This window comes from Triticum aestivum, chromosome 5D (assembly GCF_018294505.1).
Source record: "Triticum aestivum cultivar Chinese Spring chromosome 5D, IWGSC CS RefSeq v2.1, whole genome shotgun sequence".
NCBI lineage: Eukaryota > Viridiplantae > Streptophyta > Magnoliopsida > Poales > Poaceae > Triticum > Triticum aestivum.
In genome coordinates, this window is record NC_057808.1 from 394850110 (window position 1) to 394922198 (window position 72089).

The following is a 72089-nucleotide window of genomic DNA, read 5'->3' on the forward strand; positions in this document are numbered from 1 at the left end:
AACAGAACTGCCATAGAAGTTCAAGTACTTCACGGAGTGCATTTCCTTTCGCGATGAAGGCAGGAATCATGATCTCACCATTTTTTAAATTACTTGAAAATGTCTGGGAATTAGAGAAAACTTTACATACGAATATTTTTTCGCATTTTTGATAGTTATCCAACGGTATATTATTTGCCCCATTCTGACAAAGTTTGCAAAAATTACAGCAAAAAACGTTTTTAACCATTTTGAAAATTGACTGAAAACCATAAGGAATTAGGAGAAATAATATATACCAAAAAGTTTTGAATTTCCTCAAGCTTTCCAACGACATATCATTTGCTGCATTCGGACGTATGGTTAAAAAATTAGCTCAAAAATACAAACTCGATGGAACTTGTACCGTTTTCAAAATTACTTTTAAACCGTTCAAAATTAGAAAACACTTTCAAGATGAAATAGTAGCGCATTTTCATAAGCTTTCCAACTCCATATCATTTGCCTCAATTGGATAAGCCGTTTAGAAGTGGCATCGAAAATACGAACTCGGCTGTTCGGTTTGCAAAAGTTTACGATTTTCCAAATTACTCTTTAACAATAGGGAATTAGATAAAACCTTCAACATGTGGAAGGAGTGGTTTTGAAGTAGCTTTCTAACGCCATATTATTTTCCTAATTCCAATAAATGGTTTAAAAATGCGATCAAAAATACGATTCACGTTTTTCGTATGAAGAAAAAACGGTTTTCAAAACTGCTCTTAATCCGCTTAAATTTTTTCAAAAAATTAACTTGGGTCATGATACACATGTCCATAGCTTTCCAACAGTAAATCGTAAGCCCCATTTGGGCAATGTTGGTGGAAGGGTAACCTAGCACTAGGGGAAGTTCAGGTCGAACAACTCAGGCAGTAAAATTGTAACAAACGCATGTTCATCACAACCCCAGAGCAAAATCCGCCAATGAGCGAGATTCCTATTTAAAACGGGCATTTAGTTGCTAAAAACCGTTTGTAGACTACACTTGCATCAGATAGAACACGACTGACCAGAATAATTCACGCGGGGAGACACAGTTGCGAAGATAGCCCGAAGGTCGGGTTCCTACACAAGAAACTTCAGGTTGTGTAACTCAAGAAGTTCAGGTTGTGATCAGAATAATATTCTGATCCCGTGATCAGAATAGTGTTTATGTATGTGTGTGTGTGTGTGTGTTTGTGTTTGTGTGTGTGAGGAGAGGAGGGGGCAACACACACCTCGATTCCCAAGCCGTGTGCGGAGCCCCCTCTCGCTCTAGTTTGTCCTCTGTCCTAAACCGTTGAGGTCGGCGAAGCTTTGCGGAATAGTTTCACCACCACCATCACCACGTCGTCATGATGCCGTAACACATCTACTACTTCGCCTCTCTTGCTGGATCGAGAAGGCGATGACATCATCGAGCTGAACGTGTGCTGAACGCGGAGGTGCCGTACATTCGGTACTTGATCGGGACGAATCGTGAAGGTGTACGACTACATCAACTGCGTTGATAAACGCTTCCGCTTAGCGATCTACAAGGGTATGTAGATGCTCTCCCCCTCTCGTAGCTATGCTTCTCCATGGATAGATCTTGCGTGTGCATAGAATTTTTTTCTATGCAATGTTCCCCAATAACGGCGGCCGAAGCCGTTGGCCACCTCCCCGCCGCCGGGGAACCTCTCCGCCATGGGCGAGTGTGGCGACGGTGAAGCCCGGTTTTTGGGCGACAAAGGTGGTCGGCGCTGGAGTGGTGCAAGCGAGAGAGAGATGGCCTGGCGAGTGTGCGGCGAGCGGTGGCGAAGGTTGGCTTTTATAGCGACGAGAGGGCGGGAGCGGTGTGGACGCGTGGCGAGAAAGGGCAGGGACGCGCGGTGGTGGCTCGCCATCACTGCGCCGTCCTTCATCAACGGAAGGCTGACCGGTGGCAGCATTGATTCGCGCCAGAGCCGAGGCGAGGCGATGAGGACGACGAAGCCTAGACACTGACTCGGTGGGCCCACAGGGTGGAAATCTGGTGCGGGTTATTTTTGCGTCATTTTTCTTTCCCCCGACGCCCCCGATCGCCCCCAGCGCGCTGGGTTCGGCCTGGGTCCGCTGGTGCTAATTTCGGCCAAAACCGGCAAAATTTGGGCTCCTGATGGCGCGACTGGATGCTTTTTTTGCGCTGGCGATAAAAAAGGTGCCTTGGGGCCTGTTGGGGGGACGGGTGGAGATGCTATTAGATGTGAGATAAGTATTTCAAATCTAAATGTGAAATAGCAAAACTGGCGAATCAAATGTTCACTGTAGGAAAAACAAATTAAGGATCTAAATCCTGGGAAGACTTTTTGGGAGTCTAGATCTCGTTTTATCAACATTTAAGTAGTAGTAAGTAATGACTACAGACATTCCATGCATATACAGATCACTCGTGTCTCTCGATGTGACTCTAATCTTCAGATTTCTGTTGTCCACCACAAAACAACTTGATTAAAGATATTATGGGATCTTGGAGGCCTTAGATGTAGGTGAGGACGAGATGCCGGATTTGAAATTAGGGCATCTCCAAGGCGGACCCACAAGCCGTCCGCAGACCGCGAAAGCCATTCACTACTACGGAAAACCCTAGTAGTAGCGCGGGTTTTGAGGCTATCAGCAGCGTGGGCAGCCGCGCTACTACTACGGCGCTACAGCTAACTGTTAGTAGTAGCGCGGTCAGCACTCGCGCTACTACTATTGGCTATATCAGCAGCGCTTTTCGCGAACGCGCTACTATTAGTTAGCTGTAGAGCTTTCCTAGCCCCTCGCTACTGCTATATCTTTCATCATTTTCCCCCATTTCCTGCCCCGTTTCGTTTCGGTTTCAATAAAATGCAATTTCCAGATACTAGGTACTACCATATACTAGTACTCCCTCCGTTCCAAATTACTCTTTCGTGGTTTTAGTTCAAACCACGACGAGTAATTTGGAACGAAGGGAGTACTAGATAACAATTTCATGTATAGTCAACATGCATCCTCAAGCAGTACAAGGGCATATCGACGACGATCATCATATGTAGTTCTAGATGATATCGACGACGATCATCATATGTAGTTTTAGATGATATCGATGACAATCATCATATGTAGTTCTAGATGATATAGCCACACACACATATGTAGTCCTAGATGATATCGAAGACGATCATCATCCTCAAGCCTGGGCGGTTGGTGTTCCAAATAGTAATTAGGATGGCCTGTTCAACACGAAGATTCTTGCCATCGAGGAATTTCTTCCACCCAACCAAGTTTAAGTGTGTGCGACCGTCCGTGTACACGCGGTAAGTACAGGTTGTGATGGAGCCCCTTGCGGTAAGGCTTAGTCCAGCTGAGCCTTCTTCATCAGGCTCGATACCATAACTCACAGATAGGCTCTTTGCCAATTTCTGAATAAGAAAAACATATCAATTAATAAATAGCCTCGCACATACTTTTGCAAATAAGTATATATGGATTATCTACACTATTAATAGTTCCTTAGATTCTACACTAATAAGCATGTGATCAAACTCTACACTAAAGCATATCATCGACTAGATTCCACACAACATACCATATCACTGGACTCTACACTAAGCATATCATCGGATAATTTGCATTTGTAAGTATAACATACCATATCATGTCGATCGACCATGGTACTTGTCAGGCGGGTCACGAATGGCACCCCGACAAAGTCAACACGTGGCGGAATTATGTCCCATAGGTTGCACACCTCCTCCTCGCTCAGCCTCATTCTTTGAGCTACGATGGCTTCATGAAGTGGGTCCTCATCATCTTCATCGAGTGGGTCCTCATTATCTTCATCATCTTCGTCATCTTCATCATCTTCCACCAGGTTGATATAAATGACAGCCAGCTTGGGTCTTTCTGCTCTAAAGGAGAAGCTGATCAACTCACCACCAGTAAGACGCATGTGGGCGAGGAAACGGGCCCATCCATCTCCTCCAAACTGCGAAATATTTCGTCCTTTCTCGGCCTCCATAGTGTACGGCCCCCCAGGAGCCTCAAATGTCACAGTGTCTCCTGTCAGCTTGTTGAATTTCAACCTCACATTGCATGGGACGATCTGTGTAAAAAAGCAAAATGACACAATGCAGTAATGCCAACACTAAAAATAAAATAGTTGTTACATTTCATATAATTTCTTACCGCCGCATGACGAAAACTCGGCTGGAAGTAGATGCCGAACAGCTTGACAGTTGCAAGGCTGCTGGCGCACCTTGACTTGCACAATCGACATGGTGGTGGTGGTGGTGGTGGCGCCATTTTCCTAAAGCAATATGCAGAGTGCCAAATCTTCAGAGCTATCAACTAGCATACTAAATCAACTAAATCAAAATGTTTTATAAATCAACTAAATCAACTAGCCTATTAAATCAACTTGCCTACTAAATCAACTAAATCAAAATGTTCTATAAATCAACTAAATCAACTAGCCTACTAGATCAACTTGCCTACTAAATCAACAAAATCAAAATGTTCTAAATCAACTAAATCAACTAGCCTACTAAATCAACAAAATCAAAATGTTCTAAATCAACTAAATCAACTAGCCTACTAGATCAACTTGTGTACTAAATCAACAAAATCAAAATGTTCTAAATGAACTAAATCAACTAAATCATATGAACTAAATCAAAATGTTGCATATGAACTAGCCTACTAAATCAAAATGTAGTAGGGAGGAGGGGTTGTGGATGGACGGGGGAGGAGGGATAAGGAGGGGCGACTGGAGGAGGGAGGAGAGAGTAGGACGGAGGAGGAAGGGCAGAGCGAGGAGGGGCCGACCAGCACGGCGAGTCGAGGGAGGACGGAGGAGGAGGGCGGTACCGAGTCCAGCGAGGAGGAGGAGGTGACGGCGGCGCAGAGGGAGGAGTGGTAGGCGACGACGGCCGGTGGGGGAGGACCGGCACGGGGGGGTTGAGGGGGAGGTCGAGTGAGTGTGAGTGTGTGGATAGGATAGAGGAGAGCGTGGGTGGTGGGAGGTAGCTAGTTGTAGCAGTAGCGCGGTACAGGTAAATGCGCTACTGCTAAACTACCTAGTAGTAGTGTCCTTCTAATTAACGCGCTGCTGCTATAACTAGCTTCACGGCGGGGTCATGGGAATAGTAGCAGTAGCGTGGCTTATTGGAGGCGCCCTATTGCTACTTTTATTTCAGCAGCGCGTTGTGGTGGAACGCGCTACTGATAAATTGCAGCAGCGCCTTTTTTAAAAACTCGCTGCTGGTAAGATCCTGTGTATATGCTTTTCCCTAGTAGTGATTTGACACTGATGGCCGACTACTTTGCTTCGGATGCACTCTTTGCTGACCAGTTTCTTCGGCGTTTTCAAATGCGCAAGACTGTCTTCGATCGTCTGTACCATGGCGTCTAGTCTTATGATGACTACTTCGTCTTGAAGAAGGTCGTCGTGGGAACGATTGGCTTCTCTGCTTACCAGAAGTGCACGGCGGCACTATGGGTGCTTGCATAGTCGCTGATTCATGGGACAAGTACCTATGGATGTCTGAGAGCACATGCGGAAATGCCATGGTTAGCTTTGCAACTGTCATGGTCGACGTGTTCGGACCTCAGTACCTGAGAGAACCAACAGTGGTAGACATCGAGAGGCTCTTGGCAATCTCAGAAGTAAGAGGTTGGACTGGTTTGCTTGGTTCTCTTGACTGCATGCATTGGAAATGGAAGAACTACCCGAAGGCTTTACAAAGGCAATATCAGGGTCATGTTAAGAAGCCCACTATCATTGTTGAAGCAGTTGCATCACATGATCTTTGGATTTCGCACGCTTTCTTTGGCATATGCCTGGGTCTCACAACGACATCAATGTGTTGCAACGATCACCGTTGTTTGCGAGGCTGACTAAAGGAAAATCTCTTCCTTGCCACTATACTGTCAATGGACATGAGTACAACATGGGCTACTATCTAGTAACGGTATCTATCCTCCATGGGCTACCTTTGTCAGCACCATCTCTAACCCAGTTGGTCAGAAAAAGGCTCACTTTGCCCAAAGACAAGAAGCAGCTAGAAAGGATGTCGAGAGGACATTTGGAGTTCTGCGGGCCCGTTTTGCAGTTGTTCGTGGACCTGCTAAACAATACGATCCGAAGACCTTGTGGGAGGTGATGACATGTTGTGTGATCATGCACAACATGATCGTCAAGCATGAGGGTGACGATGCTGCCACAACTTTAGATGATCCTATCCAACTTTCAGACCAGAATCCGGCCAACATTTAAAGAGTTTATTCAAATGCATCAAAAAATTCAGCATCGACCAACTCACGAGCAGCCGAAGGAAGATATGATTGAGAATCAGTGGGCAGTTAAAGGGGACAACAATGTTGGGATGCAACATTTGAACTTTTTAAAATTTAAACTAGTGTTGCATGCGGCTATTTGAACATCTGCACTATGTATGCGGCTATTTGATCGACCTTAAAAAATGAGGGAGCTCGGATGTATGCGGACACGGTTGGATGGCGGCCTCCCGCATTCGAGTCCATGGACTGGTCCTACCCCACCCACCCCCCCCCCCCCCCCCCCCCCCCGGCGCCGCGGACGGATGCAGGAGGAGATTTGCTGGTCGGCGTTGGAGATGCCCTTATGAAGTATGAGACATGTCTGATTAAGAAGGCTCGGCAACAATAAGTGCTTTGTTCTTGGCACTATACAAGTGCATCTCCTCTTTTACTTGATGCACTAATTTTCTTATGAGTATGATAAATATGTGTAGTTATACGATTATAGAAGCCCACATATATTTTTATCCAAATGATAAGTGCCACATGTGGCACGAAGTAACACCGTCCTGCCGTGTTTACAACTAAATTGCCATCCGAAAACAAATGAAACCCCAAAAAAGCTGAAACTTGCCATCTAAACAGAAAGTTGTCATGCTTCATAATTAAAATTACCATCCCGAATAACTAAAGTTTCCATAAAAAACGTCAAGGCGGAATTGTTTTGTGCCACATGTGGGGCACTTATCAAGGTTCTACGCAAGAGGCTCGGATACGCAAGAGGTAGTAGCAGGCAGCTACAAGCCGGAGGCAGCAAGCCAACAACTGTCCGACGACAGCAACAAGAAGTATGCTGCCTTTTGTTCTTTTTCAGAACCTAGCAGCTCGTGTGCTTTTCCCTTTTTTTATCACCCTGAATCAAATAACAGTTTTTTTGTTATAAAAGAAGGATGATCTCCGGCCTCTGCATCTGGGAGATGCATGCGGCCACTTTATTGATTATTTTCGAGGACCTTATATAGTATTACAACAATATGTCTGAAACCGCCATCTTGGCAACATATGCCACTACTCCTATCCATATGATGAAGGGGTGCTAGCTGGGCCAAATACCCAGACCACTCACCTAAGCCTATCATCAAAAGCCGGAAGCCCCAGCCGAGCCACATACCGGGTCTGGGGCACAAACCGGTCTGAAGCACTCACATGTGTCGTCGCCGCCATCATTCCACAGGTCCGTCTTCAGAGCAGGTATTGAGACTTCTACCTTGTCAGGCCACTCTACCATCGACGCCACCATGACGCCAGACAACGTTCTCCTCCTGCGCGAGTCCATTTCCAAGCATCGGACACCAAGTCTCCACTACACCACGTTCCCAAGATCGGCCGCCATCAATGTTTAAGATGAAGCACCGCTCACCCAAGGAACCAACCACCGTTCCCTCGAGTCCGTGTACACCTCCAAAAATGACGCCCCCAAGAGGGAGACGACACAAGAGCGCCATCGTCATCTGATCTACTGATCTAGGGTTTCCCCCAGAGGTAGCAGATAGTTGTCTTGAACTTCTCCTTGGCGATGCCTTCAAGAAGGAAACACCGCAAAACAGCGCCGTCACCGCCGGCCTTGGCCAGGTTTTCACCCGGATCTGAACAGAGGACCTCCATCAAGCAACGTGTACACGAACCGCCGCCATCGCTGCCGAGGACTGGACGGAGAATCCAAGCCGCCACCGCCTAACTGGCCATGGCACCACCATGGTGCCTAGGCCGGCGTCGTCAGGCCCACCATGCCCGCCTGTAGAAGCTCACCAGATCCGCCAGCCCGCTGAAACCCATCTGGGTATAGCGAGATCCGCGATCTGGGCCGCCGCCACAGGGGCTCCTCTGCCGCGGTATCGCGCCTGCGCTGACGCCGCTGTCACACTCGCCGCCGGGAACCCGCCGCTCCACGCCGCCGGTGCCCCGCAGTTCCGTGCGCAGCCGCCGCTAGGGGAAAACACAGCCACCACGCGAGGGGGAAGCCCCGCCGCCGCCATCACTGGCCAGGCTACGGGCGTGGCCTCCGGCGGCGGCAGGGGAGAGAGGGCGAGGGAGGAGGCCTTTGGGCCGGTGGCGGCAGATCGCCCCCCGTGTCGCCTAGGTTAGGCGATGCGGGGGAAGGGGGCTGAGTCTAAATAAAATGCCAATTCTTTCTTAAGCCATTCAAATGTATGCATATTTTCTCTAATAGCTGCTTGAATATTTTGCTTTTGCAAGGAGCACGTGCATCTATGTTTTATTGTTCACATCTTAAAATAATGTTCTGCAATCAGGATGCATGATTTGCATGGAGTATGCCTCATCTTGCTATGCAGGAGGCTAAACTGAAGGGTTTGCACAAACAATTGTGTTCAGTATACGAGGAGGTAAACTTGTTCCTGCTCCGTGCTCCATCTTATTTTCTGTTACTCATCTCAAGATGCTGCTTTACAATGGTCAGGACACAAGATTGGCATGTGTAGCTAATGATCTGAACAGGAGATTTGTAAAAGGAATTCTTAATTAATTAGCAGGAGAAGCCCCTAATTTCAATGACTTAGCTGAAACGTCCAAAGTAAGATGGTTAACACGTTGAGGAATCTATCACACTGCAAAAGTTTCTTGATGGTGTTTTTCTTTACCTTCTATTTAAGCCATTTTATAACGACTCTTCCATTTCTCTTACCAACTTCTGTTGTGTTGTTTTAGGTCCGGAGATTCAAAAGAGTTAATCTTTTGGTGTTACAGTGGGAGAAATGACCAGTTATATGGATGTACTAATAACAGACAGTGAGCAGTTAGCTATTATGATTGATAGTATTCCCTCGGTTGACAACTTAGTCTTATGTAGAGTGATGCACTTGGCCATACTGTCATGGATCATTTGCAGGGACAAGTCAAAAAAACATCTTATATTAAGAGACAGAGGGAGTACGTGTTATGGTAGATCATCAAGTTCACGAATTACAAACCTCTATTACTTTCCCTATCTCAATTCACCTTGCTTTTATAATTGTGCTTCATCGGTTCCTTTACTTGCTCTGGAGTTTTAATATTGTACTCCATTTTAGCTTTTCAAAAGGTACTGGTTATCATTCTGTGTTACTCCCTCCATCCCATAATATAAGAGCGTTTTTGACACTATACTAGTATAAAAGACACTCTTATATTATGAGACGGAGGGAGTAGTTAATTGATGGTGGCCAATAATACTTTCAACATTTTTTCTTCTGTATGCGAGTAAATTGCACAAAACCACCACTTTAAAGGCTAAGTTTGCAGAAAACACTACGTTACATTTCTCTTGCAGAAAACACCACGTCTTGCGTAATCGTTTTGTAAAAACTACTGATTGGCGGATCCGGCCTTGTTAAATGAGATTATGACAGGTGGGTCCCCATTTTGCATACGTGGCGTAACGGCTCTAGTCAGACGGCGTTAGACAGGACACGGGGTCCACCTGTCAGTTGGGTCTTCTCCTCTAATTCTTCTTTCTTCCTCTCACCAAAAAGTCCTTTTAGTCAAGACAAAAATCCTCCACTTTCTCGTTCCCTTTCTCACTCCTCGGAGCGGCCGACGGGCGAGCTCTTCCTCACAGACAGCCTCCTCCGCCGCCGGTCAGATCCTTCGCCATTGAGCCCGATTGCCACGGGATCCACTGAGGTGTGGTGCTGCAACCACAGCTCCTCCTTTGACTATTGCTTTTGACCGGGTCAGTTTCACCACGGGATCCACTGAGGTGAGGTGCTGCAGCCACGAACTCCCTCCTCGGAGCCAAGATCGCCCGCCACGGTGCCTAGATGAGCAGAGGGATTTCGACGACGAGGGTGAGCCCCTGCACGTGCACGTCGTCCCGCCGCATCGTGGGATTTCGGAGACACCATGGGCTCCTTGAGCAGAGGGCGCTTCCCCGCGAGCTCCTTGACGATGCCCGCGCGACCACGGCGCCCGCCGGCCCCTGCGGCTCCTCTCCCCTCCCTCTACTCCTCCCTGTCGACCAGATTGGCCCGAGTCACAGCAGCCCGGGCCACAGCGCCACGTGCGAGCGCCATGGATGCCGCCTCCATGCCCGCACAGCAACGCCGCCTGCCGGCGACCATCTCCCTGGCCATCGCCCTAAGCATCGCCGGCTTGCTGCGCCGCAGCCACTCCTACAAGATCCTGACGGCGCGCCCCCTCTCCGGCGACGAGACACAACGTCCGACCGCTTCTCTGCTCGCGTGCTTGGGCCGGCCAGATCCATGGAGCTGATTGCTTTTTTAGTTTTGATTGAAGGGGTGTCCCTGTAAAATTACATGGACTGGTTTGTAAATTTAGACAAATCCATCATCAAACGCCGTCTGAGTGGAGCCGTTACGCCACGTATGCAAAAAGGGGACCCGCCTGTCATAATCTCACTTAACAGGGCCAAATCCGCCGATCAGTGTTTTTTGCAAAACGATTACACAAGACATGTTGTTTTTTGTAAAAAAATATGTAACGTAGTGTTTTCTGCAAATCTAGCCTTTAAAGTGGTGGTTTTGTGCAATTTACTCTCTGTACGCCGATGATAAATGTCTGTGTGTGACTTTGACATTCGAATCTATGGGGCTTGAAAGATTTGATGGTAAGTAATTAAAACTCCTTTCTTCTTATCCAACTTCACAGAGAAATTGTTTGTAGGATGGATGTTTTGATGTAGTTACGATTTTAATCTGCTGAAACAAGAGTTATCTTCTTTGTACTAAATAAAGATACGAAGGGAGTTGAAGCATCTACAGCCGCGACCTGCAAATCCGGGCACTCAAACGCACGCGGCGTGCCCGGGCGCGTCCGCGGGCACTGATCGGGCACTTAAATTCTGTCGTTCACATCCATATATCTTATATCCGGTCCCTCATATCCATACTAGCATGCAACATAGATAAAAAGAACATAGATCATCACACAAACATAGAATCAGATAGGGAAATGCACATTCCGATCACCAGAAGATCACCGACGGATGCCAAAAACTCACCAAAGTTCGCATAATTCACATAAACGACTGACAAATTTAAACTACATTACTAAAAACTATAAATTGAAGACGGAGACGGCGGAGATTCACCACTTCCTCGCCGGCCCTTTGCCCTTCCGATCGCCGGCGCAGCTGTAGGCGTCAGCGGCTGGTGGCGGATCATCCGAGTCGTTGGACGAGGAGCCGCCATCGTCGAAAAGGATGACGAGCCCTTTTAGCCGTCAGACCTCCCTGTCATGCTGCCGCTTGAGCTTCACGAGCCAAGTTGCCTCCGCTGCCTCACACTCGGACTGCTCAATGGCAATCCGGAGCGCGTTGGCGTTCTTCTGGCGGAGCCGCCGCGCGTCTGTCTCTGCGGTCGTAAGTGACTGGCGGTAGACCCATTCGAGGAGCCACGCGTCCTCATTGGCCTCCGCCTGCATCCCGCGGCAACGACGCACAGACTGCTCCACCTCCCTCCTCTCCCTTTCTCGCTGCCGCTCAAGGGGGGCGGCGCGCGCCTCTGATTCCAGCGTGCGCGTCCGGGCCGGCGTGGCGGGCACAAACACCCACCGCTGCCCACGTGGGGGAGCAGCAGCCGGCAAGGCTAGGGGACGACGTAGGGGAGGCGCGGATTGCGCAGGCCGCCTGTCGAAGCTATGCCCAGGCCGGGAGGGGCCAGCGCCGACGTCCGAGCTGCACCGACGGGGAAGCTGGGGCGTTTGAAGCCCGTTTGAGGCGTCCGTCAGGGTCAAAAAATCATGACTGCGAGTCACCGGATAGGCGGGCCGGGCATTTGAGGCCGGTTTGAAGCGCCCAACTATAGATACTCTTACTAGCTTTATTCCGAGAATGACTAATATGAGTAATACTAGTTCTACAAAGACTCGTAAGGTACTTGGTCTCCTTACCAACGAGTGAAGCAATATACCAATGTCGCAAGCTTGAATCATCTTAACTGCTACGCGTCGAGGCTAAAGAACAGCCAATTGTTTTTTTAGCATCTGTAAACTTTATTAAATTTGGATGTTCATAGGGATACAAATAATATCAGGCGTAGTTACAAGCCACACATGGCGCCCGTTAGACAAAGAAACTGCAGCTTTTGCAAGCGAATGTGCTTCCGAATTATACTTCCTACTCTCATGAACAATACGAATGTCTTGAAAATGAGTAGAGCGATAGCTAATCTCACGCAATATCGATGTGTAGTGGCAAGGAGCTTCAGTCCCGATCTTGGAGATCACTTCAGCACAGTCCGATGTCACACATACATCATTCAAGTTGAGGTCCGTAGCCAAGGCAAGTGCTTCATTGCATGCTTGCGCCTCTAGCGAGGGCGGGTCCGTAAGGCCTTCGAAAACTCTGGCTGAAGATCCCAAGAAAGCTCCTGCCTTATCTCGGCAAATGACCGCTGCAGCGCCTCTCCTACCACATGACACACCGCCATCTACATTGATTTTCACGTCGAAGTCTGTTGGGGGAATCCATACCGGTCTGGTTGCTTTGGTCGCTGCATTATCAGCTGTTACATGCAATTCCTTCGGCATCACATGCTGGACCTTGGTTGGACGAAGCTTGTTCTCAGCCATCAAGTCAAGATCTCCCAGGAACTTTGTGATAAAAACCGAGGTGCTCAGGGGGCTTTGGTACTGATCATCATGAATAGCACGTCGCCGCGCCCACCATATGGACCACATCGTAACCAAAATTTGAACCACCTCCTCCGGTAGGGTATCAAGCAGCCAAAATACCCATAATCTAGCATCCTCCGTTCGGTTTGAAATAGCAACCTCTGTCAGCTCCTCCTCGGCGAGTGCCCACCCGCATCAGGACATGTGGCAATCAAATAACGAATGCCTCCAGGTATCAATCACCGCATTGCATAAAGAACAAGCCGGCGTATCTGTCATATTTCTATGGTTCCGGACATATCCAGTTGGAATAGAAGTCTTGGCTAGACGCCAAGCAAAAACTTTGATCTTGGACGGGATGCTCAAATTCAGAGTTTACCCCATGATCTCTTGTCTGCCTCGCAATGAGAGTGCCCTGGAACATGTTCCAACCAGTCCGTTCTCTGCTGTTTTGTTGAAGCCACTAGTCGGTATGCAGACCGAACTGAAAACACGCCCCTTCTATCGTAGTGCCAGGCCCAGAAGTCAGCTTGGGTGCAGGTACTTAGCGGGATATTCAGGATCGTCTCCTTGTCCATTGCATAAAAATGCTCATCCAGCACAGCAACGCTCCAGCAAGCATTACTGTGATACTAGCTGCGGTGGGTTTGAAGTTTTGGGACAGACCGGCCTCAATTTGTGGTCTCGCGGTATCCAATTTTCATGCCAGATGTTCGTCTCACTCCCTGTCCCGATGCTCTTGATGATGCCCAGTTTGAGAGTGTCACGGCCTTCATGTATAGAGCGCCAGACTTGAGACGGATTACTCCCTAGCTCGGCTTCCAGAATATTACAATCAGGGTAGTAAACTGCCTTGAGTATACGCGCGCTTAGGGAGTCTGGTTCCCAATTGTTGTGCAGGGGATTAAATGGCAGAAAGGGTTTGAGCCCAACAGGGATTAGAGTGACAGAAGTTCCACTCAAACTACTCTGTATTGGTCACTCAAGAGATGTATTTTGAAGCCTCATCCCCACTTTACGGTAACTCATGTACTAGCAAGTCACCACGTAGACACGCAGTGTAACTCTTGCACAACTTAGCAGTCAACCTGGTGACAACGTGTAACCTGATATTGTTCAACTAACGCTCTAATGATTAAAATAAAATTATTCGCCTGATGACTTCAAGAAATATAACCATCAAGTAACACACAAATCAACCTAGTAAAACCAAGATTTATCAGTCAAACGAGATAACTACTGAACCCAAATGAGTAAAACTGAGCTGTATACCCTCATTTAGCACAACGAAGACTGATCCATAGTTTGGCTGAGATGAAACTATCCTTTTGAGATACATGTGACAAACATAGCAGGCTGCTTATGATCGGTCCACCCATGAAAGCAATGTTCAGTGAACTTGGTAAAGACTGCATCTATGCATTGTGACATTCAAAATAAAGTTGAATTCAAGCTTTGTAGGCACTGCGAGTTGGTGAAGAAGGCATGACACTTCATGTACAAAATTGCAATTAGACCATAGGAGTCGGCACCCTGAATCATAAGAATTACATGCAGAACTGTTCTCAGTGACCAAACAAGTAAGGAGAAAGATAAGAATACAGATTGAGTAGTAACCAAACCATCTACGGCATTACTAATCTTGAGTTCTTGACACTGTCAATTCTTACTGAAAATATCCAAGGTTTTGCGTCAAAAGAAAAACGGAAGGTGCGATTCTAGTAAAATTCTACTTACAATCAGCTAAACTGTTACAAGTAACTCGATAAAAATCAAATGGAGATATAGTGTGATTAGACTAGCTCAACTCGTATTTATTTTTCCTAGTGATGGAAAAATGGACATGCAGCACCATACAAACTGATTCTTTCTAGTGATAGAAATCTAGAGTTGCTGTCGTACTTATATAGGCAACCATAGCTTGTGATCTCCATGCAGGGATTAGGATTTCAGTGGATTGTGCAAACGATAGCACGCTGCACTACTTATCAATCTCATACAGTTAAATGATTAATCCAGGACCACGTGTGAAGACGAATTGTTGCATTCTAACTGTAAACATTTTATTACCAGTTCAAAGGAGTAGGGCACAATGAACGAAAGAAGCTAAGGAATCAAAGCGCAAAGTTAATGTTACATATCATATATACCAAGATTTCTCACAGAAATCACAATCACAGACACTGTGTCTGAAAAGAGCACTCTGAGTATCAAGTGCAACCAAAATTAAGTTTCTTAATTTTTGTGTTACTCCCATACAGTATAGGAACTTTCATGGAATTCAAACCAAAATGAAAAAGGCACCTGTACATTAGCCCCTTGCGCAGGTCAGGAAGGTCCGACAAATATTATAAACAAAAATACAGGTTGTAGTATGTAACAGGTGCATTTAACTGGAGTTGCACAAGAGAAGGTATGATAGCTTGTGCTCTTACACTAACACCACTTGAACAAAATCCAAACTACGGGTACAAGGTTCAATTGCAAAAAAGGCAATCGAATACACACATCCACAAAGTCAGAAATGATTGAGAAACTGAGTTGCCAAATTAACAACCTCAGTCGTTTTCAAAATTCATTTGTACTAACAATGCAACTGTTTAAAGCAGATTAATTATCAATTGAACGACGTGTTTAAACTCTAAAGCACCTACAACCAATTTGATAGAAGCTAGAATAGCAGCAGCAAAATCAGAAGTATGCAGAAAATCAAAAGTCTGACCTGCTCATGACCTATCTTCTTGCTTCTTCTAACCTCCCATCTTCTTCTTTTTTCGCTCTTTCATCAATTTCTTCTATATTGACACAAGTGTAACTAGAGTTACAGGAAACCATTTATTTTTTATGCCATTCTAAGTAAATATCAATGTACCTCTATTTTCCTCCTTGCCTTCCTGAAAAAATACCAGGCATGACGTGCATAAATCAGATCAGAATAACATTTAACTTCATCACTCCATATTCTTGGATGATTGGTGTCTACTGAACCAACAAACAGACCACTGAAGTCAAATACGGGTGCTCCCAGTAGCTCTTCAATTTCGGTTGTACAACCAAAAGTAAACCACTTCCCACTTCTCGGCACGATGCTGTCGGAATCAGCAGGATTGGCAATAGCTTCAGTTCTTGGGTTACTACAATAGGTCAGCGTACAATTAATCAACAGCACCAAATATGGTTATTAAGCTGCATGAAAAATTGTAAGAGTGGGAAACCTTACATAACAGAACTTTGGTCCGAATTCAAGCAACCCAAGTGCACATTTGATAGAATGAGGACATCGTCCCTGCCAATCCTCTTTCTACTGCGGAGCACTGGATGATAAGGGTGATCAGGCTGTTCTACTGACAATATCGTGACTGACTTTGTTTTTTTGATAAAGATTTTAGCAGCCTTCTCATTATTATCATGGAAACGAACACTGAAAGTATCAAAAGCAGCTGTGTTGATTTGCGAATGATGGACAGCTATAAAGATAACTCTTTTACTAACTCCAATGATAAAACCAGTGCAAGATTTATAATGGGTAGTTCGCATGTTTTGTTGAATATAACGATCTCGCTCTTCTCCTTCCATCGGTGGCATATCCATAAATTGATGGCAAGTCCCACGGGGTTCGAATGACAGAACAAGTACAACTGAGCGAGAGACTTTGATTGTCAGATCATCCAAGAACTCTTGGCTCCCACAAATCTAAGAAATAAAAACAAGAATTAGTACTTCAAACATGTCATGTTAGTTTCCATAGATAATGTCAAATAGGAATACCGGAGCCATTGCAGTTGCGCGTTCACGATCTGTGATCTGCACAGAGGAAGCATGTCAGAGTGTCAACTACTAGCAAATACAATGCCATAGCAGCTCATTATAAGAGATAACCAAAATGATGAACAAACGACTGGCACCAACTCACAACATATATGGGTAAGCATAAAGCAATAACGAGAGTGCACATTGGTGATGATAAAATGACCTCGGTTTGCGTCCACTCTACTTGGCATTTCCATGGCCATTAACCACACATTGCCCAGACAATCATCGCCGTGACCGAGTGCTCTGTAAGCAACGAATAGCAGATTAAAACTTGGCCTCTGCCTGCCTCTGAACCAAACTCCGAACTTCATCTACTGCAAATTCTCTGCAATCAGCAGGAGATGGAAGATGGGCCAAGTTTTCAACCAGAACATTTTACACTACGTACATGCTCTGTTGTAAACAACAGAGAAGTTCATTTTGCAGCACCAGATGAATCCAATTTTTTGCATGGCAAACAACTACCTCTCAGTGATGTTGTGCTGAAACAAGGGTGCTCACAGTGAATAATTTGTCTCTAACGTACTTGGGGTTGGATCATAAATCCACAGTTGCATTGACGGAGAAAGAGATGTGTTCTCAACAGTGAAACATTGAGACGCGCAACTCTCGGCCGAACATGAAAAGAAGTGCACGTCGAAAGACGGATTTCTTTCAAACAAACAAAAAAAGACTGATCGCATTATATTAAGCTCTTCTAGCGACGACAGTACGATCTACGAAAAGGAGGCAGTTGATTACTAGTTCTATATTACCCCGCAAAAGAAAAATAGCCCAAGATTTATCGGGTTCCAGAGACGCTAGATGAAGAGAGGAGAGGAGAAACTCACCACCGCTGCTCTTCCCGACCAGCCGCTGCTGCTGTTTCCTGCCTGCCCCCACGTCCCCGATCGCCTCCTTCCGCCACCGCTGTGGTTCGCCGCCTCCCCGCTCGCCGCCTTCCGCCCCCGCGCCCGCTGAGGTGCTCCTGGTTCCCCTAGCCCCCGTCCAACCCGCCGCCTTTGGCCGGTCCTTCCACCAGCGCCTGCGGTGCGGCGCCGCCAGAGATTCGGGAGGGAGAGACGAGAGGGCAGCGGAGCAAGCGGCCGACGGTTAGGTCCACGTGGGTTACTTGCCCGATCTATGTAGAACTGAATCTCAGGAGGGGAGAGGAGTAGGTAAGGATGAACACCACAGAGGACAGCGGTCTCTCTCTCTCGAGTTTTTCTTTTTCCCTCAACAACAGGAGGCGCTCGGAGCGCCAAACTTTTCATTCAGCTCAGTAACAAAAAGCCCTGAAACTGAAAAATCAGATACAAGAGAATCTACAAGGCAAGTCAATTTTTTTAAGAGTACATTAAATATGTACCATTGATTTATAGAAGGCAAAGATTAGTTACAAGAATTACAATTGATGGCCAAACCACAATTGGTTGGCACATCGAACTCACCGTTCCAACTCAGGCACTCTACTACTCAAATAAATGTTGGACTCCTCTTCCTCCTGCCAACACTCATCTCAAAAGTTTCCGATGTATCAATTCAACATTGCCCCATTCATCTGTGATAGCATTTGTAGCAAATACCCTGCCATTTCTCTGCTTCCACAAGTTCCAGCAAACTAGGACACAGAAAGCATTTGCAGTAGGTCTTGGTAATACACTTCCTCGACTTTGCCCACCAATCCTCCAGATTGTGCGGAAGTATCTATGCCAAGTCTCCTAAAGCTTAGGAACCAGACCTGTCGAGCAAAAACGCACTGAAGTAGAATATGGTCCATAGTGTCCTCCTGATCACACAGGTAGCAAACTGAAGTCTGATCTTGCAGCCCATGCCTGAATCTAAGGTCCGACGTCCAAAGACGATAGTGCAAGGCCAGCCATATGAAGATCTTGCAAGTGAGCGGTGCCCAGCACCGCCAAACTGCAGATGCACATTGGAATCCCATGCCCCCTTCGCAAAGCATCTTGTAAGCAGAGCTAGCCGTATACATGCCTGAGGCATCCCATTGCCAGACCGTCTTGTCCTCCACAGCTGGAGTGATTTCCGCATCGATCAGTCTATCCCAGAGATGGATGGACTGAATCAGACCCTCAGTCGACATCTCTACTACAATGTCGGATGTCCATGCGTGTAGATGAATCACATCCTTTATAGTCCTTTTGTTCACGACTTGTGTCTTGACCTTTTCCACAATCAAGGGGGCGATTTCAGCAATACAAGCTCCATTTATTCCTGTGTGTAGGAGAATAGATTTGGCTATGCAGCTCACAATGTATTGATCGGATGTATAAACACGTATATATGATGTACAAGGGTAGCCATATCCTCAACTATACATGGAATATGAGGTGGGCTTGACATACAAGTGATACATGCAATCACATATTCAACACCCCCCTCTTCCCGGCAGTTAATACGTCACTTGTGATGCATAGACTGGACCTAAACTCCTCAAAAGTAGTGGCCAGTAACCCCTTGGTCATCACGACGGTGAATTGCTGAGCGGTGGGAACATGCAAGATGCGGACATGTCCGATAGCCACCTACTCGCGCCGAAGTGAATGTCAAGTTCAATGTGATTTGTGCGACGATGATGAATGGGGTTGGCAGAGAGGTAGACGGCGGAGGCATTGTCGCAGTAGACGATGGTGGCCTTGGGAACGTTAAGATGTAACTTCTGAAGAAGTGGTCGAAGCCATGAACACTCAGCGATGGCGTTAGTCGCCCAGTACTCCACCTCGGCACTAGGACGTGACACCATGGGTTGTCGTTTAGACGACCACGATATGAGTGAGGGCCTGAGGTAAAACAATAGCCAAAGGTGGATCGATGAGTGTTGGGATAACCAGCCCAGTCGGTGTCGAAGTAGGCAACCAGGTCGGTGGATGATGAGGCCGACAATGTGAGACCAAGAGCCATAGTGCCGCAGATGTACCGAAGGATCCGCTTCACCAGGTTGCAATGAGAATCACGGGGAGAATGCATGTGAAGACACACCTGATGTACAACATACTGCAAGCCCGGTCGAGTGAGCATCAAGTACTGGAGAGCACCGACAATGGAGCGTTAGAAGACAGCGTCCAGTGCGGGCGAACCGTCAAGTGCAAAAATCTTGGCCTTCGTGTCGATAAGTGTTGGTACATGCTTGCAATTAAGCATGCCGGCACGCTCGAGCAACTCATGGGCATACTTCCGCTGATGAAGAAAGAACCCATCGATACGCCGCACCACCTCAATCCCGAGGTAGTAGTGCAAAGGACCTATGATGAGGACATCAATACCATTGTTACACCCACAACCCCTGCTGCTATACCTACTGGACAAATTACTAGAGCTCGTGCACGCCAGTTATATTATCAGGTACTTTCGTTTCTTGGTAATGATTCTAATGTTCATGACAATATGATGCTGCCTAAATTGGATACATTTGTCTTGCTTACAAATGAAGGGCCTAACTTGGACAAGAAGGATGAACATTGGAGCAAGATCAAGCATGGAGATGATGGCATGCGCAAGGGGAACAAGAACGGAGTTACACGTGATGATTTCGAGACTTTGAAGCCACCATAATGAGTGCATGAAGCCTTGGACGAAATATACAAGCTGCAACTTCATAAATTTCGTCCAGACGCTATTATAGGTGCTGCATCACCTTATTTTTGGGCCAGGACCATGTAATTTCGAAATACTTAAGTATAGGTTGTTTTTAGAGTCCGTATGTGTGGGGAAACAAGAGTTATGGCTGGTCTTGGACCCCCTCTCCCAAGGGTCACGAAATTCCCCCCTCTTCCTCCATATATACAGTCCTGAGGGCGTCGTTTAGACTTTGGGTTTTGTTTAGATTAAAGTTCTCCATAGCTGCAACTTCGCATACTTCATTTGTGTAGCGACCAGACCTCAAACAGTCTGATCTCTGTGCATCAGTGTCATCCCTGGATCGGTAATGCTGACACGCACAGTACTTGAGGATTTACAACAGAGTAGCAATCACACACTTATTACATTGAAATGTCTCAAAAGAGAACTTATTACAATAATATGGCTTAAGGCCATCTAAAATCGATAACAGCGGAAGGCTTGGAAGATAAAGTCAGTCCATCAACTCCAATGGCATCACTGAGTATAAGACAACGACCTATGGCACCTTACTCGTCGTCTGAAAAGTCTGCAACATGAACGTTGCAGCCCGAAACGGGTCAGCACATGGAATATGCTGGCAATGTAACACATAGAGTAATGAACAGAATAAATGCTATCACTACATGCATATATGGCTGGTGGAAAGCTCTATGGTTACAGTTTTGCATAAAGCCAATTTTTCCCTACAACAAAGGAATAAATTTTGTTTAACTATCATGGTGGTTGTTAAACATTGAGAAGGTTCCTACAACTCAATCCCAATTAAACATCATCATTAAACCCAATCAAATTATATTTAGAGTGATGAGATCAACATGATAATCCAAGAACTAGATACTCAAGATGTCCATAACCGGGGACACGGCTAACCATGATTAGTTTGTACACTCTGCAGAGGTTTGCGCACTTTTCCCCACAAGACTCGAATACATCCATGGTCGGAGATTCGGGACACAGTCTTTCTGAAGCATTAACTCTCTACTCTGGATAGACAGTACCACCTACAACCCACTACATCTGCTAGTCTACCTCTTCAAGAGCACACGCAACTTACTCAACTATGCCAGAGCCCATATTGGCTTGTGGCTGCACACGGAAGTTTCTAGCATGAAATAATCTTATGATCCCTTTGAGCCTGGGTGGCGGACCGTAGGATGATCACACGGGTACTCCAGGATATCCTAGGACAACACTGGATTCTCCAGGTGCCCTGACAACCACTGGGTACTCCAGGGTGCCTTCAAGCAATCCACCCAGATGTGTATTTAAGTAGCCACCTTAAGTTAACCATTAAGTAATAACACTCACATCTGTCATGAAATCACTCGAACCAAACCACGTCTACAAGCATAGCATAGCAATATAAGCAACGTAGAAGTAACTCCCAAGGTTTGATAATAAACAGGTAATAGGTACTACCTCATCATCTACTTCCCAAAACCACATGTTAATCAGATCCTAACCATGCAATTGTTTGAGGGTTGATGTAATGTGATAAAACTGGGTATTAAAGAGGTATGATCAAAGTGTTACTTGCCTTGCTGATGATCCGTGAAACCTAGAGACTCGTAGTAGCACGCTTCGCACTCCGGGTACTCTATCGCAAACAAACAAGCATACAATAAGCACTCAACTAGAAGCACGGGTAAAACTCAAATAAGAGATCTAACCAGAAAGTTCAACTTAAGAACTCCGGTTTGCAAAAAAAATCAAATCAAATGAAGCAACGAAACTCAAACTGCGAAAGAAACAAGATCCGTTTACTAATATGGACTTAAGTCAAATTTTACAGTAGCAAAATCTTGTTCAAGTTGGTTAAACAGAAAGAGGGCTTCGAGACGAAGATCTAGGCGCCTGAATCGCCTGATTCCGACAAACGAGCGAAAAGATAAACTAAAGAGAAATTTATTTTGAAAATGGGAGAATAACATATCTAGCATGGAAATATATCAGCCACCCCTACTGTTTCATGAGTGGTACGAGCACACAAAAGAGAAATTTATTTTGAAAATTAGAGATGGAACATACAAATTTGCTTGGAACGGCAAAAGAATACCGCATATTGGTATGTATAGTGGACTCATGTGGCAAAAAGTGGTTTAAAGGATTTTGGATGCACAAGTAGTGATCATACTTAGTGCAAATGAAGGCTAGCAAAAGATTGGGAAGCATCCAACCAAGAAACGAAACATCTCATAAGCGAGCATTAAGCATAACTAACACCGAATAATGCACCACAAGTAGGATGTAATTTCATTGCATAACTATTGAGTTTCGTGCTTGCATAGGGAATCACAAACCTTAACACCAATATTCTTACTAAAGCATAATTACTCATCAACATGACTCACATATCACTATCATCATATCTCAAAACTATTACAAAGAATCAAGTTTATTTTGTCCAATGATCTTCATGAAAGTTTTTATTACATCCCTCTTGAATATCTATCACTTTGGAACTAATTTCATATGTTGTTTTTGATAGATCAAACAAATCTAAGTGAACAACATGAGCATGAAATATTTTCTTCTCTCAAAATAATTTAAGTGAAGCAAGAGAGAATTTCTTAAAAAAATTACGAACTCTCAAATATATCTAAGTGAATCATGAGAGCATTTCTTCAAAAATAGTAAAGCACACCGTGCTCAAAAAGATATAAGTGAAGCACTAGAGCAATTCCATAGCTCATAAAGACTTAGGTGAAGCATAAAGAGCAATTCTAACAAGTCATATCATAATTTTGGCTCCCTCGACTAGGTATGTCCAGCAAGGATAGATGACTTAGAACACAAAGCAAAACAAACAAAGACTCATATCATACAAGACGCTCCAAGCAAAACTCATAATATGTGACGAATAAAAATATAGCTTCAAGTAAAATACCGATGGTTGTTAGAAGAAAGAGGGGATGCCACTCGGGGGCATCCCCAAGCTTAGTTGCGTGATACTTCTTCAATATTATCTTGGGGTGCCTTGGACATCCCCAAGCTTATCCTTTTGCTAATCCTTATTCCTTCATCCATCGCCATCTCACCCAAAACTTGAAAACTTCAATCACACAAAACTCAACAAAGCCTTCGTGAGATCCGTTAGTATATAAAAGCAAATCACTACTTTAAGTACTGTTGCAACCCATTCATATTTTGTTATTGTATTATATCTACTGTATTTTAACTTTTGCATCGCAAAAACTCTTCAAAGGAAAACCATAGAATCATCAAAACAAGCACATAACACAATGAAAAACAGAATCTGTCAAAAACAGAAGAGTCTGTAGTAATCAGGGAACTTCATATACTTATGTAACTCCAAAAATTATGAAAAATTAGGAAAACATGGGAAATTTGTATATCAATCGTGTGTAAAAAATTTAGAGCAATACCACGTTTCTGTGATTTATTAAAATTATTTTTCTGAGCGCAAAAGTTTCTGTTTTTCAACAAGATCGAATCGACTATCACCCAAATTATCCCAAAGGCTTTGGTTGGCACAAACACTAATTTAAACCACAAAAACACATCTAAATAGAGGTATAATTGGGTATTTTATTGAAAACAAAAAGAAAACCGAAAAGCAAAAAGATACAAGTTGGGTTGCCTCCCAACGAGCGCTATCGTTTTACGCTCCTAGCTAGGCATAAAATTTTATTGATGCTCACATAAAACACAAGAATTGAAGCATAAAGAGAGCATCATGAAACATCTGTCAAACACATTTAAGTCTAAAATACTTCCTATGCATAGGAATTTTATAAGAAAACAAATTATCAAGGCAAGAAACATCTAACATATGCAAAGAAGAGGAATAAAACATTGACGATCTGAACATAACGAGAGGTAATTTAGTAACATGAAAATTTCTACAACCATATTTTCCTCTCTCATAATAATTACATTAGGTTCATAATCAAATTTAACAATATAAATGTCACATAAAATATTCTCTTCATGATCCACATGCATGCAAAGTTGACATTCTTCCAAAATAGTGGGATTATCATCAAATAAAGTCATGACCTCTCCAAAGCCCACTTTCAATACTATTGCAAAAATTATTATCAATAACATATTCATCATGAGGCTCAAATAAAATTTCAAGATCATAAGAATCATTATCACCCCAATCATGATCATTGCAATAAGTAGTGGACATAACATAACAAGCACCCCCAAGCTTGGGGTTTTGCATATCACTAACACAATTGACATTAATAGAATTTATAATAACATAATTGCAATCATGATTTTCATTCAAGGAGCTATCATGAATCACTTTATAAATTCCTTCATTTAACACTTCATCACAATTTTCAAATTCATAAATCTCAAGCAAAACTTCATAAAGATAATCTAGTGCACTCGATTCACTATCAACTGGTTCATCATAATTGGATATCTTGAAAAGATTAGCAAGTGGATGAGGATCCATATAAATAGATTTTTAGCAAGCAAAGATGCAAGCAAATAGAAGACACATGACAACACAAGCAAATAAAGATCGGACAAGAAAAAGGCGAATGAAAAGGAGGGTGAATAAAATGGCAAATTTTTGTGAAGTGGGGGAGATGAAAATGAGAGGCAAATGGCAAATAATGTAAATTGCAAGGAGATTAGATTTATGATTAGGAACCTGGTAGATGTTGATGATGTCTCCCTTGCAACGGCACCAGAAATTCCTTTTCATGTTTGCTTGAACCACGTCGGTATTTCCCCAAAGAGGAAGGGATGATCCAGCACAACAACGGTAGGTATTTCCCTGAGTGATGGAACCAAGGTTACCGAACCAGTAGGTGAATCGCACAACACCACGTAAACAGCTCCTGCACACAAAGAACAAATACTTGCAACCCGACATAAGAGAGGGGTTGTCAATCCCTCATGGGTAAAAAGATAAGTAAAATTGTAGTAGATTGGATAAATAGATCTCGCGGGAACACGAGATAAAAATAAATAAATAAAAATTGCAGCAAGGTATTTTTGGATTAATAGATTTGAAAATAAAAGCAAATAAAAATAGATCTCGAATGCAAATATGATTAAGAAGAGACCTGGGGGCCGTAGATTTCACTAGTGGCTTCTCTCGAGAAAATAACATACGGTGGGTAAACAAATTACTATTGGGCAATTGATAGAACTTCAAATAATCATGATGATATCCATGCAATGATCATTATATAGGCATCACATCCAAGATTAGTAGACCGACTCCTACCTGCATCTACTATTATTACTCCACACATCGACCGCTATCCAGCATGCATCTAGTGTATTAATTTCATGGAGAAACAGAGTAATTCAATAAGAACGATGGCATGATGTAGACAAGATCAATTTATGTAGAAATAGACCCCATCTTGTTATCCTTAATGGCAACGATACAAGCAGAGCAGATGGAGTTATAGCAGAGCAGATGCAGATGTTGGTGATCTTGTTCTATATGTAACAAACAAGCAGAACAATTAGAAAATTTGGCGCCGGTGCATTTTTAGGGTGGGAGGACGGGAGCACGCATCACAGACAAACACATCAGCACACACACATGTTGGGGAATGTAGCATGCAATTTCAAAAAATTTCCTACGCTCACGCAAGATCTATCTAGGAGATGCATAGCAACGAGAGGGGGAGAGTGTGTCCATGTACCCTCGTAGACCGAAAGCGGAAGCATTTGCTTAACGCGGTTGATGTAGTCGAACGTCTTCTCGTTCCGACCGATCAAGTACCGAACGTATGGCACCTCCGAGTTCTGCACACGTTCAGAGCGATGACGTCCCTCGAGCTCTTGATCCAGCAGAGTGTCGAGGAAGTAGACGAGTTTCGTCAGCACGACGGCATGGTGACGTGATACGCGCAGGGCTTCGCCTAAGCACCGCGAGAATATGACCGGAGGCATAAACTGTGGAGGGGGGCGCCGCACACGGCTTGGAACAATTAGTGTGTGTTGTAGGCCCCCCCGTATATAAAGGATGGAGTGGGAGAGGGCCAGCCCTAGGTGAGGGAGTCCTGGATTAAGGGGTCCTCGGACAGCCGGACTATATGCGTATGCCGAACTGTTGGGCTATGAAGATACAAGATAGAAGACTTCGTCCCGTGTCCGGATGGGACTCTCCTTTGCATGGAAGGCAAGCTTGGCGATTCGGATGTGAAGATTCCTTTCTCTGTAACCGACTCTGTGTAACCCTAGCCCCCTCCGGTGTCTATATAAACCGGAGGGTTTAGTCCGTAGGACAAAAACAATCATAACCATAGGCTAGCTTCTAGGGTTTAGCCTCTACGATCTCGTGGTAGATCAACTCTTGTAATACTCATATCATCAAGATCAATCAAGCAGGAAGTAGGGTATTACCTCCATCGAGAGGGCCCGAACCTGGGTAAACATTGTGTCCCCCGCCTCTTGTTACCATTAGCCTTAGACGCACAGTTCGGGACCCCCTACCCGAGATCTGCCGGTTTTGACACCGACATTGGTGCTTTCATTGAGAGTTCCACTGTGTCGCCACCATAAGGCTTGATGGCTCCTTCAATCATCTACAACAACGCCGTCCAGGGTGAAGTTTTTCTCCCCGGACAGATCTTCATATTCGGCGGCTTCGCACTGCGGGCCAACTCGCTTGGCCATCTGGAGCAGATCGACAGCTACGCCCCTGGCCATCAGGTCAGGTTTGGAAGCTTGAACTACACCGCCGACATCCGCAGAGACTTGATCTTCGACGGATTCGAGCCTATGACAGCCGCGCCCCACCGCCATGATGAACATGACCTAAATCTGTCATCAAACTATGTGCGGGAGATTGCGCCTGTAACCGCACTGGCCCTAGATCCAGAGCAGAGCGCGCCATCCAAGGACGGGAGGTTCAACCTTGCCACGGAAGCCGCGGACTCAACGGCGCTAGAGCCAAACACAGATCTGACCTCCAACAAGGCCTGTGTCATCGGAACCTGAGACTCATCTCCGGCCATGCTCCGAACCGCGTGTATCCGCACCCATCGAATCTGACCGGGCGCCGATCTTAGATCTCAGCTCTGCGGACATCTTCCAACACTCACCCTTAGGCGATGTGTTAAACTCATTAAAGTCTCTCTCCTTGTCAGGAGATCCTTGGCCGAACTATGTCCGGCTCGAGTGGGAAGTGGACGATGAAGAACTTCGTTTCCCACCCACCACCCACTTGATAGCCACTGTCGACGACTTGACCGACATGCTTGATTTTGACTCCGAAGACATCGACGGTATGGACGACGATGCCGGAGAAGAACAGGAACCACCGCCCGCAGGGCGCTGGACAGCCACCTTCTCATACGATATATACATGGTGGATACACCCAAAGAAGACTATGGCGATGACATAAAAGATCCAGTTGAGGATAAACTTCCTGAGAAGCAGTCTAAGCGCCGATGTCAGCGGCACCGCTCTAAATCACGCCATGGTAAAAATAGCGATACCGGCACAAGAGAGAATAGCACTCCGGACGATGCCAAAGACAACGAAGACCCCGCCAAGCCAAGTATCGAACAGGCTGGACGGGAAGATGGGCGAGCCAGCCCCGATGAACAGGCCGTGAATGACGACTCAGAGGACAGCAACTACATGCCTCCCTTCGAGGATGAGGTGAGCCTCGGCGACGAAGAATTTATCGTGCCAGAGGATCCCGTCGAGCAGGAGCATTTTAAGCGCCGGCTTATAGCCACTGCCAAAAGCCTGAAGAAGAAGCAGCAGCAGCTTCGAGCTGATCAAGATCTGCTCACTGACAGATGGACTGAGGTCTTGGCAGCCGAGGAATACGGACTCGAACGCCCAACAAAAAGTTACCCGAAGCGCAAATTGCTACCTCAATTCGATGATGAGGCGCCGGAGCTGGCGCTGCCAGCGCATAATGCGGCTGATCGACCACCGCGTGGCCGAGATAAATGGCAATTCAGCCCGAGCACCAGCCGACACTGCCTCACCGAACAAATATAAACACAACAGCTCGGGGATACACACATGACCTGTGGTACGATTTGGAAAATAGAGCAGGACAAACCAGATCGATCTACGGATCAGGGGGGCGCGCCCCAACATGCAACAACGGCCACCAAGCCGGATATAACAAGCACAAAACTGTCTGGGCCGAATACCGCAGACCGGCTCCATCCAAGCTACGTCCCGCCATAGCCTGACACAGAGGTGCTGCACACCCCCTCTGCTTCACTGATGAAGTAATGGAACATGAATTCCCATAAGGGTTTAAACCCGTAAACATTGAATCATATGATGGAACAACAGATCCGGCGGTATGGATCGAGGACTTCCTTCTCCATATACATATGGCCCGCGGCGATGACCTCCATGCCATCAAGTATCTCCCGCTAAAACTCAAGGGACCAACTAGGCACTGGTTGAACAGTCTGCCCGAAAACAGTATTGGCAGTTGGGAGAACCTGGAAGATGCATTCCTTGACAACTTCCAGGGCACTTATGTCCGACCTCCGGATGCCGATGACCTAAGTCATATAATCCAATAGCCTGGAGAGTCAGCCAGGAAATTCTGGACTCGGTTCTTAACTAAAAAGAACCAAATCATCGACTGTCCGGATGCCGAAGCCCTAGCGGCCTTTAAGCATAACATCCGCGACGAGTGGCTCGCCCGACACCTCGGCCAAGAGAAACCGAAGTCCATGGCAGCCCTTACGACTCTCATGACTCGCTTTTGTGCGGGCGAGGATAGCTGGTTAGCTCGTAGCAACAACACCTCAAGTAAACTTGGCACTTCTGAAACCAGAGATAGCAACGGCAAGCCCCAACGCAACAGACACAAGTGTCAAAATAATGGCGATAACATCGAACACACGACCGTCAATGCCGGATTCAGTGGCTCCAAGTCCGGTCAGCGGAAAAAGCCATTTAAACGAAACAAGTCGGGCCCGTCCAGTCTGGACCGCATACTCGATCGTCCATGCCAAATCCACGGCACCCCCGATAAACCAGCCAATCATACCTGGGTCTTCAAACAGGCCGGCAAGTTAAATGCTGAAAACAAGGAAAAGGGACCGCAAAGTGACAACGACGAGGAACCCCGGCCGCCGAACACAGGGGGACAGAAGAAGTTTCCTCCCCAAGTTAAAACGGTGAATATGATATACGCTACCCATATCCCCAAAAGGGAACGGAAACGCGCACTAAGGGACGTCTACACGATGGAGCCAGTCGCCCCAAAATACAACCCGTGGTCCTCCTGTTCGATCACTTTTGATCGAAGGGACCACCTGACTAGTATCCGTCATGGTGGTTCAGCCGCGCTGGTACTAGACCCTATCATTGACGGATTCCACCTCACATGCGTCCTCATGGACTGCGGTAGTAGCCTGAACCTGCTCTATCAGGATACAGTGCGCAAAATGGGTATTGATCCCTCAAGGATCAAGCCCACAAAAACCACCTTTAAAGGTGTCATACCAGGTGAGAGGCCTGCTGTACGGGCTCAATCACACTGGAAGTGGTCTTCAGATCCCCGGATAATTTCTGAAGCGAAGAATTACTCTTCGACATCGTCCCCTTCCGCAGTGGTTATCACGCACTGCTCGGATGAACCGCATTTGCTCGTTTCAATGCGGTGCCGCACTATGCTTACCTTAAGCTCAAGATGCCCGAACCTCGCGGTGTTATAACAGTCAATGGAAATATGGAGCGCTCCCTCCATACTGAGGAGCACACTGCAGCCCTTGCAGTAGAGGTACAGAATAGCCTTTTTAGGCAAAACCTTAATTCGGCAATAAAGCCCCCAGACTCCGTCAAGCGAGTCCGAGCTACTCTGCAACTGAACCGTCCGGCTTGTCCAGAGCTCAGCTAGCAATTCGGCCTTCGTCCTAGCCCTAATAAAGCGGTGAAATTCGTGCCGCGTGTACACAACTATGCACTTAAAATATCATGGGCATGGACGGAGGCACTGCTAGACCTTCATTGTTTCTTTTTCTTTCAGGTTTTTTCACCTCTCAAGGCTTTTTCTGATAAACCTAATCACCGGACCGATCGTGGGACGAATACACCAAGAAAGCTAGGGGCTCGGACGCACAAGGGAATACCCAGGTCGTCTTTGCTAAACGATCGTCATACCTGTTTATATACCTGCACGTAGCTCGCTCTTGGTCCTGGCATGTTAAATAGCCTTATTTTCTTATTGCACTACTTTGCATAGATATGCCTTGACGTATCAATCAACTTACAATGAAAAATAATCTGCAGCGTCTGCTCATTACTTAAACTTTTCCTTGTCTATTTATTTTCAGTTGCACCCGTACATCCTGGTACGCCTTAATTCACCAGGGGCTTCATTGTACCCCATAACATGGCAAGAAAGTCCGAACACTTTTACAGTATAGTTCGGCACCCCGAACTTATAGCATTATATGCATCGGCTCCGAATCATGTCTTTGGTCAATAGTTGGGTTGCCCGGCTCCTGTGCTTGCTACCCTACGTTCCGCTATATCGGCTAGGGTAGTAAAGGGAGAACTACTGCGATTGTGTCCCGGTTCTTCCGGACAAGCACCTCAGTAGAGAAAGCCAAAAACTGACTGTCATGATGCGGCGAGAGCTGGTCAGCTGTTCGAGAGGTTTTCAAATCGCTAGAGATTTTTTCCGCTTTATGCGAGGAATCAGTTTTTGTCCGATTAGGCGTGTATAGCGCCCCAACTTCGGCTAAGTGAGGGTGATAAAGCTGTATAGTCCGATTGCCTTGTTCGTTGCGCTAAACACCTCCTTAAAGGACCAAAAAATTGGATAAAGAGTGTTTAGATTTATCCCGAACACCCCTGTACTAGCTACGTGGGGGTAGAAGCCGACGACTGGCCAACTCTCAGATTTCATAAACGGCCGCACATGAGGTAAAATTTTAAATAACAAGCATTATATTACATAAAGACCTCGTTCCATATTACAGGACAGGATAAAATAATGCATTCATGGGAAAATGATATCCTTGGCACATTGCTCCGCCACAAGGTGGGATCCCTCCATGACACTGTCATAGTACTTCTCGGGCTTGCGATGCTCCTTGCCCTCGGGCGGACCCTCGGTCATCAACTTCGTGGCATCCATCTTCGCCCAGTGCGTCTTGGCGCGGGCGAAAGCCATCCGCGCACCTTCGATGCAGACCGACCGCTTGACGACATCAAGGCGAGGGCAGGCACTGACCAGCCGCTTCACGAGTCCGAAGTAGCTACTGGGCATGGGCTCGGCAGGCCATAGTCAGACTATTAGGTCCTTCATGGCCAGTTCGGCCGCCTTGTGCAGCTTGACCAACTGCTTTAGCTGGTCGCTAAGGGGCGACGGGTGTTCTGATCCAAGGTATTGAGACTAGAACAGCTTCTCCGTAGAGCTCCCTTCTTTGGCTCGAAAGAACTCTGCAGCATCTGATATGCTGCGCGGCAGATCCACAAACGCTCTTGAAAAAAATCCAAATTCGGGTAAGTAAAAGGAACGCTTCCTTCACACACTTGCTTTACATAATAAAAGCCTTACCCGCCGCAATCTTCTGGGCCGCCTGGATTTCCTGGAGGGCGCTCCGGGCTTCGGCTCGGGCATCTTGCGCGCTCTGGCGTGCCTTGGCATGTTCGAACTCTTGAGTCTTCGAATTCTGCTCCAAGGACTCGTACTTTTTGACGGCGTCCTGGAGCTCTTGCTGGACCTCGCTGACCCGAACCTCCTGCTTCTCGCGCATGACGCGTTCCTTAGCCGCCTTGTCCTCGGCCTCGGCCAATGCCTTCTTGAGGGCTGCTACTTCGGTCGCGGCCCCTAATAAAGTGCATGACACTTCAGTCAGTAGGAACTTTTCATCCTTCCTAAATATAAAGCACCGATTAGTGCATACCTTGGCTGTCCTCCAGTTGCTTCTTCACGAGGCTGAGTTCTTCCTCGGCCGGCTCCAGATTGCGCGTCAAGCCGGAGACCTCCGCAGTATGAGCGGCAGCGGCTAGAAGCGACGCCTGCTTATTCACATAGATATGTTATGTTAGACTCCTGCAAAAATTATTTGGATCCTTGATTTGGTTTTTCTTTCCGAACACCGAACAGAGCATCAGGGGCTACTGTCTACAAGGTGATATTATTTTACAACTACATTACTTACCTCAAAGCCTGTTATTAGGCTAAGGAAGGTTTCGGTCAGTCCGTTTTTGGCGGACTGGACTTTCTCAATCACCGTACTCATAAGAGTACGGTGTTCTTCCATAATGGAAGCGCCTTGTAGCGCTTCCAGCAATCTGTCCGGTGCCTCTGGATGGACAGAGGTCACCGGCGGAGGCGGCTTGCCCACTCGTTTCGGAGAGGCTGCCTGCCCGAATCAGGAGCCACTTGGGTCTCCGGAGCTGTATCCGGCTGAGGGCCGAACTGGACTCGGCCCTCATCGTCGGGGTCTGTAGGGGTCTTTCCCCCCATGTGCTCGGCAACCGGACTTCTTTCCTCCGGAATCACCAGAACGGCCTCCCCTTGGCTCGGTATCCTTCGGGTCAACACCTTGGTGTTGTCCGCGGCCTTATGGGAGGTGGCTGTTGGAAGGGACCCGCTGTTCACCGCCGACGGATCCAACGACCCCTTCAAAGAGGAGGAGAGCTCGATGTTGGATTGGGCCAGACTACAGATGCATGGTCTAACACATTAAAAAATGATAAAGTAAAAAAACCGGAAATATTATCGTGTCCGGATACTTACGATTTGGCCAGGGGCTTGACCCTTGGCCCCCACACCTCGCTGCTGTTGGTGGCTGCGGCGGAGTAGTCCGGAAGGGAGATTTTTCCCTTCTTGGGCGCCTCGGCCTCCCCATGTGTGGAGGCCTTCCTCTTCTTTTTCCCCCCAGTGGGGGGGGGGGGGCGGGCCTCCTCCTCCTCATCGTCTTCGGCGGAGGAGTGCGCCTCGGCATCGTCGGACATCACGTCCGAAACGCCCTTGCATCGGAGACCATCTCTGGTCCCCTTGGCCACCTTCTTGGTTTTCTTCTCCGGCACCTCATAAGGCGCCGGAAATAGCATCTTTGTCAGAAGAGGCGTTTCTGGATCTTCGGGCAGCGGAGCCGGACATTCGATCTGCTCCGCTATCAGTACCCAGGCCTGAGAGATTGGCATGGAGGCTTAGTTTCCTCCCACAGATATGCCGGCAAAAGATATATCTTGCAAACATAAAAGAACTTACTGGATTAGCCTGGCGTTTTGCGCTAAGCCCGTGGTCTTCGGACGTGGGCGGTGGTACCTCGCCGGCCTTAAAAAGCACCTTCTAGATGTCTTTGTGTGTCGTATCGAAGCTCTAGCAGCGTCTGGTGCTTGGCCGGGTCGAACTCCCACAAATTACAAGTCCGACTCTGGCACGGAAGAATCCGGCGGAAGAGCATGACCTGGATCACGTTGACAAGCTTGATTTTTTTGTCAATCATGTTCTGGACACATGTCTGGAGCCCAGTCACTTCTTCCGCTGAGCCCCAGGCTAAACCCTTCTCTTGCTAGGAGGTGAGCCGCATGGGGACTCCAGATCGGAATTCAGGGGTCGCCGCCCAATTGATGCCACGCGGTTCGGTGATGTAGAACCACCCTGATTGCCACCCCTTTACGGTCTCCACAAAGGAGCCTTCAAGCCAGGTGACATTGGGCATCTTGCCCACCATGGCGCCTCCGCACTCCGCTTGTTGTCCGCTCACCACCATTGGCTTCACATTGAAAGTCTTCAGCCATAGGCCAAAGTGAGGTGGGATGCGGAGGAAGGCCTCACACACGACAATGAATGCGGTCGTGGAAGTCCAGCCCATAGTAGAACATCAGTCCGCGGACAAACGGGTGGAGGGGAACCCTAGACCGCGGTCGAAGTGGGGAAGAAACACCATCCTTTCTTGGGGCTCCGGGGTAGGGATGATCTGCCCCTTGGCCGGAAGCCGATGGGGGATGTCTTTGGACAAGTATCCGGCCTCCCAGAGCTTCTTGATGTCCTCCTTCTTGACAGAGGAGGCCATCCACTTGCCTCCAGCTCCAGATCCGGACATGATTGGAGTGCTTTTTGGGCGGAAGAGATGGGTGCTTGGGCGTTGGAGCTCGAGAATGAATGGCAGAGGAAGAAGAGGGTGTGGGTGAAAGAGGGGAATCCTTATCCCTTTATAAAGGCAGTAAAAATCGCACGCCTCCCCGCTCACCCTAAAACTCGCTTGTTTCCCAAGCGCCATGCTGATGGCATGGTTAGGTTACCCATGCCTGCATTAATGAGAATCCCGTGATAAGGGGACACGATCTCTGCTTCGACAAGACGTGCCAATGAAACCGCGCCTCGGAATACGGAGAGGCAGGATAAAAACGATTCGAATAAAGACTGGGCCGTCGCGTGAGGTCACGCTATGAGTTGTCAGCAGATTGGACTCGTGGGATATTATACTCTCTACCGCGGTATGTGGAATTTGTTTTGCAGAGCTGGACACGATTCTTTTGTTCAAGATCTACTTTGGAGTATTCGGAGAAGGAACCCGCCTTGCAATGCCGAAGACAATCTGCGCGCCGGACTCATCGTCATTGAAGCCTGGTTCAGGGGCTACTGAGGGAGTCCTGGATTAAGGGGTCCTCGAACAACCGGACTATATGCGTATGCCGGACTGTTGGGCTATGAAGATACAAGATAGAAGACTTCGTCCCGTGTCCGGATGGGACTCTCCTTTGTGTGGAAGGCAAGCTTGGCGATTCGGATGTGAAGATTCCTTTCTCTGTAACCGACTCTGTGTAACCCTAGCCCCCTCCGGTGTCTATATAAACCGGAGGGTTTAGTCCATACGACAAAAACAATTATAACCATAGGCTAGCTTCTAGGGTTTAGCCTCTACGATCTCGTGGTAGATCAACTCTTGTAATACTCATATCATCAAGATCAATCAAGCAGGAAGTAGGGTATTACCTCCATCGAGAGGGCCCGAGCCTGGGTAAACATTGTGTCCCCCGCCTCCTGTTACCATTAGCATTAGACGCACAGTTCGGGACCCCCTACCCGAGATCCGCCGGTTTTGACACCAACACTAGGCGCGCTCCAAGTAGGAGGAGTCCTACTTGGGCTCCTAATTGGATTCGGCCCCCTTCCTTTTACTGGAGGGGGAAAGGGGGAACGAGAGAGGGGGGGGGGGGGAGAAGGAAAGGGGGGCGCCGCCCCTCCCCTAGTCCAATTCGGTCTCCTCCCTGGTGGGGGGCGCGCCATCCCTTTGTGGGCTGGTGTGCCTCCCTCCTATGGCTCATATGGCCCATATCTTTCCCCGGTGGGTTCCGGTAACCCCTGCGGTACTCCGATATGTACCCGATACATTCCGGAACACTTCCGGTGTCCGAATACTACCTTCCAATATAACAATCTTTACCTCTTGACCATTTTGAGACTCCTTGTCATATCCGTGATCTCATCCGGGACTCCAAACAACATTCGGTCACCAAAACACATAAATTATATAAAACAAATCGTCATCGAACGTTAAGCGTGCAGACCCTATGGGTTTGAGAACTATGTAGACATGACCAAGACACCTCTCCGGTCAATAACCAATAGCGGAACCTAGATGCTCATAATGGTTCCCACGTATTATACGAAGATCTTTATCGGTCGAACCGCTATGACAACATACGTTATTCTCTTCGTCATCGGTATGTTACTTGCCCGAGATTCGATCGTCGGTATCTTCATACCTAGTTCAATATCATTACTGGCAAGTCTCTTTACTCATTCCATAATGCATCATCCCGTAACTAACTCATTAGTCACATTGCTTGCAAGGCTTCATATGATGGGCATTACCAAGAGGGCCCAGATATACCTCTCTGATATCCAGAGTGACAAATCCTAATCTCGATCTATGCCAACCCAACAAACACCTTCGGAGATACCTGTAGAGCATCTTTATAATCACCCAGTTACATTGTGACGTTTGATAGCACACAAGGCATTCCTCCGGTGTCCGGAGTTGCATAATCTCCTAGTCGGAGGAATATGTATTTGACATGAAGAAAGCAGTAGCAATAAAACTGAATGATCATTATGCTATGCTAACGAATGGTCTTGTCCATCACATCATTCTCCTAAGGATGTAACCCCGTTCATCAAACGACAACATATGTCCATGGCTAGGAAACTTAACCATCTTTGATCAACGAGCTAGTCTAGTAGAGGCATACTAGGGACACAGTGTTTTGTCTATGTATCCACACATGTATCAAGTTTCCGGTTAATACAATTCTAGCATGAATAATAAATATTTATCATGAAATAAGGAAATATAAAATAACAACTTTATTATTGCCTCTAGGGCATATTTCCTTAATTTTCCCACTTGCACTAAAGTCAATAATCTAGTTCACATCGCCATGTGATTTAACACCAATAGTTCACATCTTTATGTGATTAACACCCATAGTTCACATCGCCATGTGACCTACACCCAAAGGGTTTACTAGAGTCAATAATATAGTTCACATCGCTATGTGATTAAGACCCAAAGAGTACTAAGGTGTGATCATGTTTTGCTTGTGAGAGAAATGTAGTAAACGGGTCTGCCACATTCAGATCCGTATGTATTTTGCAAATTTCTATGTCTACAATGCTCTGCATGGAGCTACTCTAGCTAATTGCTCCCACGTTCAATACGTATCTAGATTGAGACTTAGAGTCATCTAGGTTAGTATTAAAGTTTGCATCATCGTAACCCTTTACGACTAACCCTTTATCACCTCCATAACCGAGAAACATTTCCTTAGTCCTGTAAGGATAATTTTGACCACTATCTAGTGATCTACTCCTGGATCACTATTGTACCCCCTTGCCAAACTCATTGGCAAGGCATAGAACAGGTCTGGTACACAGCATGGCATAGTTTATAGAACCTATGACTGAGGCATAGGGAATGACTTTCATTCTCTCTCTATCTTCTGCCGTGGTCGGGCTTTGAGTCATACTCAACTTCACACCTTGCAATATAGACAAGAGCCCTTTCTTTGACTGATTCATTTTGAACATCTTCAAAACTTTGCCAAGGTATGTGCTTTGTGAAAGTCCTATTAAGCGTCTCAATCTATCCCTATAGATCTTGATGCCCAATATGTAAGCAATTTCACCAAGGTCTTTCATTGAAAAACTTTTATTCAAGTATCCTTTTATGCTATCAAGAAATTCTACATCATTTCCAATCAATAATATGTCATCCACATATAATATTAGAAATGCTACAGAGCCCCCAGTCACTTTCTTGTAAATACAGGCTTCACCATAAGTTTGTATAAAACCATATGCTTTGATCACCTTTATCAAACCGTATATTCCAACTCCTAGATGCCTGCACCAGTCCATAGATGGATCACTGGAGCTTGTACACTTTGTTAGCACCTTTAGGATTGACAAAACCTTATGGTTGCATCATATACAACTATTCTTTAATATCCATCAAGGAATGCAGTTTTGACATCCACATGCCAAATTTCATAATCATAAAATGAGGCAATTGCTGACATGATTCGGACAGACATAAGCATCGCTACGGGTGAGAAAGTCTCATTGTAGTTAACTCCTTGAACTTTGTCGAAAACTTTTTGCGACAAGTCGAGCTTTGTAGATAGTGACATTACTATCAGCGTCAGTCTTCTTCTTGAAGATCCATTTATTCTCAATGGCTTGCCGATCATCGGGCAGTTCACCAAAGTCCACACTTTGTTCTCATACAATGATCCTATCTCAAATTTCATGGCCTCAAGCCATTTATCGGAATCTGGGCTCATTATAGCTTCTTCATAGTTCATAGGTTCGCCATGGTTGTGACGCCCCGATTCAATCGTACACTAATCATACACGCAAATGTGTATGATCAAGATCAGGGACTCACGGGAAGATATCACAACACAACTCTAGACACAAATTAAAATAATACAAGCTTTATATTACAAGCTAGGGGCCTCGAGGGCTCGAATACATCAGCTCGAATACAAATGAGTCAGCGGAAGCAACAATATCTGAGTACATACACGAGTTAAACAAGTTTGCCTTAAGAAGGCTAGCACAAAAGCAACATCGATCGAAAAGGCAAGGCCTCCTGCCTGGGAGCCTCCTAACTGAAAGTGCTAGTATTCGACTAGAAGGGGGGGTGAATAGGCGATTTTTATGAAAGTCTTCAAAACATGGGTGTTTCGAAGACAAATGATAGAAATGACCCAATTGATATGCAACGGAAGGTAGACTACACTAGACAAGCCATAGCCAAGTAAGCAATGAAGTGAAAGCACAAAGACTATAAGCAGCTAGGTAGATTGGATCAGGATGGAATTTAGTATGAAGCCAAACAGACAACAGTCTTCACTCAATGAAGTCAAACAGATCAAACAAGTAGTCAAAGACTTCACGAAGACAAACTGTAAGTAAGGTGAGAGAGGAAGGATAGAACCAGTTGCTCGGAGAGGACAAGGGATTTGTTGGACCAGTTCCAGTTGTTGTGACAACTGTACGTCTGGTTAGGGAGGCTGAGATTCAACTCAGAAGACCGCGTCTTCACCTTATTACCCTTGAGCTAAGAACACTTAGTCCTCACCCAATCACTCTGGTAAGTCTTCAAGGGAGACTTCCAAACCTTCACAGACTTTGTTCACCGACAATCCACAATGACTCTTGGATGCTCAGAACGCGACGCCTAACTGGCTGGAGGATTCACAGTCCTCAAGTGTAATAAGTCTTCAGATCACGCGGACAGAAAGACTTCAATGATGCCTAACACTCTTTGGCTCTAGGTGTTTTGGGCTTTGTCCTCGCAAGGATTCTCTCTCAGAAGGCTTCGGAGGTGGGTTGCTCTCAAACGACAAAAGCTGTGCACAAACTCTGAGCAGCCACCAATTTATGGTGTAGGGGGTGGGCTACTTATAGCCAGGAGGCAACCCGACCTGATTTGTCCAAAATGACCCCGTGTCACTAAGGAACTGACACATGTCCAACGTTCAGATTTCAAACAGGCACCTTGACTTGGGCTACAAGTAAAGCTGACTCATCCAGCTCTGGATAAGATTTGCTCTCATTGTCTTCGCTCGAAGACATAGGATTTGGTTGAGCATCACTTCAGTCACTCTGACTTTATTCACTTGGACCCCACTTAAGAGTACGGTAGTTCCTATGACTCAACAAAGAAGAAAAGGAAACTATGAAACAACTATGTCTTCGCACTCCATAGTCTTCACGCGATGTCTTCTCCTGTCATAGTCTTTAATGTGAATGCCTTCACACATTTTTAGGGGTCATCTCTGGTAGGCAAACCGAATCAATATGGGACTACTACCTGTGTTATCCTACAATTCTCACAAACACATTAGTCCCTCAACCAAGTTTGTCGTCAATACTCCAAAACCAACTAGGGGTGGCACTAGATGCACTTACAATCTCCCCCTTTTTGGTGATTCATGACAAACTGGTTGAAGTTTTCAACGGGGATAAAAGTATGTGAAAGTTTAGTGTTGTGAGTATTGTCTTCATACATAAGACGAGGCTCCCCCTGAAGATGTGCATATAAATGGTTTGCGTTTGAATGCAAATGCACATGGCAGGTTTTGCTTTGTGGAGGCCATCATCAAAGTGAGAAGACAATGCATTATGCATATAAGCAACTAATGAACATAATGATATGCATAATGAAAAATGGACGTCTGCAGAATGAGTTCATGCGGGATTTATCATCGCATCACAGAATAGCAGATAAGGTAGCAGATGACCATCAAGTTTAAGTGTTACAACTCAGAGAACCAAATGTATCAAAAGACGAGAGTTGTAAGACTTAGCAAAAATAATGCAGCCACCCATAAGGACCCGCTTGAAGACTATCAACTCATATGCTTCTCCCACTTTTTTCAGTAATGACCAAAAAGGTTTGAAGACATAGAGCATCTACTCGTTCCTGTAAGTGCATCTAGTGCCACCCCTAGTTGGTTTTGGAGTATTGACGACAAACCTGGTTGAGGGACTAATGTGTTTGTGAGAATTGCAGGATAACACAGGTAGTGGTCCCTCAAGATTCGGTGTACCTACCGGAGATGACCCCTAAAAATGTATGAAGACATTCAAGACAATGGTGGTATGTGAAGATATTCACATTGAAGACTATGACGAGAGAAGACATTGCGTGAAGATTTTGGAGCGCGAAGACTTAGCTTTTTCGTTGTTCATATTCTTCTTTGTCGAGTCATAGGAACCACCGTACTGTTAAGTGGGGTCCAAGTGAACAAAGTCAGAGTGACTGATGTGATGCTCAACCAAACCTTATGTCGTCGAGCGAAGACAATGAGAGCAAATCTTATCCAGAGTCGGATGAGTCAGCTTTACTTGTAGCCCAAGTCAACCTGCCGCGTGTGTTTGAAATCTGACTGTTGTGACACGTGTCAGTTCCTTAGTGACCCAGGGTCATTTCGGACAAATCAGGTCGGGTTGCCTAGTGGCTATAAATAGCCCACCCCCTACACCATAAATTGGTGGCTGCTCAGAGTTAGTGCACGGCTTTTGTCGTTTGAGAGCAACCCACCTCCGAAGCCTTTGTGAGAGAGAAATCCTTGTGAGGACAAAGCCCAAAACACCCAGAGCCCAAGAGTGTTTGGCATCACTGAAGTCTTTCTGTCCGCGTGATCTGAAGACTTGTTACACTTGAGGACTGTGAATCCTCCAGCCGGTTAGGCGTCGCGTTCTGAGCATCCAAGAGTCATTGTGGATTGCCGGTCAACGAAGTCTGTGAAGGTTTGGAAGTCTACCTTGAAGACTTACCAGAGTGATTGGGCGGGGACTAGGTGTCCTTAGCTCAAGGGGAATAAGGTGAAGACGCAGTCTTCTGAGTTGAATCTCAGCCTCCCTAACCAGACGTACAGTTGTCACAGCAACTGGAACTGGTCAAACAAATCCTTGTCCTCACAACACACTGGTTCTATCTCTCACACTCCTTTACTTACAGTTTGTCTTCGAGAAGTCATTGCCTGATTGCTTTACATGTTTGACTTCACTGCGTGACTACTTGTTCTGATTGGCTTCACACTATCTTCCATCCTGATCCATACTACCTGGCTGCTATTAGTCTTCATGGTTTAGCTTCATACTTGCTTGACTATGGCTTGTCTAGTGTAGTCTACCTTCCGCTGCATGTTTATAGGTTCGGTTCTATTGTTTGTCTTCGAAACTCCCATGTTTTGAAGACTTTCATAAAAATCACCTATTCACCCCCCTCTAGTCGATAACTAGCACTTTCAATTGGTATTAGAGCAAGGTACTCCCTTGTTCTGTGTGATTCGGTTTAACCACCTGGAGTTTAGCTATGTCGACTGCAGGGATAATCAAAGTCTCTGCTGCGTGCCCTGTCTTCGATGGCACTGATTACCCCTACTGGAAGAATAAGATGCGCATGCATCTTGAAGCCATTGATGTCGATCTGTGGTTTGTCGTCAAGAACGGCGTTCCCAAGACGGGTGAAGGTGTCACCCCTGCTGATGTCAAGAAGTTCATTCAACTCGATTCTACTGCGAAGAACATCATCTGTGGTCATCTAACCAAAGGGCAGTATGGCCGTGTGAGTGCTCTAGAAACGTCGAAGCTTGTCTGGGATTGGCTCTCCAAGGTCAATGAAGGCATCTCAACTCAGAGAGATCAAAGAATTAGTGTCCTTCGCAATCTCTTCAACCGCTTCAAGAGAAATGACAATGAGAATGTTCAGCTCACGTTTGATCGCCTCACTGACATCACAAATGAGCTTCATGCTCTCGGCGCCACTGAGATCACCAAGCATGAAATCGTCAAGACGCTCCTGAGATCTCTTGATAGTTCATTTGACACTCTAGCTCTTATGATTCAAGAATGCCCTGATTTCAAGACACTCGATCCATCTGACATACTTGAGAGGCTTAACACACATGATTTCCATCTATCTGAGAAAACAGATATCTATGGTCCCAAATATGGCCGAACTCACGCTTTGAAGGCAAAGGCTGCTTCCTCATCTGAAGAAGAATCTGACTGCAGTTCTGGTGATCCTGAAGACATTGGAAAGGAGCTTGCTATGCTTGTGAAGAAGTTCCAGAAGTTTACTAGGAAGAAGGGTTTCAGAAAGGCTTCACGATCCAGCTCAAGAAATGATGAAGCTTCCACCCATGACCACAAGAAGAGAACATGTCACAAGTGCAAGAAACCTGGCCACTACATCTCTGAGTGTCCAAAGTGGGACAATGAGAAGAAAAAGAAGAAAAGCAAGGAATATGATTCTGATGACAAGAAGAAGAAGAAATACTCAAAATCTTCTTCCAAGTCCTCTTCCAAGTCTTCTTCACACAAGAAGAGTTCATCTGGCAAGGCGCGTGCTTTTGTTGGCAAGGAGATGGATTCAGAGGAGGAGTCAGCTTCTGAGGAGGCAGAGGTGGAGTCTGAGGAGGAATCTGACTCTAGCGTTGCAAGTATGGCTCTAGCTTCAGCCTACGTTGCCAAGTCCATCTTCAACACTGAAGACAATGGATTCGTCACCAACGCTGATGCTAGTGACAAGGACGACTCTGCTCCCACCTACTGCTTCATGGCACGCGGTGCCAAGGTAAACTCACACGATGCTTACTTTCAAACATCTAGTGAGGATGACTCTGATTGTGAATCCAAACCCAGCTACAAAACACTTGCTAAAATTGCAACAGAACAACAGAAAGCTATGGAACATATTCAAAAACTGTTAGACAAAAGCGATGATCTGTTGGACGCTGAAATGACTCGATCTCAGTCCTTAATTGAAGACATAAAAAAATCTTCATGTTAAGTATCAAGAACTTGAAGGTCGTCATGAAACGCTCTCAACAACTCATGAAAAGCTTTCCTATGATTATCTTCAAAGGAAGCAAGAACTTGAGAAATTGAGGGTTGCTCATGAAGATCTTCAAAAGGAAAACGAGTCACTTCGCGCTCAACAGATTAGTCCCGCTCAGGAAGGATTTGAACCACCATGTCTAAAATGTCTTGAGCGTGATAACGCTAATTCTGTTGCTGAGTGTTCTACTGCTGCTACTGTTGCAATATCTTCAACTGTCGATGTGGTAACTAACCCCTCTGCGGAGGATACCACTGCTGTTGCTGATGAGAATGCTAGATTGAAGACATTGCTTGAAACAGGGATGTACAAAAGTCTCAAAGGGCATCAGACACTATGTGATGTCCTCAAAAAGCAGATTCTGAACCGAAACCCTAGGAAAGAGGGTGTTGGGTTCGAAAGGAAAATGAATGTTGATGGTTCTTACTGGAAGCCTGAGCAGTACCCCAAAACCACATGGGTTGCTGCAAAGGGACCTTCAGTGGATCCATCCACCTTATCTGGATTCACTTGCGCTAACCCAATTATCATTGATGAATCTTTTGATGCAAACTATAAACTGTTTAAGAATCAGAATGGTGAAGTGTTTGCCAGGTATATTGGTACTAACTGCAGGAATGGACCACCTATGAAGAAGATCTGGGTGCCTAAACAGAGTCTTGAGAATCTTCCTGTGAATGTCATCATGACACCATCAGGGAAGAAGACAAATCCCAGACCTAAGGCTTCATATGGCCCAAAGGCTTCATACAGACACAGGAATCATGCGAGTCACCCTAACGCCAATGTTTTGCAGGAAAATCATACTCAGATGTATGAATATGAGCGTGTTTCTTCAAACCGCTATGTTCATAAAACTAAGAGTTTTTCTGCCTATTCATATGAGTATTATTCACCTCCTGCGAAGCTATTTGCTAGGGCTTCAAAGCCGAAGTTCTCAGATGCTGCACTTAGACTCATTGCTTCGAAGCCACCCCTGAAAATGTGGGTGGTTAAGAACACTTGACTCTCTTTTGCAGGGAAAGGTCTCCAGCCGGAAATCAAAGGTGTCCGATGCTATTGCTGGGGACCTAAAACACATTATGGGACGCGAGATAAAATGCCCAAATGGTCTTACTATATATTTTGTTCCTGAATCGCTTGCCAGTCATCCTATCAGTCCTAACCTTGATCTGAGCTTTAATAATCCTCTTGTGCGTCAAATGTTTATGCTTCACAATACTCTTTGTGAAGCCTATCCCCCTAACTGTACTGTAGGGTATGACACCTCGTGCTTCAGAATGGATTATGGACAGCGGATGCACTAATCAGAGGACTGGTGATCGAAGTCTTCTCATGGACTCAACCTTACGTCCTTCTGACAAAAGTCACATCACATTCGCTGACACTGGTAAAAGCAAGGTATTGGGCCTAGGTAGAGTTGCAATATCAAGGGATCAGCACATGGATAAAGTGATGCTTGTTGAATCCCTTGGTTTCAACTTAATGTCTGTCTCAATGCTTTGTGACTTAAACATGATTGTGCTATTTGGAAAATATCGTTGCCTTGTACTAATGGAATCTGACAAGTCTCTAGTCTTCGAATGGTACCGGAAAGATGATCTGTATATGGTAGACTTCTCGGCAGGACCATAGATGGCCGTATGTCTTCTAGCAAAAGCTTCAGAGTGCTGGCTCTGGCATCGGAGGCTAGGGCATGCTGGCATGAGGAACCTGTACACTCTCGCCAAGAAGAAACACGTCATAGGCATCGAGGGCGTCAAGTTCAAGAAAGATCATCTATGTGGTGCCTGTGAAGCTGGGAAGATGACAAGGGCCAAGCATCCCTCAAAGACAATCATGACTACATCTCAACCTTTCAAGCTGGTTCACATGGACTTGTTCGGTACCACTCACTACTCTACTCTCACTGCAACTGCTTGTCTCTATGGTTTCGTTATTGTTGATGATTATTCAAGATATACTTGGGTGCACATAATTCTGTTCAAGACTGAAGTGCAGGATGTCTTCAGACGCTTTGCCAACCGTGCCATGAACAACTATAGCATCAAGATCAAGCACATCAGAAGTGACAACGGCACAGAGTTCAAGAACACTGGCCTCAACCTTTATCTTGATACCTTGGGCATCACTCATGAGTTCTCTGCTCCTTATACACCTCAGCAGAATGGCATCATGGAGCGCAAGAACAGAACCCTTATTGAAATGGCACGGACGATGCTTGATGAGTACAAGACTCCAAGAAAATTCTGGCCTGAAGCCATTGATACTGCATGCCATGTCATCAACCGTGTTTATCTCCACAAGCTTCTGAAGAAAACATCCTATGAGCTTCTAACTGGTAAGAAGCCAAACGTCAGCTACTTCAGAGTATTTGGTGCTAGGTGCTGGATCAAGGATCCACATCACACTTCAAAATTTGCACCGAAAGCACATGAGGGTTTTATGCTTGGTTACGGAAAGGATTCGCACTCCTACAGAGTCTTCAACCTCTTTCACTATAAAGTGGTTGAAACTGTAGATGTGCGGTTTGATGAAACTAACGGCTCGCAAAGAGAGCACCTGCCAAATGTGCTAGATGAAGTACCTCCTAGCGAACCAATCAAGCAAATGGGAACTGGAGAGATCATACCGTCTGAGGCCCAGGCTGAAGAGGAACTTATCATTTCTGCACCTAATCAACCTGAAGACAATGCTCAGCCAGAAGCCAATCCTCAGACTGAAGACAATGATCAGCAAGAGCAAAGTCTTCGTCCAGTTCATCCTCGTGTTGCAAATGAAGTTCAGGTTGAGAAGATAATTGATAGCATCAATGCACCTATTCCACTCACTCGTTCTAGAGCTACTCAAAGAGCAACACAGCTAACCAATTTCTGTGGGCATTTTGCATTCGTCTCAATCTCAGAACCCAAGAAAGTCGATGAAGCCTTCTTGGAACCTGAATGGATTCAAGCCATGCAAGAAGAGCTTCAATAGTTCAAGCTGAACAATGTATGGGAACTAGTCAAGCGTCCTGACCCCCGCAAGCACAACATAATAGGCACGAAATGGATATATTGCAACAAGCAAGATGAGCATGGTCAAGTTGTTAGAAACAAAGCACGTCTCGTTGCTCAAGGATATACTCAAGTTGAAGGAATTGACTTCGATGAAACATTTGCTCCAGTGGCTAGGCTAGAAGCCATTCGCATACTGCTAGCGTACGCAAATCATCATAACATCCTTCTGTATCAAATGGACATAAAGAGTGCCTTTCTCAATGGAAAGATTGAAGAAGAAGTGTATGTTGCACAACCGCCTGGCTTTGAAGATCCAAAACATCCTGATATGGTATACAAGCTTAACAAGGCACTGTATGGCCTCAAACAAGCCCCTCGTGCTTGGTATGACACACTCAAAGACTTCCTGAAGAGCAAAGGCTTCAAACCTGGTTCTCTAGATCCCACTCTCTTCACGAAGACATATGATGGTGAACTGTTTGTGTGCCAAATTTATGTGGATGACATTATCTTCGGTTGCACCAACAAGAAATACAGTGATGACTTTGGTCACATGATGCAAGAACAATATCAGATGTCCATGATGGGCGAGCTGAAGTTCTTTCTCGGTCTTCAAATTCATCAGCAATGCAACGGCATCTTCATATCTCAGGAAAAATATCTCAAAGACTGCTTGAAAAAGTATGGAATGTAAGATTGCAAAGGCTACACGACACCAATGCCAACCAAAAGTCATCTAAGCCCCGACGCCAATGGTAAAGTGTTCGATCAAAAGGTATACCGCTCCATGATTGGTTCTTTACTTTATTTATGTGCATCTAGGCCAGATATCATGCTTAGTGTTTGCATGTGTGCCCGATTCCAAGTGGCACCAAAGGAGTCGCATCACTTAGCTGTGAAGCGAATTCTTCGATATTTGGCTTACACCCCAACACTAGGATTATGGTATCCAAAGGGCTCGGAGTTTGATCTGGTTGGATTTTCGGATGCCGATTATGTTGGTGACAAGGTGGATTGCAAGTCTACATCAGGCACATGTCACTTCTTAGGTCGATCTCTGGTATGCTAGTCTTCAAAGAAGCAGAACTGTGTATCTCTCTCCACTTCTGAATCCGAATACATTGCTGCTGGATCTTGCTGCGCTCAGCTTCTGTGGATGAAGCAAACTCTCAAGGACTATGGCATCCATCTGAAGACAGTGCCACTCTACTGCGATAATGAAAGCACTATCAAGATTGCAAATAACCCAGTTCAACACTCGAAGACAAAGCATATTGAAATTCGTCATCACTTCCTCAGAGATCATGTTATGGAAGAAGATATTGATATCATTCACGTCAAGACAGAAGAGCAGTTGGCTGATATATTCACTAAGCCCTTGGATGAGAAAAGGTTTTGCAAGTTGCGGTGTGAGCTAAATATCTTGGAATCCTCAAATGTCCTATGATTAGGCACACATCCTAACACTTATGCATTTTGATGACTTAGATGTGCAACACACGAAGTAATGTATATCTTCAATCAATGAAGACATACACTCTAAGTGTGAATACATTAATGTGGAAATTGACTTCGGAGCGCCACGATAATTGTGCGCCGTGTCTGGGTCTAATACTTCCTATACGGTGGGTAACGCCACCACCAAACTCTTGCTTGAAGTGTTTCTCCATGCGTCATATTTGCAATGTCTTCACGTTTGATTTGTCTTCAACATTGATTTGAATTCATGATTATCTTCACCATGTTGATTTGGTCTTGACTCTGTTATATACATATATTGTGTTCTGTCCTCTACAGCATTCACTTATAGCTATGTCTTCTTACTTGAATCTTCTGACCTAAGTGAATGTGATCGGACCCTAACCTCTTCTATGCTTATACCTCAAATTCTGTCTATCCAAATCATATGCATTCTATTGAAACTGTCGAATGTCTTCTCTGCGTCCTTGTCAGCAGAAGATACAGAGATAAACTTTAAATCTGTTTTTAATGCTATATCCTTTTGCTTGAAACCCGGAGAATTCGGAACGACCACCCCGAAAATTCAGGCGCGCGTGGGAATGTGGAACAACTCTCAATGTGTTGCATGTTTGCCACGTGTCCTTCAGATGTGAACCGCCAGGGGCACCTGCGTAATTGCGTTGTGCCGTCTCTTTCCTTATAAATACCCAACACATCTCGGTCAAAAATTCTTCTTCTACCTCGCCACCTCTCGCAAACCCTAGCGCCACTGCTATCTCTCGACGACGCCAGCGACGAAGCGCTTAGCTGCCGCGACTTCTCCGACGCCGTCCTCACGCCGGCCGCGGACCTCGTCCTCTCCGCCGTCGCCGTAGGTGTCCTCCGTCGCCAAGCTAGGGCACGGAAGATCGAACTGCTCGGCCTCCAACTTCGCCCCGTATAGCAGTTCTTCGTGTGGTAATTAAAATTCACTTTTACCGTGTTTTCGATCTGTTGGATTCATCCTTCCTTACCAAAAGTTGTTTCTAGATCTCCATAGTTGAATCTACCTCCTTCTGTATCTCATACTATGCCTAGTCTATTCACTTATGCTTCTTTACAAGTTCGATTCCTCACTTGTACTTATTCTTGGATTTGTACAAATCTGGAACCAACTCTCATCAAATAAGTGAATGTCTTCGCGTTATGAGGTCAATGTCTTCAAACTGATTTATCTTCAAAATCTTCTGAGAATGCATATGACCTCTTCCCCTTCCCTTGCACCTCTAATGCTGTCACATGTACATGTCCGTGGGAGAATCCCTTGGTTCTCATAGTCTGCATTCATTTGCAGAATTCTTACAGAGTCACATCACTTCTCCTGAAGCCAGTTCTTGTCTGTCCAGTCGTCGGAAGCCCTTTCAAGTACTGAAGCATTTCCGATTAAGCTTCATGGCCACCTAAAAATCAGCAAGAAAGGGTGGCAGACAGCACCGTGGGAACACTTCCAAGGATTTGCCTCCAGATTTGCAAAAGATTCTATCCATGCATGGTGCGCGGACCACAACCTGAGGATGCTGACCCTTCTTCACTGCTATGGTGTCGTGAAGACAATCTTTTCAACCGCAACTACCAATTTGCAAAAGACTCTGCTGCAAAGAACAAGAAGGAATTTGGCTGAGACTTCAACCTTGGTCCATCTGGTCCTCGGAAAGATGGGACCCGTGAGGCCAATGAAAATAGGATTGGCCCCTTCTACAACTTCGAAGGCCTCCTCTGTTACATTGCCATTCAACGAGCAAAAGTGGATCATTCTGATGATGCTGCTGACACTGATGATGCACCAGCTCCTCCTCCTAAGCCGCAGAAGCACAAGAAGGCCAAGGCTTCCAAACAAACTGACGCCCAAAAGCTTCTCGAGTGAAGCCATTGGCAACAGCCCCTCCTGCTCCAGGTAACACTTCTGAAGATCTCTCTCGCATCTCCAAAAGCGCGAGAAGCCACAAAAACCTATTCAACGATTCAGTCAAGCACTCACACCAGCTGCCGTTCTGAGGAACGAATCTGAAACCATTGATCTGTCTTCAGATGAAGAATTTGGTGACAATGCTCTTGAGTAGCTGATAAAGAGCAAGCAAGAGGCGGAGATCTTCAATGATCTGCCCCTCTTTGATGTGAACGTTTTGAAGAATTTCATTGATGAGTGGTTTGACAATCAAGATCTCAGCTTTGATGATCTTCAGCTACCCATTAGCGTCAGTGTTGCCTTCCAAGGCGCAATTGCTCCTGAGCTGGCTCTGGCTCAGCGAATTGTTGAATTGAAGAACAAGATAGACTTTGAGAAAGAGCAGTTCAAGAAGCATGTAGCCAAGCTTAGTGTGGCTGATGTTCAGAAATTCAAGGTGATGCTGAATGATCTCAAGGAGTCGTTTCAAAAGAAACGCGATGAAGCCAAAGGTTCAAGAGAGCGCATGAAGAACCTTGCAGACAAGTGTGTTCAAGCTTACAACGAAGCTGAAAAGCGCAAGGCACTTGGGCGTCCAGGCATTGACCCCTCGATGGCTGCCAAGAAGAAGAAGAAGTCAACTGTGGCCCCAACTGAAGTTCCAAGGCAGGAAGTGTTGGGAAACGTAGCAATTTCAAAATTATCCTACGCACACGCAAGATCATGGTGATGCATAGCAACGAGAGGGGAGAGTGTTGTCCATGTACCCTCGTAGACCGATAGCGGAAGCGTTATAACAACGTGGTTGATGTAGTCGTACGTCTTCACGGCCCGACCGATCAAGCACCGAAACTACGACACCTCCGAGTTCTAGCACACGTTCAGCTCGATGACGATCCCCGGACTCCGATCCAGCAAAGTGTCGGGGAGGAGTTCCGTCAGCACGACGGCGTGGTGACGATCTTGATGTTCTACCGTCGCAGGGCTTCGCCTAAGCACTGCTACAATATTATCGAGGACTATGGTGGAGGGGGGCACCGCACATGGCTAAGAGATCAAGAGATCAATTGTTGTGTCTAGAGGTGCCCCCTGCGCCCGTATATAAAGGAGCCAAGGGGGAGGGGGCGGCCGGCCAAGGAGGGGCGCGCCAAGGGGGAGTCCTACTCCCACCGGGAGTAGGACTCCCTTCTTTCCTAGTTGGAGTACGAGAAGGGGGAAGGAGGAGGGAGAGAGGAAGGAAAGGGGGGGCGCCGCCCCCCTCTCCTTGTCCTATTCGGACTAGGGGGGGGGGGGAGGGGGCGCGGCCAGCCCTTGCCTCCTCTCTTCCTCTCCACTAAGTCCCATCTAGGCCCAATAAGCCCCCGGGGGGTTCCGGTAACCTCCCGGTGCTCCGGTAAAATCCTGATTTCACCCGGAACACTTCCGACATCCAAATATAGGCTTCCAATATGTCAATCTTCATGTCTCGACCATTCGAGACTCCTCATCATGTCCGTAATCACATCCGGGACTCCGAACAAACTTCGGTACATCAAAACTCATAAACTCATAATATAACTTTCATCGAAACCTTAAGCGTGCGGACCCTACGGGTTCGAGAACTATGTAGACATGATCGAGAACCATTTCGGGTCAATAACCAATAGTGGAATCTGGATGCTCATATTGGCTCCTACATATTCTACGAAGATCTTTATTGGTCAAACCGCATAACCACATACGTTGTTCCCTTTGTCATCGGTATGTTACTTGCCCGAGATTCGATCGTCGGTATCTCAATACCTAGTTCAATCTCGTTACCGGCAAGTCTCTTTACTCGTACTGTAATACATCATCCTGCAATCAACTCATTAGTCGCAATGCTTGCAAGGCTTAAGTGATGTGCATTACCGAGAGGGCCCAGAGATACCTCTCCGACAATCGGAGTGAAAAATCCTAATCTCGAAATACGCCAACCCAACAAGTACCTTTGGAGACACCTGAAATGCTCCTTTATAATCACCCAGTTACGTTGTGACATTTGGTAGCACACAAAGTGTTCCTCCGGTAAACGGGAGTTGCATAATCTCATAGTTATAGGAACTTGTATAAGTCATGAAGAAAGCAATAGCAATATACTAAACGATCAAGTGCTAAGCTAACGGAATGGGTCAAGTCAATCACATCATTCTCCTAATGATGTGATCCCGTTACTCAAATGACAACACATGTCTATGGTTAGGAAACATAACCATCTTTGATTAATGAGCTAGTCAAGTAGAGGTATACTAGTGACATTAAGTTTGTCTATGTATTCACACATGTATCATGTTTCCAGTTAATACAATTATAGCATGAATAATAAACATTTATCATGATATGAGGAAATAAATAATAACTTTATTATTGCCTCTAGGGCACTAGAGTCAATAATCTAGATTACATAGTAATGATTCTAACACCCATGGAGTCTTGGTGCTGATCATGTTTTGCTCGTGGAAGAGGCTTAGTCAACGGGTCTGCAACATTCAGATCCGTATGTATCTTGCAAATCTCTATGTCTCCCACCCAGACTTGGTCCCGGATGGAATTGAAGCGTCTCTTGATGTGCTTGGTCCTCTTGTGAAATCTGGATTCCTTTGCCAAGGCAATTGCACCAGTATTTTCACAAAAGATCTTCATTGGTCCCGATGCACTAGGTATGACACCTAGATCGGAAATGAACTCTTTCATCTAGACTCCTTCATTTGCTGCTTCCGAAGCAGCTATGTACTCCGCTTCGCATGTAGATCCCGCCACAACGCTTTGTTTAGAACTGCACCAACTGACAGCTCCACCGTTTAATATAAACACATATCCGGTTTGCGATTTAGAATCGTCCGGATCAGTGTCAAAGCTTGCATCGACGTAACCATTTACGACTAGCTCTTTGTCACCTCCATAAACGAGAAACATATCCTTAGTCCTTTTCAGGTATTTCAGGATATTCTTGACCGCTGTCCAGTGATCCACTCCTGGATTACTTTGGTACCTCCCTGCCAAACTTATTGCTAAGCATACGTCAGGTCTGGTACACAGCATTGCATACATGATAGAGCCTATGGCTGAAGCATAGGGAACATCTTTCATTTTCTCTCTATCTTCTGCTGTGGTCGGGCATTGAGTCTGACTCAACTTCACACCTTGTAACACAGGCAAGAACCCTTTCTTTGCCTGATCCATTTTGAACTTTTTCAAAATTTTATCAAGGTATGTACTTTGTGAAAGTCCAATTAAGCGTCTTGATCTATCTCTATAGATCTTGATGCCCAATATGTAAGCAGCTTCACCGAGGTCTTTCATTGAAAAACTTTTATTCAAGTATCCCTTTATGCCATCCAGAAATTCTATATCATTTCCAATTAACAATATGTCATCTACATATAATATCAGAAATGCTACAGAGCTCCCACTCACTTTCTTGTAAATACAGGCTTCTCCAAAAGTCTGTATAAAACCATATGCTTTGATCACACTACCAAAGCGTTTATTCCAACTCCGAGAGGCTTGCACCAGTCCATAAATGGATCGCTGGAGCTTGCACACTTTGTTAGCACGTTTTGGCTCGATAAAACCTTCCGGTTGCATCATATACAACTCTTCTTCCAGAAATCCATTCAGGAATGCAGTTTTGACATCCATTTGGCAAATTTCATAATCATAAAATGCGGCAATTGCTAACATGATTCGGACAGACTTAAGCATCGCTATGGGTGAGAAAGTCTCATCGTAGTCAACCCCTTGAACTTGTCGAAAACCTTTTGCAACAAGTCGAGCTTTGTAGACAGTTACATTACCATCAGCGTCAGTCTTCTTCTTGAAGATCCATTTATTTTCTATGGCTTGCCGATCATCGGGCAAGTCAACCTAAGTCCAAACTTTGTTCTCATACATGGATCCCATCTCAGATTTCATGGCCTCAAGCCATTTTGCGGAATCTGGGCTCATCATCGCTTCCTCATAGTTCGTAGGTTCGTCGTGGTCAAGTAACATGACTTCCAGAATAGGATTACCATACCACTCTGGTGCGGACCTTACTCTGGTAGACCTACGAGGTTCGGTAGTAACTTGATCTGAAGTTTCATGATCAATATCATTAGCTTCCTCACTGATTGGTGTAGTTGTCACAGGAACCGGTTCTTGTGATGAACTACTTTCCAATAAGGGAGCAGGTATAGTTACCTCATCAAGTTCTACTTTCCTCCCACTCACTTTTTCCGAGAGAAACTCCTTCTCTAGAAAGGATCCGAATTTAGCAACAAAAATCTTGCCCTCAGATCTGTGATAGAAGGTGTACCCAATAGTCTCTTTTGGGTATCCTAGGAAGATACATTTCTCCGATTTGGGTTCGAGCTTATCTGGTTGAAGTTTCTTCACATAAGCATTGCATCCCCAAACTTTAAGAAATGACAACTTTGGTTTCTTGCCAAACCACAGTTCATAAGGCGTTGTCTCAATGGATTTTGATGGTGCCCTATTTAACGTGAATGCGGCCGTCTCTAAAGCATAACCCTAAAACGATAGCGGTAAATCGGTAAGAGACATCATAGATCGCACCATATCTAGTAGATTACGATTACGACGTTCGGACACACCATTACGCTGAGGTGTTCCGGGTGGCGTGAGTTGCGAAACTATTCCGCATTGTTTCAAATGTACACCAAACTCGTAACTCAAATATTCTCCTCCACCATCAGATCGTAGAAACTTTATTTTCTTGTTACGATGATTTTCAACTTCACTCTGAAATTCTTTGAACTATTCAAATGTTTCAGACTTATGTTTCATTAAGTAGATATACCCATATCTGCTCAAATCATCTGTGAAGGTGAGAAAATAACGATATCCGCCACGAGCCTCAACATTCATCGGACCACATACATCTGTATGTATGATTTCCAATAAATCTGTTGCTCTCTCCATAGTTCCGGAGAACGGTTTTTTAGTCATCTTGCCCATGAGGCACGGTTCGCAAGCACTAAGTGATTCATAATCAAGTGGTTCTAAAAGTCCATCAGTATGGAGTTTCTTCATGCGCTTTACACCGATATGACCTAAACGGCAGTGCCACAAATAAGTTGTACTATCATTATCAACTCTGCATCTTTTGGTTTCAACATTATGAATATGTGTATTACTACTATCGAGATTTAATAAAAACAGACCACTCTTCAAGGGTGCATGACCATACAAGATATTACTCATATAAATAGAACAACCATTATTCTCAGATTTAAATGAATATCCGTCTCGCATCAAACAAGATCCAGATATAATGTTCATGCTCAACGCTGGCACCAAATAACAATTATTTAGGTCTAAAACTAATCCCGAAGGTAGATGTAGAGGTAGCGTGCCGACCGCGGTCACATCGACTTTGGAACCATTTCCCACGTGCATCGTCACCTCGTCCTTAGCCAATCTTCGCTTAATCCGTAGCCCCTATTTTGATTTGCAAATATTAGCAATAGAACCAGTATCAAATACCCATGTGCTACTGCGAGCATTAGTAAGGTACACATCAATAACATGTATATCACATATACCTTTGTTCACTTTGCCATCCTTCTTATCCGCCAAATACTTGGGGCAGTTCCGCTTCCAGTGTCCAGTCCGCTTGCAGTAGAAGCACTCAGTTTCAGGTTTAGGTCCAGACTTGGGTTTCTTCTCCTGAGCAGCAACTTGCTTGCTGTTCTTCTTGAAGTTCCCCTTCTTCTTCCCTTTGCCTTTCTTCTTGAAACTGGTGGTCTTATTAACCATCAACACTTGATGCTCCTTCTTGATTTCTACCTCCGCAGCCTTTAGCATTGCGAAGAGCTCAGGAATAGTCTTGTCCATCCCTTGCATATTATAGTTCATCACGAAGCTCTTGTAGCTTGGTGGCAGTGATTGAAGAATTCTGTCAATGACACTATCATCAGGAAGATTAACTCCCAGTTGAATCAAGTGATTATTATACCCAGACATTTTGAGTATATGTTCACTGACAGAACTATTCTCCTCCATCTTACAGCTATAGAATTTATTGGAGACTTCATATCTCTCAATTCGGGCATTTGCTTGAAATATTAACTTCAACTCCTGGAACATTTCATATGCTCCATGACGTTCAAAACGTCGTTGAAGACCCGGTTCTAAGCCGTAAAGCATGGCGCACTGAACTATCGAGTAGTCATCAGCTTTGCTCTGCCAGACGTTCTTAACGTCGTCAGTTGCATCTGCAGCAGGCCTGGCACCCAGCGGTGCTTCCAAGACGTAATTCTTCTGTGCAGCAATGAGGATAATCCTCAAGTTACGGACCCAGTCCATGTAGTTGCTACCATCATCTTTCAACTTAGCTTTCTCAAGGAACGCATTAAAATTCAACGGAACAACAGCACGAGCCATCTATCTACAACAAACATGGACAAGCAAAAATACTATCAGGTACTAAGTTCATGATAATTTAAGTTCAATTAATCATATTACTTAAGAACTCCCACTTAGACAAACATCTCTCTAGTCATCTAAGTGATCACGTGATCCAAATCAACTAAACCATGTCCGATCATCACGTGAGATGGAGTAGTTTCAATGGTGAACATCACTATGTTGATCATATCTACTATATGATTCACGTTCGACCTTTCGGTCTCCGTGTTCCGAGGCCATATCTGTATATGCTAGGCTCGTCAAGTTTAACCTGAGTATTCTGCGTGTGCAACTGTTTTGCACCCGTTTTATTTGAACGTAGAGCCTATCACACCCGATCATCACGTGGTGTCTCAGCACGAAGAACTTTCGCAACGGTGCATACTCAGGGAGAACACTTCTTGATAATTTAGTGAGCGATCATCTTAAAATGCTACCGTCAATCAAAGCAAGATAAGATGCATAAAGGATAAACATCACATGCAATCAATATAAGTGATATGATATGGCCATCATCATCTTTTGCTTATGATCTCCATCTCCGAAGCACCGTCGTGATCACCATCGTCACTGGCGCGACACCTTGATCTCCATCGTAGCATCGTTGTCGTCTGGCCAATCTTATGCTTCTACGACTATTGCTACCGCTTAGTGATAAAGTAAAGCATTACAGGGCGATTGCATTGCATACAATAAAGCGACAAGCATATGGCTCCTGCCAGTTGCCGATAACTCGGTTACAAAACATGATCATCTCATACAATAAAATATAGCATCACGTCTTGACCATATCACATCACAACATGCCCTGCAAAAACAAGTTAGACATCCTCTACTTTGTTGTTGCAAGTTTTACGTGGCTGCTACTGGGCTTAGCAAGAACCGTTCTTACCTACGCATCAAAACCACAACGATAGTTTGTCAAGTTGGTGCTGTTTTAACCTTCGCAAGGACCGGGCGTAGCCACACTCGGTTCAACTAAAGTTGGAGAAACTGACACCCGCCAGCCACCTGTGTGCAAAGCACGTCGGTAGAACCAGTCTCGCGTAAGCGTACGCGTAATGTCGGTCCGGGCCGCTTCATCCAACAATACCGCCGAACCAAAGTATGACATGCTGGTAAGCAGTATGACTTGTATCGCCCACAACTCACTTGTGTTCTACTCGTGCATATGACATCTACGCATAAAACCTGGCTCGGATGCCACTGTTGGGAAACGTAGTAATTTCAAAATTTTCCTACGCACACGCAAGATCATGGTGATGCATAGCAACGAGAGGGGAGAGTGTTGTCCACGTACTCTCGTAGACCGATAGCGGAAGCGTTATAACAATGCGGTTGATGTAGTCGTACGTCTTCATGGCCCGACCGATCAAGCACCGAAACTACGGCACCTCCGAGTTCTAGCACACGTTCAGCTCGATGACGATCCCCAGACTCTGATCCAGCAAAGTGTCGGGGAGGAGTTCCGTTAGCACGACGGCGTGGTGACGATCTTGATGTTCTACCGTCGCAGGGCTTCGCCTAAGCACCGCTACAATATTATCGAGGACTATGGTGGAGGGGGGCACCGCACACGGCTAAGAGATCAAGAGATCAATTGTTATGTCTAGAGGTGCCCCCTGCCCCGTATATAAAGGAGCCAAGGTGGAGGGGGCGGCCGGCCAAGGAGGGGCGCGCCAAGGGGGAGTCCTACTCCCATCGGGAGTAGGACTCCCTTCTTTCCTAGTTGGAGTAGGAGAAGGGGGAAGGAGGAGGGAGAGAGGAAGGAAAGGGGGGGGGGCGCCGCCCCCCTCTCCTTGTCCTATTCGGACTAGGGGGAGGGGGCGCGGCCAGCCCTTGCCTCCTCTCTTCCTCTCCACTAAGGCCCATGTAGGCCCAATAAGCCCCCGGGGGGTTCCGGTAACCTCCCGGTACTCCGGTAAAATCCCGATTTCACCCGGAACACTTCCGACATCCAAATATAGGCTTCCAATATATCAATCTTCATGTCTCGACCATTTCGAGACTCCTCGTCATGTCCGTAATCACATCCGGGACTTCGAACAAACTTCGGTACATCAAAACTCATAAACTCATAATATAACTGTCATCGAAACCTTAAGCGTGCGGACCCTACGGCTTCGAGAACTATGTAGACATGACCGAGAACAATTTCGGGTCAATAACCAATAGCGGAACCTGGATGCTCATATTGGCTCCTACATATTCTACGAAGATCTTTATCGGTCAAACCGCATAACTACATACGTTGTTCCCTTTGTCATCGGTATGTTACTTGCCCGAGATTCGATCGTCGGTATCTCAATACCTAGTTCAATCTCGTTACTGGCAAGTCTGTTTACTCGTACTGTAATACATCATCCCGCAACCAACTCATTAGTTGCAATGCTTGCAAGGCTTCAGTGATGTGCATTACCGAGAGGGCCTAGAGATACCTCTCCGACAATTAGAGTGACAAATCCTAATCTCGAAATACGCCAACCCAACAAGTACCTTTGGAGACACCTGAAATGCTCCTTTATAATCACCCAGTTACGTTGTGACATTTGGTAGCACACAAAGTGTTCCTCCGGTAAACGGGAGTTGCATAATCTCATAGTTATAGGAACTTGTATAAGTCATGAAGAAAGCAATAGCAATATACTAAACGATCAAGTGCTAAGCTAACGGAATGGGTCATGTCAATCACATCATTCTCCTAATGATGTGATCCCGTTAATCAAATGACAACACATGTCTATGGTTAGGAAACATAACCATCTTTGATTAATGAGCTAGTCAAGTAGAGGCATACTAGTGACATTAAGTTTGTCTATGTATTCACACATGTATCATGTTTCCAGTTAATACAATTATAGCATGAATAATAAACATTTATCATGATATGAGGAAATAAATAATAACTTTATTATTGCCTCTAGGGCATATTTCCTTCAGGAAGAACCTCACATTGTCTTCCCAGCCAGCATGCGAGGCTCGAAGCCTAAGGCCCCTTCAGTGGCTTCAGAATAGAAGAGAACCATGGCAGCTGAAGCCGACGCCAGAAAGCGCAAACTCAAGAACACCAGTGATAGTGCACCTCCCACCAAGAAGAGAAAAACCAAGAAGAAAGATCGGGCTGCTCCCACAGAGCCCCTTGTTGTTGAGCCCATTGCTTTTGCTCATCCTGCTACTGAAAATCAAGAGCGTCAGTTGATCGTTCATGAGCCTGCTTCCACAGAGGCTCCTGAAGCTGAAGAAAACCCAGCCGTTGATCCAGTCACGGCTGAAGACATTGGTCCTCACGACAATGTTGAAGATGATGTAGTTCTTCCTCAAATTGAGCGCCCAACGGTATCATCGCCTGTTCACACGAACAGCGAGCTCATCAGTATTGGTCGTCCCTTGACGCCAATCTCCCAGGATGCCTCATGGGCTGATTGCCCCCAACCAGCAACTCCAAACCAAGACTCACCAAGTACACCTCGTCCTTCACCTGCACCAGTCATCAGCCCCATTTCAAATGATGACAACTACATGGAGACCACACCGTCACCAAAGCGTCGCCCGTGTTCCAATGGCTTCGCAAAGGCCAGAGGCCATCCGTCTCCATGACTACCATCACAGAAGAAGACTCCAACCTCTCCAGCTCAGTGGCACGACAAGTGTTCCCTAAAGACAATCCTTCTGTGACGGTCCCAGTGTCTGAAGCTAATGCTTCTGAAGACAATCCGGCTGCATCAGCCGATGAAAAACAAGGAGAAGAAGAGCGTGTCGCTACTCCCCCAACCACTGAAGAAGTTGTTCTCGATGAGAACGTGTCTGTGCCCGACCCTCCAGCTACTCAAGTGGAGGTTGAGAATCCTGAGGCTGCCACCAATAACACTACTGAAGCCAATGACGTTGTCATGGCTGAAGACACTGTGGAGCCTGCCCTGAACACTGTGCCAGAAGCCAATGAAGCCAATGATGCACCTGCAACAGAAGTGCAGCCAGATGCCCTTACAAATGCCACTGCTCCTGTTCCGCCTCCAAGGCCACACACAATTGAGCAAGCATTCTACCAAGGCGAGCTTGTCACAGTAAAATGGCCAATTCTGGTTCCTCCGCCTGCTCCTGGACCTCAGTTCGACTATCATGTGGAGCACAGGCCTCAGGTTCAGAAGCCTAAGCCGAGGCTGCCAAGGTTTCCAGGTGCTGCATCTGCACCAGGATCATTAAATGTCAATGGCTTCATTGCGCACAACACCTTCTTTGATAGCGACAGGAACCCCTATACCAAGCCCAAGATTTCATCTGATCGGTTCTGGAGCTATCAGCAGCGCAGCTATTACTCATGCATTCTGTACAATCAAGGTTGCATATTTCCACATATGCGTCTTGACACTGAAGCCATAGCTGGCCTGCCCTGCTTGGAAGAAGCGCTGGATTGCTTCAGAGAGGCTGGCCTATTGCAGTTCGTCACTGACAAGGAACACTGGAATGAAGAACTGCTGCTCCAATTCTATGCCACCCTTCATATTCGTGGCTACAACAGGGATCCAAAGACATGGGTCCTTGAGTGGATGACAGGCAATGTCCATCATGAAGCCAAAGCTCTTGATGTCATTGAGCTTACTGGCCTGCCCACTCCAGGTGATCTATTTGAACCTGGTTGTCAGCTTCACCATGATGCTTTGGAGAGCATTTTTCACAAGCCTGAACCCAACATGAGCCAGATGCTCAGCATGATGAAGCCTTTGCCTCCAGATGCAGAATATCCTAAGGAGTTCTTTGTTGAAGACCTTGAGTATCTGCCACGTACCATCTATCACATTATACGGCGAACTCTTTGGCCCATCAAAGGACATTCTCCAAATGCAAAGCTGGAAGGTGCAATGAAGACTTTGGTCTTCCATATTCTCCACGGCAAATGCTTCAATGCACAAGACTTCTTTATCCGCCAACTTGCTGCATCAGGCTCTGACATCTTTGGTTTGAAGTTCTATGCTCCCTGGATCATGCGTCTGATCAAGCTCCACTCTGCCTTCAACTATCAGCCTTCTGCATGCAACCATATTATCCTTTTGCCAGAGGTTGATATGTCTGTTGAAGCCATCTACCCAGAGCCTGCCAAGGAGCCAATTTATCTTCACAATGCTGATCACCAAAGCTTCACTCAGCCCATTGAAGGAGTTCTGGCTGCCACTCGTGTTTATCCTTTGGCTGGTACTACACGTGCACCTCACCGTGCCCAAACCGTAGCCACTGAAAGCACAATTGCTCAACGGCCTCAGAAGCGATCTCGTGTTCTCAACGACCGAGAGCTTCTCGTTGCCCTTCATCAAAAACAGGATAAGCATCATCATTGGCTAAAGCGCCAGATGCAAAGCCTCTTGGTGGATGTAAACAGGATTCGCAACCTTGCCACCAAGAATGCCTTTGTCACCCATGAAACCTGTCGGCGAACATGGAAGGGGCTGACTCTTATGTGTCCTGAAGATGATCTTCACCACGATGGCTTCTCTGAACAATTCAAGTTTGACACCACACCTCCCAGAAAGGCTGTACTGCGACGAACTCCATCTCTTGAAGACTCTGAGTACTCCTCTTCTGCTGCAACAGTGAATGCAAGAGTCATCCATGATGAAGACGATGCTACTTCACCACCTCCATCATCTGCGCGTGTCGACACTGCACCAAGTTCGTCTGCACCACCAAACCTCACCGACGACCCTGCTGTTTCACCTACTCCTCATGGGAACGAGTAGAGACAATGTCTTCAAACCTTTTTGGTCTTTACTGTCAAAAGGGGGAGAAGCATATGTTGATAGTCTTCAAGCGGGTCTAAATGGGTGGTTGCTATATTTTTGCCAAGTGCATACAACTCTTTTCTTGATACATTTGGTTTCTTGAGTTGTAACATTTAAAACTTGATGGTCGTCTGCCACATTTTCTGCTATTCTGTGATGCGATGATAAATTCCGCATATGCGATGATAAATCCCGCATGAAGTCATATTGCAGACGTCCATTTTTCATTATGCATATCATTATCTTCGCTATATGATTTTATGCATGATAAATTGCCTTCATAAGTTGAAGAGGATCTCCACAAGTACAACCTGCCATGTGCATTTGCATTCCAAAAGCAAAATACTTATATGCACATCTTCAGGGGGAGCCTTTTGCTACTTATGAAGACAATACCTAAAATCCCTTACAATTCCACATACTTTTATCCCCGTTGAAAACTTCAACCAGTTTGTCATCAATCACCAAAAAGGGGGAGATTGTAAGTGCATCTAGTGCCACCCCTAGTTGGTTTTGGAGTATTGACGACAAACCTGGTTGAGGGACTAATGTGTTTGTGAGAATTGCAGGATAACACAGGTAGTGGTCCCTCAAGATTCGGTTTACCTACCGTAGATGGCCCCTAAAAATGTATGAAGACATTGAAGACAATGGTGGTATGTGAAGATATTCACATTGAAGACTATGACGAGAGAAGACATTGCGTGAAGATTTTGGAGCGCGAAGACTTAGCTTTTTCGTTGTTCATATTCTTCTTTGTTGAGTCATAGGAACCACCGTACTGTTAAGTGGGGTCCAAGTGAACAAAGTTAGAGTGACTGATGTGATGCTCAACCAAACCCTATGTCTTCGAGCGAAGACAATGAGAGCAAATCTTATCCAAACTCGGATGTGTCAGCTTTACTTGTAGCCCAAGTCAAGCTGCCGCGTGTGTTTGAAATCTGACCGTTGTGACACGTGTCAGTTCCTTAGTGACCCAGGGTCATTTCGGACAAATCAGGTCGGGTTGCCTAGTGGCTATAAATAGCCCACCCCCTACACCATAAATTCGTGACTGGTCAAAATGACCAGTGGGGCCCGCTTGTCATAGACAGTGGGGCTAACAGAGGTTTATTTTTATTAAACAAAGTTAATTAACAGCTGGGCCCCACATGTCAGTGACCCATTAAACTAACTAATTAAGTTCATCTATAAAATCATTTTAATTAGTTTAATTACGCGGTGGGGCCCGCATGTTAGTGGGCCACGGTGCCTAGTCAGCACGTTGACTGGGTCAACCCAGTCAACGGGGCCTGTGGGGCCCGCTGGCAGCGACCCTGGGGGTGGCCCCAGGTCGGCCACATCGGACGCCGGCACCGTAGTTGGCTCCGGCAAGCCAAAACGCGGCGGAGGGCGCTGGCGAGCCTCGGGATTTCGCCACGGTGGCCCAAAACGGGTGTGGCTACTCCCGTTCGAAAGCTAGCAACGTCGCGCGTCACATGGAGCTACTGGTTGGTCTCGGGAATGACCGGAACAACGCCGGCGAGCGGCGGAGGTGGTGACGCGTACGGGTGGATGACGGAGACGGCGGAACAGCGTGCTACGGAGAAAAAGAAGAGGCTGGGCAGGTTCTACGCGGTGCGGTGAAGCTGCTGGGCGCATACCCGTGACCATTTGGTCACCGGAGGCACGCCGGCGACAAGCACGGGCGGCGGCGCGTTCGGGCGCTCAACGAGCTAGGGGCTAGGGGCCACTGGGAAGCGCGGGTGCAGGTGCGTTAGGTTCCTGGAAGCACCAGGAACTTGATGCCGTGCTCAGGCGAGCACGACAGAGACCATGGCCACAGGGGCGAGGTGAACTGCGGCGATGAGCTCACGGGCGAGACGTCGATCTTGCTATGTCGCGCGAGTGTAGCGGCCAGACCTCAAACGGTCAAGTCTCTATGCATCAGTGTCATCCCTGGATCGGTAATGCTGACACGCACAGTACTCGAGGAATTATAGCAGAGTTTCAATCACACACTTATTACATCGAGTCCTCATAAAGAGTATTATTACATAAATAAATCATGGCCGAAGGCCATCTAAACTAGATAACAGCAGAAGGCTTCTAAGGTAAATGAGTCCATCAAGTCCAACGACACAGCTGAGTGCAAAACAACGACCTATCGCACCTTATTCGTCGTCTGAGTAGTCTGCAACATAAAACGTTGTAGCCCGAAATGGGTCAGCACATGGAATATGCTGGCATAGTTACACTGTAAAGCAATGATAATGTAAGAACTATGTCTACATGCAATATTTGGCTGGTGGAGGCTGTAAGTTTCATGGTTTTGCATAAAGCTAGTTTTTCCCTACAACAAAGGAATAAATTTATTTAACTACTCCCATGTTGCCCATTATTTGAGAAGGTTCCTCCAACTCAAATCCCAATTAAAGATATCATCATTAATCCAACATCAAAATTAATTAAAGTAACGTGTTAAGATCACATCAATAGATTCAAGTACTAGATACACAAGATGTCCATAACCGGGGACACGGCTAACCATGATTAGTTTATACACTCTGCAGAGGTTTGCACACTTTTCCCCACAAGACTCGACCGCATCCATGATCGGATGATCGAGAAATAGCCTTTCTGAAGCATTAACTCTCTACTTCGGGTAGACAGTACCACCTACAACCCTCTACATCTGCTAGTCTACCTCTTCAAGAGCTCACGCAACTTACTCAACTATGCCAGAGCCCATAATGGCTTGTGGCTGCACACGAAAGTTTCTAGCATGAATAATCTTATGATCCCTTTGAGCCTGGTGGCATTCCATAGGATAATCACACGGGTACTCCAGGATTTCCAAAACAGACAACACTGGGTACTCCAGGTGCCTCAACCAATCCACCCGGATTTGTATTAAAGTTGCCATCTTAATGTTATCCAATTAAAATAACTCTCAAACTTCCATGTGTGAATCACGATCCAATCCCCGTCTACGAGCATGGCTAAGCAATAATAAGCATAACGTATATTCCCGGGGTGATCAAAAGGTATTAACACTACAAAAAAGACACATCCGTGACATTTTGGGCCGAACGAATTTTTTCTGTCATACTTATGACACTTCTATGACGATAATTGTGACAAAACCCGGTATCATCATAGATGTGGTGGGCTCCTACTTCTATGACAAAAAATCATGACAGAAAATGGGCTTTTCATCTTGGGCAGGCCGGAGACGCAGCTGCATGACATTCTTTGGGCCATCCATGACGGAAAAAACCGTGGTAGAAGCGAGGGCTAGGAAAATTTCGGCGAGTTCCCGGTTATGGTGGTTGGTCGGGTGACGAGCGATGTGCGTTTCTCTACACATACATGCGTGTGTGCGAGGCGTTGGCTGTAACTGAACCCGAGCGAGGCATTTGGCTCTAACTGAACCCGAGTGATTGCACTTCAGGCTACGCTTTACTGAACCCGAGCGACCGATCGATGGCTGTTAACTGAACCCGATCGAGCGATTCCTTCGCTACTGCTGCTTACTGAAGCCAATCGATGCTGCCTCTGGATGAACAGTGAGCATTGCGGGGGGGGGGGGTTGGATGAACAGTGAGCGGTGGGGGTGGATGAACAGGACCCCATGGTGTTGCCTCTGGATGAACAGGACCCCGATCGATCGAGCCGGGTGGGGCTGGATGAACAGGACCCCGTGGAGGGCTGGATGAACAGGACGACCCCGTGGAGGGCTGGATGAACAGGACGACCCCGTGGAGGGCTGGATGAACAGTAGATGGTGGAGGGGTGGATGAATAGTAGCCCGTGGAGGGGTGGATGAACAGGAGCCCGTGGAGAGGGGTGGTTGAACAGTAGCCGGTGGAGTAGCGCGCGGTGGAGGCTGGATGAACAGGAGCCCGTGGATGAACAGTCGCAGGTGGAGGCTGGAGGAGGTCGACGGTGGAGATGAACAGTATCCCGTGGAGTCCCATTTTGCGGTACGCCACACCCCTCCCGATGAACATGACCCCCGTTTCGACCTTGGCGCTCCAACACAAGTCCGTTTCGTCTGTTTTGCGGTACGCCACACCCCTCCCGATCAACAGGACCCCGTTTCGACCATAGGAGGTCCAACACAAGTCCGTTTCCTCCGTTTTGCGGTACGCCAGACCCCTCCCGATGAACAGGACCCCGTTTCGAACGTGGAAGGTCGAACACAAGGCCGTCTCCTCCGTTCTGCGGTATGCCAGGCCTCGTTTCCATCGCCTGTTCCGTCCAAGCCTTCCCGATGAACACGACGACGCATTCCGTTCTGACCCAGGCGGTTGGCTCCCCATGAACACGACGACGACGCTGTTTCTCCGTTCCAACCCAGCCATGTACACGAGCCCTGGCCGTACGTATGCGCGAGTAGGCGTTTGAGACCCCGCCCGTATGTACGTGGCTGTATTTTGTTTCTTGCACACTGGCCGCTGTACGTACGTGTACATGCTACGTGCGCGCCTTTACTACGACACGTGCGCGCCTCTACATCCACCAGTATGTACGTACACGTTCGCAACCAGAATGAAAACGCTATGTACGCTTCGACCAGGTGGGTTCCGACTGTCAGCCACTTCCTTGCATGCGAAGATGTAGATGGTGGGTCCCAGCAGTCAGGGGGTGAATCGTTTTTTGCCCGGACGCACTTCCTTGCATGCGAAGATGTAGCTGGTGGGTCCCAGCAGTCAGGGGGCGAATCGTTTTTTCCCCGGACGCACTTCCTTGCGTGCGAAGATGTAGCTGATGGGTCCCAGCAGTCTGGGGGGAAACGTTTTTTTCGTGAAATACAGTGGCCCGTCCGGTGGGTCCCAGCTGTCAGGTGGAGGAATCATTATTTTCCGCGTAATAAGGAGGCACTTCCTTGCTGCGGCCGTGGACCCAGCTGTCAGCTTCTCCACGTATAGTCCACGTCCGATGGAAGTCGTTCCTTGACCACGTTGACCACGCCGCGCCGAGAGCACCACGGCGGTGGACGACGGTGAGGCCTAGGAAGGGAACGACGCGGAGCCGGGGAAGACGCGACAATGGATGCCCACGCAGAGAGGAGTACGAGGGTTCACTGGTTCGGCTGCGGTGTGAGGCTGCCGTCGCCGCAGAATAACAGGGGGTGTGTGTGAGTGGAGGGATGGCCTGGCCAGCGATGGGAGTAGTAGGGGGCGGTGAGGCCTCCGCGGTAGCACAGCTGACCATGGGAGGCAGGAGCAAGCGGCACGACTGGCGCTGCTTTGGGCGGCTGGAGCAAGACGACAAGAGGTTGAAGAAGCACGACGACCATTGGATGGACATCGTACAGTCACTGCAGCTAGAATGGTTTATATTGACTAAGTTGACAAAGCCCTTGGTACTGTGACACCCAAAATTTTATTTGGCCTTTTGAAAATTTTTATTTGACTTGAGGGAGGTGTTTTAAATTTTTTCTTCAAAAGAACCCTCCCTTTCAAAATATTTTTTTATGGCAAGAGTTTTATTTGGATTCCCCCAAGACTTGATTTTGGTCTTCGAGGTTCTTTCCTTTTAATTGGACTCAAACCAAAATGCTTTTCACTTGGAAAAAAAATGTCCTTTGAAAATTTCTTTGAAAATGCCCTATGGCTTTTGGAATGATCCTTTGCCACTTTCAACAAATCTCTCTTGCCATGACCTTAGTGCAAATCCACTCTCATAAACCTTTCCTCATCTTTGGATCATGATTTACTTCAAATCCAGCAAGTTGAACCTCTCCATATAAATTTTCCCATTTATTTCTTATCAAAAACAATTTCTGCCTTATATCTTGATCCTTGGAGGTTTACAAAGGAACTACTCCTTCTGCTTTAATTTTTCCGCCCAAACCATTTTCCCTTCCTAGTCCTTTGAACCCTCAACCAAGATCCATGAAGATCCACTGGTCTCCAGTTCAAATTTTACAAACTATTCTTGCTGCAAGTTTGGACCAGATTTGCCCAATTTGATGAAATTCATTCAAAACCTTCTCCAAATATTCTGAGAAAAATCAGGCAGCCTCTGGGTGCATTGAGAGGTCACCTCACCAAGTCGCAGCTCCAGGAAATTTTTTCTTCATACCATATCATTTCATCGAACACCTTCAGAGCACTGTCAATGTCATGTTCAGTCAAATTCAGTTAACAGTGTCTGAACCACTGTCGTTTCTTCAGTGTCCGTTGCCAATCTCACCAGTGCCCCGGCGTCGCCGTCTTCCCTGTCCCCTCCCCCTTGTCCTCTGCACCGCACGAGCGCCTGGAAGCTTGCGGACATCGGCGACGAGTAGCAGGAGGTGCGCCGCCCCGTGACCGACGCCAGCGGCGGCTTTGCGGCCGTCAGAAGAGAGGCGCAGCGTAGACGGCGCCGTCCGGCGCCGCCCAAGCCACCGGAGGTCGCCGCGTGGTCTTCCACTCCCTAGTGCGCGCTACCACCCTCGTCGTGAACCGCTGGGCACGGAGCGCGCTCTCTGCCGCCGCCGTGCCAGTACGGCGACCCCGACGAAGACCGACGCCATTACGCCATGCCCGACCGAGTTTAGAAGTGGAACGGAACCAGTAACCCTCACTGGTGCTGCCTGGCCACCTAAACCCTCTTCCAAGCCACTGCCTCGCCGTAATCGCTCGCCGGAGATTATCCGTTCACGGCCACCCCCTCGAGCCGCCTATAAATAGAGGCCCCGAGCTCCAACTAGTACCCACACCACCTCTGGACTCCACCAAGACCCCGCCTAGCCACTGGAAGAGCCCCGAGGAAGTATCCTTCCTCAACTCCAGCCGCCGCGACCCGCCACGGGATCCAGCTCGATTCGCTCCCGTGCGTGCACCTCTGCCTCCCATCTCTTGCCCGTAACTCTCTAGTGCATCCCTCCTTCTGACCCGCGCTTCAATTCGAAGTTTGCAGCACACCACCGGAGTTCCCCACCATCGCCCGAGCCGCCGTCCGCCGGGGAAAGTGTCGCCGTCGACGTGGTGCTCCCGACGCCCAAGTCCACCACCCACCGACGCGGAAGGACACGCTGATACTCTTGGTACACTCCGATCTCCCTGACTCGCCGTGGTTCGACGCCGGCGACCACCGCAGCCTTCGGGCGCTGGCGAGGTTTTTTCAAACCTGACATGTGGACCCCCCACGTCAGCCTCTCTTCTTTCACCCCCGAAGCGTTTTCTGTTGGCACCTTCGGGCAGAGTACGTTTTCTCTGTGGGCTGGCGCGTTTCTATTTGAACCGTTTTCTGTTTTCTCAGTTTAGCCCCTGGAACTTTTCTGTTTCATTGCAGATGAGTCCCTGGACAGAAACCCTTATAACTTTTTAATAAAAAGTGATTTTTGAGTGATTCTTTTTCTGACAGTCTTATAATTTTGTCTAGTTTTTTATGGGATTTATTTGAAAAAAAATTTGGAAAAACTTTTATGCGCGCGTTGGTTTTCATGTTAGTATGCATTTTCGCTATACCGTAGGTTCCGGGAGAGGTGACGGAGCCGCGAACTTCGCCGAGCTAGACTCCGACTTCTCCGAACCAGGCAAGCATGTTTGAACCTTTGATATGATAGGTGTTTTGCATGTTTGCGTGAAAGGTTGTGCATGGCATATGAGTATCAGTGAGTATCTCGTTGCATGCGAGGCAGCTACCCGTGTGTTCCAAAGTTACTGTGATCCCTCATGAGAGATGGCCTAGTCATGTGGTGACATGAAGGGCGGTAAGGTGGTACTGTTGTAGCATGCCAGCCTTACGTCATCCGATTTATTTCCGACGTTAACGTGGACGGAGTCACGTTATCGTTCTTCCCCCTTCCGTGCTACCACATGTTTTCTGCCAGAATGCGGTTTAGTAAGTTGGTAACCTCTTTCCGTGTACACACCAAACAGAGGGGCCGGGATGAGGGTTCCATGGCCCTGGATTAAAGCCAGTCATCCGGTCAGGGGGCATGGGTGTTTCCGGTTGGGACCGAGAGGGGGGCACCCCTTAGAGCGCGCGTATAGAAATTTGATCCCATGCTACGCGAGGTTGTAGCCTCCCCGTCTCAAGGTTTTTCTTGAACGTTGCCGAGGGTGATTCCTGGCTTCGGAATGTTGAATGGGTGTGTACTGGTTAGATGTGTTTCTTCCAAAACACCGTAAACGGAACTAGTCCCCGTGACTACTGAAATCCGTTGGCTGTGGTTAAAGTACAAACTCTGCAGAGTCAAATCCTTCCGAGTCATCGTATCCAAGGTCAAGTATCGTGATCAGTGTATCCATATCTATGTCAAGTCCTCGTGGTATTATCCCCGGTAACCAAACTTGAGTGGTAAACTTGGTTAAACATTTTTCCTAAGGATGGACTAACCCCTGTTATTTACCTCATACTTGATTATTCCTTTGTTATGATTTAAATTCTTGAGCTACTAAGGTATTAAGTTATGAAGCCCTTTATGTGATGTCGCTCAGACGTCCGACTGTGGCACTCTTGTTATTTACTCTTGATATAAGCCCTTTATGTGATGTCGCTCAGACGTCCGACTGTGGCATTTTGGTTATTTACTTTTGATATAAGCCCTTTATGCGATGTCGCTCAGACGTCCGACTGTGGCATGCACTATCTTTTATTTTCTATTATAAGCCCTTTATGTGGTGTCGCCCTGACGCCCGACTGCGGCATTGTTATTCTTGCATTTTCCTCTCGAGGAGTCATTCAGACCCTCGTTTGGCACCCAGTATTTATTTTGGGATTTCGGGAGGACTACCGCCCAACTTCTCTTTTATTTCCCATGCAGTATTATCTCTATGTCTGAGTGCACTTGTTAACCTGTTCAAATACATCATGTTTACATTTGTTATATCTTATGTCCGAACTGTCTTGCGAGTACTTTCATAGTACTCACCTGGCTTGTTGATTTGGCCAGATGTTGACGAAGGCGACCTCTTGGATGAAGAGTTTGATAGTGAGTCCGACGCCTAGAGGAATCCCAGTCAGTCCCGTGCGATCCTGGATATTGGTCACTTGTATTATATACGCTTCCGCCACCCGCAATAAATCTCCTCGAGCTTCACCCCGACGCTCGAAGAGCTGTAGTTTTTTTTTGGAATCATATCACCCGCTCCGCTGTGATATTTCCACCACCGTTGTTATCGTGAGTTAGTAGTTATGCCACCATATCCGCCGTTATGTTTTATCGGCGTACATGTAATAAATTGTTGAGCAGTCTCCGCTCAACCTTGTATTATATTCAGTACTCCTGGTATTTTTCTTCTGTGACCAAGATATTGTCTACCAGTGAGAAGGAATTCTTCTTTACTGGTCCGTAAAAGGGATTGGTCTCTCAATAAATATTTTATTGAAAAACCGGTCGTGACAAGCTTGGTATCAGAGCCAGGCTGACTGTAGGAAGCCACTAGGTGCGATCGCTAATCGGTTATTAGCGTCTTTCGTGCTTTTTCAGCATTTTTGCAAATGTAGCTATTTTCTGTTGGTCATCATAAATTTATGACATGACTACTCAGAATTTTTGCCTACTTTTGTAGATGGCTGGCAGCAACTGCGAGACTCGAGTGTTCACGAACGTGCCCGAGGGGTTTGTCAAACTCCTCGTCTCCATCACCAAGCTCGCGATCGGGCCAGCGACTCGTCCGGAGTTCACGCTTTACCAGCACAAGCTCAGCGACGACGTGTCTATGCACCAAGCCGTGGTGCAATTCAAGGGAGGACGTTCTGCATCTCGCCACTTCCGTTTTGTGGGAAGGGCCATGCCTACGGAGAGGCATGCCATGCAGATGGCTGCCCGGGAGGCGATAGCTCGCCTTCGGGACATCCTTCCTATGATGAAGACTCGTCGCTACCGCTACCTCCCATGCCATGTGCCATATACTTGTCACTATGCATTCGCCTGCCATCGGGGAGAGCGAGATGAAGCCATCGAGATGGTTGTGGAGTATCTCAAGGCTCTGGAGGAGTCTTTCGACAACCTCGTGGACGATCTTGTGGCTGCCCGGATGGACTTAGTTCGGGGCGGTCCTGCCTGCAGGAAGGAGCTTCTCCACACGACACCGCCTCTGACATTCGTCTCGTCTTCAGCCTCTTATGCACCGGCCGTTTTGGCCACTGCTCGCCGCCTGCCTACCACTGAGGAGTTCGACAGAGTCATCGCTCCTACTCCAGTCAGAGCTGCACCGCCTGCCACACCCGCACTGCCGCCTGTCGCACCCGCGCCATCACCGCGGCGCAGTGTTACGCGCCAGGAACCTGCTAGAGAGGAAGTGGAGGTTGAATCTCCTGCACCGCTGAGTCTTGCCCTCGGCAAGGGAAAGGACATCGTCACCATCTCCGACTGAGAGCGCCGAGTAGCCGCGCGTTATGGCTGCTTCTTTGTTGTGTTGTATCTGTACG

General features: G+C 46.5%; 1 protein-coding gene across 2 annotated transcripts; it reads right to left on the minus strand.

The window, feature by feature from the left end:
• Positions 1-14032: 14032 nt before the first annotated feature.
• On the minus strand, positions 14033-17972 carry LOC123122074 (uncharacterized). 2 transcript variants are annotated; one of them, XM_044542210.1, is made up of 7 exons: positions 17535-17906; positions 16865-16947; positions 16660-16695; positions 16112-16584; positions 15764-16025; positions 15614-15686; positions 14033-14424 (listed from the first exon to the last, which is right to left on the minus strand). In XM_044542210.1, the coding sequence occupies exons 3-6, from the start codon at positions 16666-16668 to the stop codon at positions 15642-15644; spliced, it is 789 nt and encodes a 262-aa protein (XP_044398145.1). In that variant the 5' UTR covers positions 16669-16695; positions 16865-16947; positions 17535-17906; the 3' UTR covers positions 14033-14424; positions 15614-15641. The 2 variants fall into 2 exon arrangements, with proteins under 2 accessions (XP_044398145.1, XP_044398144.1); XM_044542209.1 differs by lacking the exon at positions 16865-16947 and having other exon boundaries at positions 17535-17972.
• Positions 17973-72089: the final 54117 nt, after the last annotated feature.

Bases quoted from the DNA above. Each gene is read 5' to 3' on its own strand.
- LOC123122074 (XM_044542209.1), bottom strand. From the start codon at position 17,957: ATGAAAAGTTTGGCGCTCCGAGCGCCTCCTGTTGTTGAGGGAAAAAGA. The intron at 16,585-16,659 runs GTATTCCTATTT...TTTATTTCTTAG, and splicing joins GCGCAACTGCAATGGCTCCG to ATTTGTGGGAGCCAAGAGTT. The intron at 15,687-15,763 runs GTACATTGATAT...GTGTCAATATAG, and splicing joins AGGCAAGGAGGAAAATAGAG to AAGAAATTGATGAAAGAGCG.